The sequence below is a fragment of the Strix aluco genome, chromosome 4 (assembly GCF_031877795.1).
Source record: "Strix aluco isolate bStrAlu1 chromosome 4, bStrAlu1.hap1, whole genome shotgun sequence".
Classification (NCBI taxonomy): Eukaryota; Metazoa; Chordata; class Aves; order Strigiformes; family Strigidae; genus Strix; species Strix aluco.
The window spans coordinates 106955011-107027099 of record NC_133934.1 but is presented as its reverse complement, the minus strand read 5'-3'; the positions used below and the strand labels follow the sequence as shown (position 1 = coordinate 107027099).

At 42.6% G+C, this 72089-nt stretch overlaps 2 protein-coding genes across 8 annotated transcripts; one reads left to right on the top strand and one right to left on the bottom strand.

Moving 5' to 3' along the window:
- The first annotated feature begins 14519 nt into the window (after positions 1-14519).
- Positions 14520-21736, top strand: ZDHHC22 (zDHHC palmitoyltransferase 22). The gene is made up of 2 exons (XM_074821567.1): positions 14520-15433; positions 19708-21736. Exons 1-2 carry the CDS (start codon positions 14872-14874, stop codon positions 19971-19973), a joined length of 828 nt encoding a protein of 275 aa, XP_074677668.1. The 5' UTR covers positions 14520-14871; the 3' UTR covers positions 19974-21736.
- Positions 21737-38469: 16733 nt separating this feature from the next.
- CIPC (CLOCK interacting pacemaker) lies at positions 38470-50853 on the bottom strand. 7 transcript variants are annotated; one of them, XM_074824807.1, is made up of 5 exons: positions 50663-50853; positions 49189-49276; positions 47557-47731; positions 46474-46643; positions 38470-42912 (listed from the first exon to the last, which is right to left on the bottom strand). In XM_074824807.1, the coding sequence occupies exons 3-5, from the start codon at positions 47681-47683 to the stop codon at positions 42034-42036; spliced, it is 1176 nt and encodes a 391-aa protein (XP_074680908.1). In that variant the 5' UTR covers positions 47684-47731; positions 49189-49276; positions 50663-50853; the 3' UTR covers positions 38470-42033. The 7 variants fall into 7 exon arrangements, with proteins under 7 accessions (XP_074680908.1, XP_074680910.1, XP_074680911.1 ...); XM_074824809.1 differs by having other exon boundaries at positions 50734-50853; XM_074824810.1 differs by lacking the exon at positions 50663-50853 and adding an exon at positions 50225-50639.
- Positions 50854-72089: the final 21236 nt, after the last annotated feature.

Below are 72089 nucleotides of genomic sequence, written 5' to 3'. Positions count from 1 at the left end.
AGCTGTCAGCCACTGCTGCCTCCAGTGGTGCCTCTGTGGGTGCTCCCACCCGCTCCTGTTATCACTGCGAGCAACTGGTGTAGCTCCTTGCTTGGGGCTTTTCTCTCTTCACCTCAGCATCCTGCCACTAACTAAATGTTCCTCCACTTTTCCCTCACCAGATCCTGCCTTTTGCAACATGGAGCGCTTCGCTCACCCACCTTGAAGAAGGACCCATTGGAAATCTTCTTCTAGACCTGAAGGCTTGTACTTGGTAATGCCGAGCCAGCTTTTGTGCATCAAACATCCTTGCATTACTCTGCAAATACCTAGTCTGCACTTCACCAGAGGTCAGGCCCACTGCTCACCTACCCTGTCAGTGACAGATGCTCTGACCTGCCCCCATGTCTGCTCTGAAAGCCCAGGGTGTGCTGTGTTTCTTGCTTGTGACTCTGAAGATGCACACAGATAGGAACATGGGTCCATTCACTCTGTGGAATATACATCTCCCTTTCTTATGCATGTGTGTGTGAAAGAGAAACAAAATAAATACATGGTTGTATGGATCTTGAAGTAGAGGTCATGGATCAGAGTCAAATCTTCCCTGCAGACCTCAGGGCAATGACCCCTCTGCATCAGGAGGTGCAACTGGTAATTCCTGACAGATGAGAAGATGATCCAGGCTGAGGTCTTGACCTTCTGAAGCAGAAAAAGGCATTTGTGAAGATGCTTTGAGCAATGGAAGATTGATTGCAGACATACCAAGGAAAAGTGATGGCAGCTTTAATGAGAATGTCAGTGGATTATGGAGGGAGGATGTAAGCTGGCAGGCTGAGCCAGGAGAGCCAGCGAGGAAGATGCACATCATGTAATGAACCATATTACCATTCTGGCCAAACACAGGGCTCTGCGTGCAGGCTGGTCTCTGCCCACATGCCCGGCCTTCCTGCAAGCAAACACCCAATGCACTGATGTTCTCCCCAGCTAAAACAGCTGCCAGCAGTGCAGTCAGCTAAGGCACAGTGGTGCGGTCCTTTATGAAAGTCATTAACTCTAAATAGGCTCTCTCATACACAAAATATTCAACAAAAGTATCTTTGCTAACTAGCTCGTTGGCCTTTCCTCCATGTACAGGATAGCATCAGAATGAAAAAAAAAAAAAAAAAGGAAAGCAAAAGGAAGGGCTATCCTAGGTCAGAAAAGGGATTTGTGTAGACTAGCATTCTGGTTTTGGAAGCAGCTGGTAGCAAACACCATGAGAAGAGCATAAGAACAGAGTGGAAGGACTATGCTCTTGCAGTGTCCTCTCCCACTCACCAGCATAAGGCTTCCTGCACCAGCAAATACAACATTCTTGGAAGAGATTCAGTGTGGCAACTGAGGCATGGACTCCCAATGAAATCCAGAAAGAAAGAGCATTTATTGTTACAATGGTACATACTTATGCTCTCGGATGCTATCGGTAAAGCTCTTACTTCATAGTTAACAAATCAGCAATTAGACAGCTATCAACCTTTTCTCCTATCAACATAAGACACTCTAACACGTGCTGTGCAGACCAATCACCCTCTCATTCATGCACTGTTCTTGCGGTAGTAACTTCTCACAGTTCAGTACTTTTCCACAGTTTAGTGTTGCAGCTGTCCATTGTTTTTCCCTGCCACCTTGGCATAGCTCAACAGCCTCTTATCTTTCTTCCAAGGCCTGTTTTTCATCAAAGCCTAGGTATTTCTCAGAGGCTGTGCAAGGCTGACAGGCCAATGCCTCCCACAGTTCAGAAGCCATATAAAATGTGGGCAAGGTGCAGCAAGGTGTTCTCCGGGTAAGCTGCACATTGTGTGAAGAGCACAATATCTCCTGACGGCTCTTCTGACCCACTCACCAGCTACTTTCACCCACTTCTCAGTCTGGAACATGCGATGTTTGAGCCCAGTCATCAACAAATAATTATGTATGCATTTCTCTGCTCATGCTGCTGGCTCTACCGATAGTTTTACTGCATGTATAATTTATCATCTTCAACTTCATTCATAATGATCTTTGCACCTCCTTTCTCTCTCCGTTCCTTTCCACATGCACTGAAATGAAGCCTCCACTTAGTAGAAGCAATATGAGGTTTATCAGCCTGGAGTTACACCAGGGAGGAGCTGGGAATGCTCAACTGAACTGAAATGGGAAATGTGAGTGAGTGACGTGCTATTAATGGCTACCATGCTATTAATGCTACCCCATGACAAAAGCAGGGTCCTGAAACACTGGTGGTCACTGATGATTGCAGCCCTGCTTCTGGTCCTTCATCCACCTTCCCAGGTAGCTCAGCAACTGGCAGGTCTGCAACTGCTTCAGCAGACTTCCAAGAGCCCAGGGAGAGCTCTAGCACACTGAGACAAGGCAGATGCAGCAGTGCTTCTGCTCTCTGTTGGTGACCAACGTAGTATGTGGTGTAATAAACAAGGAGAAAGCACTGGAGCTCCCAAGCAAAAGCTTGGAGAACTCCTGGAGCATAATAGCTATGTTGCAATAGAGCGTGAATCACTGCAGCAGGTAGGATTCACATCTGATGCAGCTTTTATCCTCCTGCAGTGAGGACTGCAGCCCTCATTGGTGGCAATTTGGGGAGCTGTGGGTGGGGGATGCTGCTCTGCAGGTGGATCCTGCTGGGGAAGAAAGCGCTGCCCTCCCAAGGGAGATCACAGCCATGGGGCTGGGGGCTCCCTGGCAGAGCTGAAGAGGGAGGCAGGGCAGACGTCTCTCTTGGGTTGTGATGGTCGGCTCCCATCCCACCTCCACAAACGTCCTCAAGCTTCTTGACTCCCAAACTGTGTTGGTGACTGCTCCATGCTGTGGGTGATCCAGGGAAGGGATGTGTAAGCTGGCCCCTTGTGCCCCCCAGCCCACCCCCTGCAGCACCCTGCAGCACCCTGCACTGCCCACTTACTGCAGGGCTCCCACTCTCCTACCCCTTCTCCACCCCACACCATCTGCCCCGCTATTGTCTTTGGTGTGCCAGTGTGCCATGGGGGACGGAGAGTTGGGCTCAGAGGAGCTGACTGCCACAGGACATGCTCTACGCTCAGCGCTGGCCAGTGCCTCCCGTCCCTCCCAGATGGGGCAGCATCTCAGCAGTCTGCTAGGTAAGCACGGGGCTGTGGGCCAAGCAACCCAAGCTCTGCAGCCCAGTGGGCTGAAAATACGGCAGCACAGCATCATATACCACGTGTGGTACAGGCTTGGCTTATACCTGCTGACCTACACCTCTTGCTCAGTGGATTCATTCCCCACCAGGTGGTTCCTAGCACTTGGCCAGGTTTGTATTAGCCTCTGACAAGATGGCATTTTGATAAGAGATGGGTGTGGAGCTCCCCAGGGCATATTTAATGTGCACGTTGGAGCCAGGCTGAACCTCCAGGTTATCTGTCCCGGACATGCAAGCAGGTACTGTAGGAAAAGTCAGTTGTGCTGGAGCAAGTTTGGTGGTCTGTGATGATTTCCTATCTCTGCAGCCCCTTCATTTGTTACTCCTTCCCCATGGGCAAGGTGATAAAGGCTTTGGGGAGTGACTCGATCCCACCCCTGCAGGGAGGGTGGGATTGCTGCTTCTCTACCTTGGTCATTGCTCCACTGCCTTCGGATGCCTCTCTGGTAAGGGAGAGCACAGGAAGGGGTCATGCTTCTCTGAAGGAGGCCGGTTTTGCCTGTGTCTGCGTCTTCCCGTGGGAGTTGCCCAAGGAACGCTGACAGCCTGGCCCCCCTCCCCGACCCGCAGGGGCCTTCAGCCACCCAGGGGAGGACCTGCCTGGGGGGCACCACGGCTACCCGGGTAGGAGCGGACTTTGGAAGCGGGTCGGCGGGGCTTTTCGGGGCGAGCCTGCGGGCAGGACTGCGCTCCCGTCCCTTCCCCTCCCTTCCTGTCCCGACCCCTCCCTTCCCGGCCGCTCCCGCCGCTCCCGGCGGGCTCCCAGCCCCCTCTGCCGGCTCGGTCGGGCATCCCCACCGCGCCCGGCGCCGGTGCCGGGGACACACGCGCTGTCCTGTCCCCAAGTGCCAGCCCACCCCTGGGCACTCCCCGCGGGCCGTTCCCCAGGAGGTGACAGGCTCCCGCGCCACAGCAGCTCTTCCTCGGAGAGGGGCCAGCGGCAGCCCTGGAAACCGGGCGGGGGGCGGTAGCGGGTGCCCGGCAAGGTCCGACGAGCAGCCGGGATTGGGAGGGCGCTTGGGAAGCCGGTACCTCCCGCACAAAGCACCTCTCATCCCGGTGATCACCCCAGCCCCTCCGCTGGCTCTTTCTGATCCCGACCACCCTTGATATTTCCAGCTTTCACATCACACCAGTCCCCTCCATCCCCACATCTTCATCTCTTCTGTTCCTGTTTCCCAGCTCCTTTCAGCCCTGCCCTCCACACCAGGCCAGGGCCCCTCCTGTCTGAGCCCTCCCCAGGGCTCCCCCTGGCCCTGGCCCCCTCAGAGCCCCCAAAGTGATCGTGCCTCCTCTCCTCACTGCATGGCCACTGCTCCCTCTGCTCCCCGGACACAGCCTGCCTGCTGCCCCTCCAGCTCTATGGGGCAGACTTTCTCCAGCTGTGAGTGAAGCAGATCCTGGCTTCTGCTTCTGGCAGGTGTTTTGGAAACCTGGCTACTGGCTGTGCTTACCCCAAATCCACCAGAGAGGAATCCGAGAGAAGCAAGTGAAGACAAGTCTGGAGAAAGTCCAAGTCTCTCTGCTGCGGGACTTCTTTCCCATATTTATTCCTCATGTTTCTGTTTCATCCCATAACTTCTCACTGGGTCTTCAGAGGTGAATAATTCACATCCCGCCTCGCTGTTTACACTGCGGTCCTCTGTAGTCACCCTCTGCAGTCCTCCACTGCGGAGATCTGCTGCTCCTTCACTGCAGTCTTCTGTTGGGTTTTCCTCACTCGGTCACTGCCCTTGCGAGGAGGAGGGAGAGTAAAGCCAAAGGTGCCATCCCCACAGCAGACACCACACCAGCTCCGTAGCCCCTGGACCACCATTGCCACTACCATTGGCCCAGAATCTTGGGGATAAGGGAAATTATAATCCGCCAGGAGCATGCTCTTTTTTCAGGCATCCTGATGTGTGGTTGCCCTTGACACAGTGCCATCAGCCTAACCTTGAGCTTACTCAAAGCAGTGCTAAGGGCTTCATTTGTTTGATACCAAATACATTAGGTGGTTCCTGGAATCTGGCAAACAACTACCCATGATCAAATCATGGCTTTCTTTTCCTTCAGCTGGGAGAAGAAAGTAGCATCTCAATTATTTTTGTTTGGCTCATTTAGGGAGATATTACTGAACCAAGGTTTACCCTTCAGCCCTGCCCTGCTCAGAAGGGGTATTGGCGTCAGAGACCTGGTGTTTGCTCCCAGCATCTGTAGGGATATCTCCAGCTCCCTGGCACAAAGAGTGAGTTGCTTCCCCTGGGAGTCCAGGCTACATGGAAACAGGGGAACATGGGGCTGCGTCCAGCCTCCTCAGAGGAGGACCTGGTTCTGCCTCTCATCCTCTTCCTGACCAGGGCTTTGAAATTCTTCTGTTAAAGCAAGCCAGATCTGCTCCAGGAAAAGATGCTGTTCATCACCAGTAGGGACAAAGAGCTGCCCAGAGGATGCCGTGAATGGTGACAGGGCTAAACAGACATCTAGCTCAGGGCTGCACAGAAAGTGCCTTGACCGGCCCAGGGATCAGTGTGGGAATCAGCTCCATGTGGTCACCCAACTGGCAGGGATAATGGACCTTCTGCACCAAATCCGGGGCTTAAATGTGTGCTCAGAAAGTGAAGTGCCTGGGCTCTAATTCCTCCTAAATCTTTCAGAGTTTGAGCCCAGTGTCTTTCATACCAAGCTACCTGATGGGATGGGCTGGGACTGGCTCCTTGGATGGATCTGGGCAACTGTGTGTATGGCACGTGAGGACAGAGAAGGCCAAGAAGCAAGATGGTATTTGACTTGGCATTGGGTGGCTGGAGGTCTCTGCTCCCAGTGCTGTTAGTGCATTTTATGTAATGGATCATAAATGGGAACTGCACCCACTGGGGTGGGTGGAAATGTGACAGAATCTGGCCCTCTGTGTAGCAAGCAAGTAGTCAGTTAAAATCATTGTCACCTGCAGTGTGGCTGGGGTAGTGGTTGTGTGCAGTCCATCTAGTGCACTAGTTGATAGCTAGCATTTTTGCAGAGCCAAAGTAATTTAGGAACTGCCCTTACAGACCCACTGGAGGAGCATCTTGACAGGGGCAGCAGCCGTGTGATGGCAGGGAGAGAGATCACTTCTCCCAGAGCACTGCTGCGGCAGGCAGGAGGATTAATCCAAGTCTATTTTCTGGAATTGATTTAACACTGTGTTCATTTATCTGCAGCTCCTGCTGAAACATTTCATATTTCTGATTTCAGTGTTTCCAAGGCTGAAAGGCTTACTTCTCTAGGGAGCAGCAGTTCTGCAGGAGGACAACAAGTAGGAGCCCTAGGGAAGCAGCAAAAGGGAAGGAATATTTTATCTTTAGTAGCTGGTCATTTCCATTTTGGAGGCAGTGAAAGAAGAACCATCTGGTGGGTGCTGAATATTCACTATGTAAACAGTGACTTGGTTATGAATATGTGCATGTGTTATTGTTATTTATTATTTATAGGATTCCTTAGGTGTGCATGTCACTTCACAAGCAGAAAGGAAGACCAGGGCTCTTGCACCTTAATGTGCCCAGTATAAATTTGACACAATGCTTGATAGCAACAGAGCACGGCAGATGAGGCAACCATCTGGGGGTGGGGAGGGAGATGCCACCTCTGTGAAAAAGGGCAATGTACAACTTCTGGAGCAGTAGCTGCTCCTGTTGACAGCAGATTGCTTCAGATGACCACCCTCACATATTCATGCCTGTTACTTTGGGTTTTAATCCTCCCCTGCAATAAACACCATTTACATTTATTATTTTAATTCTCTACTCCTTAAGAGCTCTGCTCCCGCAGTGTCCTGCCTGGAAATGATGCAGAATGAAAGGAACCTTGGTCCAATACCTTTCCTCACTGTGGTATCCACCTGGGGGTGATGAGACTGCTCAGTTGGCTTGAGCTTTATGGCTCAGGATCTTCCAATCGGTCAGCTGAAACAAAAAGAGACGTTTTATTGTGCACTTTTCCTGCACAATATATTTCAAAGTATCTTGAAAGCAAGGACAAGAGTCCCATCAAGTCACAGGATGACACCTTGTTGTCAGGGTATAACATCTGATACTGAAGCCTGCTGGGGATGATGGGATTTTGAGAGCACCCAGATACCTGCAGAGGATGCTCAGAGTTTTGCAGGAAGAAATGCCTGTAGTACTTCCCCCTTCTCTTGTCCTTCCTTTTCTTTTCACTGCCTGAGCTTTTATTCTACTTTTTTTTTTTTTTTGCAACAACATTCAGCCCTTGCTCTGGTGCCGAGCAAGTATTGTGGGCAGGGTTTGATGAAGGGGCAGTCATAGGAACTAGAATGGAAGGGTCAGGTCTGTTAGGGGAAAAATACCCGAACCATTATGGGGACAGTGTTCGGGGGCACCTGCAAGGCCAGTGGGATGGAGGAGTGGTTGCACCACAGCCGGGACAACAGCCCTGGCCTGAGCTCAGGCCCTTAAGTGTCTTCCCTCCTGAAACACTCCCTTCCCAACATTTTCTCTTCCTGCTGGCATGCTCTGACATACTGAACTTTACTTGACTGCAAAAGTTTGTTTCCCAACACCACCAGCAAGCAGCAAATGAGTCAAATGCTGATTTTTGCGACAGCTTTCCTAACACAGCAGGGTACACCATAAATTGTGACTTGTTTCTAACAGGCCTGGTGCTCTGTTGCACGGGCCAGCTAGAACAGCCCAGAGCATCATAAACAATCCAATATCCCAGCTCCTTGGAACCACACTGGCTGCTTGGTCTTTCTCCTCTGCTTCCCAGAAGATGTTTAGGTGTTTGTTTAGATGTTTATATGACTCCAAGAATGAGAGAGCTAGGCTAGGAAGGACAGAGATACCTGTAAGAACTTTCACATAAGATGAGGCAATGTTAGAGACTGCTCTGCTTTTATGTGGTGAGAGCTCTGTATTCCTTGCTGAGCGCCTGTAAACAGTAGATATCCCACAGTCGCAGGGCTCTCCCTGTTAGTCACTGCCAGCATGAGAGGAATGTAGCTGTTGTGGCAGCTCCTCAGCTCCTTGGTTGCAGGAGGAGAAGCAGTCCCAGGTAGACAGTACCAACTCAGGCAGACCAAAGCAAATCAGCTAAGGTTTCGAAGGATGGCCTTCTCTATTGTACCCTAGGCATCAAGTCCTATTTAAAAAAAAAAGTACTGTGAGTTAGAAGACCCCTAAGACACATCTTAGAAAGCAACCAGTTTTTTCCTTTTCTAAATATACCCTTGGTGCTCATGCTACTGGGACCACTTGGACTTTCTGACAGAAATGTCAACTGCCCAGTCTGTGCGGTGGGTTGCTATTCAGGAGTTCAGAAGGTGGATTTTGTTCAATAGACACAAAACGTCTTTTACAGCCTACTCAACAACTCATTCTTCACTTGGAGGCAATTGACCCTTTGTCAATAAACCTTTCACTCTGTCTTCTGAAGTGCTGGAAATCCATTTGCTAAAGGACATTGTCATGGGGGAAGGTGGAGAACAAGCACTTTTGAAAGAGTAGGGTTCTAGATGCATTTTTTTCCCTCATTTCCATTTCTTCTCTTTGTTCACATGGCTTATTGACCTGAAAATGTCTCTGAAATACAAAGATACAGCAAGCCATGGATATGTCGTTAGGTGGCAGATTATTTACTCATTTACTTTAGGACTGTCTGGATTAGTTTTAAATATATGCCACTATCTGAATCATAATGTGTCCTTGCATAAATACCTTGTACACCAAGCATTACCTCCTAGATTAGTTTTACACTGAATGATAAGCTGGGAGGTTTGTAATGAAAAAAGAGCAGCTCTATCAGCCTGGGGAAGACTCAACACTGGGGCAGGAGGTATGGCTGTATAAACCCCCTCTCTTTTTCAACACTGTCCTTGAAGGAAGGAGAAGGGAAGGACAGGTGAAGATTGGCCAGATGGGAGTTGAAAAAGAGGTTCAGTAGCTTAACTCATAAATTCAGATACAGCATGCACTTGACAGTGTGTTAAAGTCATGACCATCTGTCAACTGTTTAGTTACCATCTCTTCCCTTTTTAACAAGTGTCCTTCTCACTGCAACCCCCAGCACAACTGATACAGCACAACTGGCAATCTAGGTCAAAATGATTAAAACTCAGCTACCTAAAAGTGTTCTGTCAATCTGCCTGTCCTCAGTGCTGGGTGCCCCTCAGTTCTCAGGTACTTGCACAACAGATACAATGCCCCAGGTCCTTCAGTCTTTCTTTCAGAGGTTTCCAAAACACAACTCAAGAGAAAATATTGAGGGAATAGGTTGGCTTCATCTAGAGAAGTCATGGTAGACACTTTTAACTATGTAAAAGACTGCAGAGAAGAAAGGATTTACCTGTTCTCTGTATTCACTGTGCATGTGATAAAGACTAAGGCCTTAGATTGCTGCAAGGGAGTGTCAAGTTAGGCATGAGGAAATACTCTGAAAGGATAACAGTGAATTGAATGGATCACCTGGGAGTGGTGGAGAATCTCCATCACCAGAGATTTTCAAGACCTGATCAGACTCTTGTCTGCAAGGGTATAGTTGGGGCAAAGGTAAGGAGACACTGCGAAAGATGGTTGAGTTGGCCTCTGAAGGTCATTACTCACTATGAGTAGGAGCTTAGCATTAGATTTCTGTTTCAGGAAGGTCAGGTCCATCCTGACAACCTCAGTAGTATAATCCAGAGCTGAATAAGGAAAGAACTGAGCTCCCTTTTCCTCTCAGTGTTCATGTCTCCACCTAGGCAGATTTGAAGCTGGCCAGCATAAAGGCATACGGCTTTGCTGCCGACCATGCTATGTGTTTCATTGCTAAATTGAAGACATCAGGCCTTGCCTTGCTACTTTCCATTCAACTTTACCAAACCGAACAGAAAACCTCTCCAGACATTGTGGGTGTTCAGATTTTGAAAGCTAACTAACTGGAAAAAGAAAAAAAAAAAAAAAAAGCCCACAAAAACTTCATAAGGCTTGTATTTAAGTGATAATTTAATGCAAACAGCATCAGGTTTACCACAGAGAACATTAATTCCTTCCAAATTATAACAGCAAATAGCAGAGATTAACTCACTCATTTCAGAGAAAAATCACCATCAGACTGTATCTTGAATGCTAAACTAACAGGGCTGTCTGAGGCAATGTGCATTTTGAGTTGGAAGAAATTATACATAATTTGGGATGCAATTTAAAGCAAGACCTTGAAAGATGTTGAGCAGGCTGTATCAGAGCATGGCATCAACTGGAACTGTATTTTATTCTACTTAAAATGTCTGAGCACAGGGAACTAGGAGATCCGGGGATCAAGCTACCAAAACTGTCATCTGCCAGTCATGTATAGCCCAGGTTATTGAACTAGAAGATGAAAACACCAGCTGGCTGACTGGTATAGATTATACCAGTGGCTTCCCACCCTGCTTGCTAAAGGGCCATATTGAGAAAGGGTCCATACCAGAGAAAGCCCCTCCACACAACTGGCCAGCAGGGTAGAGGGGAGTGGTGACACTCAGTGACGTCAAGGCTGGGGTGAGACAGAGGGACTGGCTGCAGTATGCTGTGCTAATTTCTGGAGAACATCTGCACAGTAGGTAATAAGAACAATAAATTACTCTTATAGGCGTTCCTCGTGCCCAGCTGTCAAGATCTTCCAGAGAAAGGGATATAGTATATGCCTATCCTATTCAAAAGATAGGAAAGTCTTGACACATAGGCAAAGTGATCACAACCGGACTCTGTCCAGGGAAACTCTGTCTCCATAGAGAAGGAAAAGGGAGATAGTGTTTCTGAGTGCCACACATCCAAGTTGTCTCCTGATGTTGATTTTACAGAAGGAGAAAATCAAGTTCCTGCAGTAAATATTGTTACTTTTTAATGCTGGCTCCAAATTAACTACTGTTCTCACTATTCACTTACTCCCTGTGCTAATCTCTTTATTTACCCATCTCTTTCTTATATACACATGCACATGCATAGGCAAATTCATCCCCAGACAACTTCTCCCCCATCCTGCCAACAGCTCATCATATCAACACAACAGCACTGAAAGAGGAAATTTTTTTTTACTATATTCTAAAATATGAAGCCAGTATTTTGACACTGACAAATCATAAGCATCAATTTGCAGGAGCATTTTAATGAGAATGTGAGGGATAATCTGCTTCACCATTCTTCCATTGCAGTGGAAAACAGGTCCTTTCCTCTCCTTTCCTTTCCTTTCCTTTCCTTTCCTTTCCTTTCCTTTCCTTTCCTTTCCTTTCCTTTCCTTTCCTTTCCTTTCCTTTCCTTTCCTTTCCTTTCCTTTCCTTTCCTTTCCTTTCCTTTCCTTTCCTTTCCTTTCCTTTCCTTTCCTTTCCTTTCCTTTCCTTTCCTTTCCTTTCCTTTCCTTTCCTTTCCTTTCCTTTCCTTTCCTTTCCTTTCCTTTCCTTTCCTTTCCTTTCCTTTCCTTTCCTTTCCTTTCCTTTCCCCTCTCCTCTCCTCTCCTCTCCTCTCCTCTCCTCTCCTCTCCTCTCCTCTCCTCTCCTCTCCTCTCCTCTCCTCTCCTCTCCTCTCCTCTCCTCTCCTCTCCTCTCCTCTCCTCTCCTCTCCTCTCCTCTCCTCTCCTCTCCTCTCCTCTCCTCTCCTCTCCTCTCCTCTCCTCTCCTCTCCTCTCCTCTTTTCCTTCCTTCCTTCCTTCCTTCCTTCCTTCCTTCCTTCCTTCCTTCCTTCCTTCCTTCCTTCCTTCCTTCCTTCCTTCCTTCCTTCCTTCCTTCCTTCCTTCCTTCCTTCCTTCCTTCCTTCCTTCCTTCCTTCCTTCCTTCCTTCCTTCCTCCCTCCCTCCCTCCCTCCCTCCCTCCCTTTGGCTACAGCTTATGATGCTCCCTATGCAGGCAGGATTAATGTCTTTCATGAGATGCAGTCCCTTCAGTCAGGAGTCTTTCTTGACATGAAAAGGTTTCTCTGTAATTTTTTTATTATTATTTTGATGTAAGCTGTTAAAATATGGAGAAAACACTGTCTGATTATTTAAAGATAAAATCCAGGCTGGGTCACATATCTCTATTGCAAGGCTCAGTCTACTTTAAGTTGACGAGTTGAGGGAATATTGGAGGATTTTTATTCTCACTAGTCGTGACAGCAGAATGAGGGAGGTGGGAGTGAAAGCTTGATCGGTTCTGAACAGCTTTCCCTCCAGTTCTGCTGAAGGTGTCTCTTAGTTGTTCGTCACTGCGGATCCAGTGCCTACAGGCTTGGTTTGTACTTGCTTTTATTATTGCCACTGTTTTTCTCAGAAATCTTGAATCATGAAAGTTATCTGGGAGAAAAAAGTTATTTCTGATAAAGAACCCTTGAACAATTGGTTGCTGTCACCACTCTCCATGCTAGTGCACGTGCAGAAGACAAACAGCCACTCTCTCCTCCAGGCCTCTCTCCCTACAAACTGAGACATGAAACACACTCTAATTTTGCTCTGAACCTTCAGACAAAGAGAGAGCCTCTTTTGGAGAAACAGAGTTTGTGCTGAAGGGCTGGCCAGTAAGCCTAGGCCCTAAGATTAGGTTAAACACATCTTTCTTTGACTTTCAACCAGGCAGAGTCTGACTGTCTCCAGGGGCAAAGCTGCAGCCCAGAAGCCCTCTTCTCTCCCTTTCTCCTGTCATGGGTGTCTCGTCTGCGGAGGGAGAGAGGGATGCTTTTCATCAGAGCTGGGAGGGTGCAGCACGTAGGTGTGTAGGAGAGTGAGTGGCTGTGTGCAGCGCCTGTGGAGACAGTACAAGGACTGCGTGGGTGGGCAGAGTGGGGTGAGGGTGTGCAGCTGTCAGAGGGCAAACACGTGTCTGCAAAGCTTCTACCAGCATGTCATACTGCCCAGGCACCACCTGCCCAGCTCAAAGCCTTTCCTAGCTGCCTGCTGTTGTGCGAAGGTGCCCTGAAAACCCAGGGAAGCTTGAACCTGCAGAGACTCTCCCCCAGATTTCCCCTTGCCTCAGATGCTGGTTCCAACAGGAGCAGCTTTGGGGTGGCAGGGAGACACACTGAAACCTCACCTTGTCTCCCTCACCCACATTGCGGGAAGGAAAAATGCTCTGCAGGCTGGAGCAGGCAAGACATCCCTTCCCACTCCCCTGCTCTCCTTGTGGGACTTGTCAGGACCTCAGGGCCCCAAGCACACCCTTCTCCTCCCCAGGGCTCCGGGTCGTGCTTGGAGGGAGGCGAAGGGACCCGCAGGGGGTGAGGGTAGTGCTGAAGGGACAGCTCCGGGGGGTGCTGAAGGGACAGCTCCGAGGGTGCTGAAGGGACAGCTCCGGGGGGTGCGGGAGGGACCGGACAGCTCCGGGGCGGAGGGGCCCGGCTGGGGGGACACGGGCAGGGACACGGGCAGGGGAGAGACTGGACACGGGCAGAGTAGAGGGAGAGAGAACCGGACTAGAACAGGACGGGAGAGGGAGATAAGAGTGAGGGAGGGAGAGAGGACAAGGGCTGAAAAGCACAGAGACAGGAACAGGGACAGGGACAGAGACAGGGAGAGAGACAGGGCAGGAGATGGAGAGAGACAGACACGGGCAGGGACGTGGGGGAGACAGGGACAAGGCTGAACCGGGAGGGACAGGAAAGAAGAAAGAGAGGGCGAGGACGAGGGAGAAGGCGAGGGCGAGGGCGAGGGAGAGGGAGAAGGGTGGAGAACGAGGGCAGGGCAGTGCTCCGGCTCCGCTGCCGTGGGGGTGTCGGCATGGCCGGGGGCGGCCGCCGCGCCGGGCGGTAGCGGCGGCTCCGCCGGCGCCAGACACGCCGGTACCGGGTGGCACCCGCCGCGCCCGGGGACAAGGGGACGGCAAGGTGGCGGCGTGCAGCCCCCAGCGCCGAGGGGCCGAGGTTGGGCCGACCCCCCCGGGCCGCCGGGGCTCTGCAGACACCGGCAGCGCTGGGGAGTCCCTGGGGCTGCCAGCGAGGGGGTGCAAGGGGTGCCGGGGCACCCGCACCGCCACCCACCTAGCTCCCCGTTGCATTTGTTCCGCCGGGCTTTCCTGTGCCCTGGCGATGCAGGCTGAGCCCCGGGGTCGGGGGGGCCGGGGGTGCCCGTCCGCCCGCCCGGCGGCTGCGGGGCCGCCCCGGCTCGGTAGCGCAGCGCCGCAGGTTGCATCCGGACAGCACTTGACCAGCTGTTTTGTGCATTTTCTAATTTCGTTAGAGCAGAGCAGCGGTCATAGAGGTAATCTGTAGATCCGTGGCTTTAAAGGATAAATTAGAGCATTGGATTTGATCCGTATTGCAGTGGATTAGAGCAACCTCTCCCCCCTCCCCTTCTCCTCCCCCCCCTCTTTCATTTCACTCCCCCTTCCTCCAGCACCACCTTTTTTCCTCTCATGCAATACCAAAACTGACCCTGCCTGGCAGAGGGACTCTGCTAGGCAAGCAGAACGGTGCCCACATCGCCGGTACACCGCGGGAGCCGGCTCTCCCCTCCAGCCTCCGCAGCCCCTCCGGGGCATCGCTGCTGCAAGTTCCCCGGAGGCAGACGCCGGGGCCGGGGTGCCTCCTCCGGGCGCCGGGGAGCGGCTGCTGCCCACGGGCTCTCCCTTTGCTCCGGCCCAGCCGGGACCGTGGGGCGGCGGCGGGGGAGAGCGGCCCCCGGAGGGCATTTCCCGGAGGCAGCGGGGCCGGGACCCGGCAGGAAATGGAAGGATGAAGTGTGCAGCCGGAGCGGTGATGTTCCTTCTCTCCTTGCTTTCCCCTGCAGGAACGTAATCCGCAATGCTAGTTCTCAGGTTGCTCAATGTTGTCGCTCCAGCCTACTTCTTGTGCATCTCCCTAGTGACCTTCGTCCTTCAGATCTTTCTCTTCATCCCCAGCATGTTCAGAGACCCTTCCACCACCCCACTTTTCTCTCCTGCTCTGCTGCATGGGGCCCTCTTCCTCTTCCTCTCAGCTAATGCCCTGGGCAACTACGTCCTTGTGATCCAGAGCTCCCCCGAGGACTTGGGCAAGGGCTTAAACTTGGGCAAAGGAGCCGAAGTGGTGGCGGACTGGCTGGATGGAAGCAGGTCCCCTGGCTCAGCCTTGCCCAGCACTCACTTCTGTAGACTGTGTGCCAGAGTCACCCAGAGGCATGACCACCACTGTTTCTTCACAGGGAACTGCATCGGGAGCAGGAACATGCGAAACTTCATCATGTTCTGCCTCTACACCTCCCTGGCTTGCCTTGACTCCTTGGTGGCAGGCATGGCTTACATTTCTGCTGCACTCTCCATGTCCTTTGCGAACCCGCTGGCTTTCCTCACTCTTCTGCCTCACTCCATCAGCCAGTTCTTCTCAGGTAAGGACTCCTTCCTCAGAGGTGAAGAACTTGTTCCTCCTCCAGGGCTCCTGGGGTGGGGGGGACATGATCTTCCTCGGATAACTCTGTGTGGGGAGTGGTGGTGGGGAAATGGGCAAGAGGGACAACTGGCTGTGTTCAACAAATCCCTCTTTGGAGGCTAGAGGCAGCCTTTGCAAAGGACTTTGCTTCACCTCTAATAAAGGTTGGGACCCATTCCAGGTTACAGCCACAGCCCTATTCCTAATGCATTCAGCTCAGGAAAACGCCCTATAACCAGCTTGCTGGTGATAAAATAGGGCTATGTGTTGTTCAGGGAGTGTGTTGCAATTAAATGGAGGAGAGGGATTTCACTCATTGTACTGCAGGTGGAGGGGATCTTTTGCCTGTCCTACAGGCAGAGGTGGAGGGTCTGAAGGTTTTTGTATCCTACAAGTCTGCAGGTTCCCCATATCCCAGTGGAGATACTCTCTTCATCCAGGTCCATTCACCCCCTCCACTGTCACCCACCTCCTGCCTCCTGGCAGCACAAACTTACTGAGATCTTGCCATCCTTCCAGCACAGGAGAATTGGGGTTCAGGCAACAGAAACCAAGAGATGAGTTAATGTGACGTGATTAGCCACCTCTCTTGTGACCCCCATCTGAGACACAAGTCCACAGAGAACTAGGGGAGATTCTCTGTGGCTGCTCTTTGCAAGACCACACCAACAGCATATACCTCTTTCTTCTTGTCCCCATCCCTTGTGCTTCCTTCTGCTTCTCCCCCCTTTCCCCCTCTCTTCCTGCCTTTCCATAAATCTCCACAACCCTTCCCCATCCTCCTCCTGATTCTGCTCACATAACTCTTCCTCTGCTCTTCCAGTCTTGCCTCTTCACCTTTCAACACACCCTCAAACACTCTAACCTCAACCCTTTCTCTGTTCAAACCCAAGAGCTAGATAAAACCTGGTCTCAGAGAAGGGACTATGCAGACAGTCTAGACCGTTACTCTGCTCTGAAGGCGTCTGCAGAAAAATGCCATTTCCCCCCCATGCAGCTCATGCCTCACACACTTAGATCAGCTTTTGTTAGACTAAAATAGGTATCCCATATATTTTAGCTTTGCAGATTCAGCTGAGCTCAGGAAGAAGGACACAGAGTCTGTCTTGGCTCATGCACCACCACCAGAAGTGTTTATTATGATCTGAACGTGGAGTCTCCACTGCTGGGGATACAGGACTCAGAGAGGCCCCAGCCTGCTTTTCGGATTCCAGGCTGGGTTTGCAGGGTTGCCGTCTGAAAACAAACAAATATCTCTCTACTTGGCAAATTAGCAGATTTGTCATGGTAATCACTGAGACACAATAAACATGAAATTCTGCCATGACATTTTTATGGAGTCATTTTTCCAAGTAGAAGAATTTTTGTAAATAATGTTGCACGAGCTTCACTAGCATTAAAAACACTGGGAATGATTTTCCCCTGTGCCTAAGCTCTGCTTAGCACAGCAGCATAGGAGAGAGAGCAGGGGTGTGGGAGGAGATTATCAAAGAATTAATTTTCTCTCTCTGACTCTGAGGGCTCATCTGCACTGAACTGGGTCCTGACATATGTTTGAAGAACCACTGAAGTGCCCCAGCTCTGGTGTCAGCAATTGCAGTGCCAAAGAGAGCATGTGGCCAGTATTTGAGTGGGACACAATGGGGCTGGGTGCAGGGCTGGGAGCTGGGAGCCAGAACACCCTGAAAAGGCAGCAGCTCCTGGTAGCTCCCACCTAACCTTTATCTCATCCGGGGTCAGAACTGCTGCTTCACAAGTAATACATAGGCGGGTGGCGTCTTGGTTGCTTGGAAGGAAGGCCCTACTGGGTTTCTACCAGCACATTTAACCTCCAGTTCAGGAAAGAAAAACAGCCTGGAATAGTTACCTGGAAGGGTTGTCCACCCAATATTTTTCAGCTAACATAACTATTACTTAAACGTTGTTCTAGGACCCAAAGAAAGCATTGCTATAGCAGGGAAAAAACTTTACCTTTCTTCTTCTCCATCATGCCCTCTGCACTGGAGGAGTAAAGGAGGATGAAGGGTGAATCTGCTGGTCTTATGTCAACTGAGTGTTCCCTGCTTTCATGCTGGGGAAATATTCAATTGGCTTGTTCTGCCCAGACTGTGCTCGGACGTGGATTTCAGAGTCTGACCCAGAGTCTATAATTTCAGCCTGTGATTCAGCTTTTCTGGCATAGATAATGTATGGCAATAAGCTTGAGATCACACCAGGTCAGATAGAGCAAAAGTGAATCTGAGACTAAAATGGACTGTGGTGATGAGGGACAAAGAGAGCATTCTTGTAAACACGGGTCAGATTGGATCTACAAAAGAAATTATAGAAAATGCTTTATGTAGGTAACCTGAAGAAAAGGTTAAAAAAACCCATGTGTCTGGAAAGCATGGCTCAGAGATTCTTAATATTTGTAAGGGGAAACAAGGGTAGTTACTTTCTTGATGTTGAATTTCAGCAGCTCATAGAAATAAAGCGTACAGCTGCCTTGCAAAGGCTCTAAAGAAAATAGCTGTCTTTCTCTATATCCCATCTGAATATCAGCTGTAGGAAAGAACAAATGTCTGTCACACTCTGGTCAAGTAAAAGAGGGGCAGAGAAGCCCATATTTGGCTCTGGGCTTCTTACCTGATGGATTAAGTTATTCCAACAGAATTGGTATGAGGACTTATCATCATCCTAAGGGGTTTGTTCTTTCCTTGCTGTATTGCATGCAAAGCCCACTGAGCTGAATGGGATCTAATGAGAAGGGAAAGGTGACGTTGCATTTAGGAAGAAAACTGAATGGCTGCTGTGCCTTTTTCAAGTGAGGACAATCTCTGAAAGCTCAAGACTGTAGTCAGTGTCCTTACAAATCATCCTTAGAGGGGTCTGCTGGCTGAGCCCAAAGCTTGATGTGATTGTCATGGGTCAGCCCCAATCTCTCACTTACAGCACTGCCAGGTGGAGAAGCCAGGATTCACAGATTGCAAAACCAGATGACACCACCTAATCCGGGCTTCTGTACAAGAGAAGCAAGAGATGCTTATCCAGTCACCCTTGTATTGAACTTAAAACCTGAAGCAGCCATGTAGCTGTTCTAGGCAGCACAATGCTGCTGTCCATGCAACCCCTGCTCCAGAGAATTGCTCTTGCAGGGCCTTTGAGTGACTAGAGCTTTCACCTGCCCAAGTCTTTCTGCCCCATGGTCTTTCAGAGGGACGGGAGCATGTGAGAGCTTTTTAATTTCTAAACCTCACAGGAACTAGTGAGAGGATATTGGCTATTTATACTGGTATTGACACACGTTTCATTTTTTTTGTGTACCTGTGTGTAAATATGGGTGTTTAATAATATGCCAATATACACAAAATATGTGTGCACACATTCATATGCACACACAGGGAATATTATTTTAATGGGTATACACCTGCCTATGCACTGAAAGGTCACTCAGTAATAGCTGATATTATACTAATATTTTCCAGGAGTTCTAAAATCATTGTAGAGCAAAGGGCCCACAGAATATTTTTATTTAAATATATTCAGCATAAATAAAAACCGTTGAACTAGGAGCTTCAGACCTACAAAGTATTTTGAATATTCTAGCAGCAGCTTTAAAAAAGGAATTTTGATTGTATTTTGAAAAGGTTTCTCTTTCTGTTTCTTGCATTAATGTAAAAACTGCCTTTTCCCAATGGTAGAAAAGTCATTACTGATTTATTTTTCTTTTTTACCATACTTTTTATAGATATATAGTGATTTGAGAGAGAGAAATCCCAAATCTTTCTGTGTAGTATTAATGCACACAGTAAAGCTTCTGGAAGCATCTACATGCTGTAGGACCCACATATCTTTTTGAAAGGAACCTGGAAATCTTAGATTCATTGTGATGAACAGGTAGATCCTTAAATAAATTAACCAGTCTTGAAAATAGTGCTGAAGTCTTACAGACATGTTTCACTTCTGGCTGAATTTGCCCCTGTAATCTAGATCCTCACATTAACAGCAAAGGGAGAAGTGTATGGAGACCATTATAATTTCAGTATTTCCCCAGCAGGATCCATTGCATCAGATATTACAAAGGAAACAATTTTATATAGTTAGAGCAACCAGCTTGTCTTGCTCCTAACTCCCCACTTGTGGCCAGAGATTATAGGCAGCTCGCCGGTTCTCTGGGCTGTTACACTGGCATGTGAGGTGTGTCTAAACTCTTTCTTTTATTGTCTTCCCTCTCCCCATACTCCTGTCCTGCAGGAGCTCTCCTTAGCTCTGAGATGTTTGTCATTCTCATGCTCTACCTCTGGCTTGGGATCGGACTGGCCTGCGCTGGCTTCTGCTGCCACCAGATGCTGCTGATCCTGCGTGGGCAGACGCGGTACCAGGTGCGGAAAGGGATGGTGGTAAGACCCCGACCCTGGAGGGAGAACCTGCAAGAGGTCTTTGGCAAGAGGTGGCTGCTAGGACTTCTCATCCCCGTGCTGAATGTGGGAAGTGACTACCGTAGGCAGAAAGAGAAATAAAATCCCTGGGCGTGTGTATGCATCCCATGCACAAAACACCTCCCCTGTTCTCTCCCACTGTCTCCTGGATCACTAAAGAGCTGGGCTACTCCATCTCTTGGGATTGCAGCCTCTGTGGGAGGAAAGGACTAGCTATCAAACAGAATAAATTTAGCATATTAACAAAGAGATCACAAACCATGTAGATGAAGAGATACTGCAGCTTAGTAGTCACATCACCTGTGTATGTGGCAACAGTCTTTGAACTAGCAGAAAAATTAGTCAGACCCTCCTGTGGCTTCCTGCCCAACTCCTCCAGCCCCCAGCCCCATTAGCCACCCTATATAATCCTTACAGGAGCTTTCAGAGAGCCTGGGCTGTTGTGGTAGACTGTAAAAATGGTGTCTGTTCCTTGGGAGGGTTTTGCAGGGTGCCTTTTTGGCTCTCATATACTTGAGGTAACTTCACAGTACTGAGAAACCTCTAATGACAGAACTGCAATGCAATCAAGATACCCTAGGAGCAGGCTATGCACATGGCTAATGCGGCAGGTAAACCTTCTCTCCACAGGCTAGAAAATCAGGAAGAAAACAAAGAGAAATCCAGAATTTCTCATTTCTGTTCTTGATCTGCTCCCTATGCAATGATATGTCAGGACTGTAGCTCTGCTACTTATTTTTAGCAGTCCTTTGCCCAATGACACAATCCAGGCAAAGCTGCCCTTCTGACAGGGAGCAGCAAGCATATAAATCATGATCAGACAGAGGCACAAGGAGAGGAAACCACAAAGGTGAATGAAAAGGCTGTGTTTAAGAAGCTGTGTGATGAGGCAGGCTATGCCTGCCTGTGAGAGAGAGGGAAGTGTGGACACCCAGAGCTGTCAGGAGGGTGCCAAGAGCCCCGCTGATGTGTCTGAGCCCTGAGGCATAACGCTTTTGCAGGGGGCACCTGCACCTTCAGTGCTGTGAAGAGTTCAAAATCCCAGAAGACAGGGAGGTTTTTCAGCCAGTCAGGACGCTTCACTTTGCACTAAAACAAACAAAAAAATGTTTACCTCAGACATCCCTGCCACACCATAGTTATAGGCTCTCCGGGGCAATTCCCTCTCACATTGCTGCAGAAGGGTAAACACCCATGTTATAACTCCATTAAGGAGGTTAATGGAATTACTACAGGGATTAATCAGCCTAATGTGTCAGTTGTTTTCTAGCTGCAGCAACAGCCCACGAGATCAGTGCTGAGATCCTATGCTAATAGGTGCCTTAAGAAAGGATACCATGACATCTCTAACAGGATCATAGCACTGGATTCCCCAGCAGCTGCAACAAGAAGCCTCCATTTTGGCAAACTGCATCAGCTTATGTGGGCCAGATAGGAATCCATTGCTTCTCTTTAATAGGCTGGGGAGTATGCTGACAAGCCGTGAAAAATGTTATTTCTTCCTCAGAAATGCTCTCGATGCATCCTAAGTAGGGGAATGCACCTGCTTTTATCCTTGTGTTTCTCTCTCACGAGCCAGAACAGAGACACTCATTCCTACAGGCTTTGTAACTGTCCTTCACCACTTCACACTTGTTTACACGTTTGGATCAATAACAAAGTCTATTGTGATGAGCAGAGTAACCATGAAAATATACCGGAAAAACTCTTAGTTGCATAATTAAAACATGTAGGATATACATCCTTCCACACTGTGTGTGTTCGCATGAATGCACCACTGTTTCCATGTGTAATACGCTGTATTTTCACTAACAGTGAACAATAAAAACCGTTCTGGTTTTTTACATGAGCTGTATTGTGCTTTTTGACAGTTCATTAGCTGTCTCTGTACATTTGTTACAGCATACACACAGACATGTTCAGGGAAAAAGTTAGGATTTGTTTACTGGCTTTGCCAGTAATTCATCATACGATTTTGGACAAGGCCTTGCACCCTTCCTGCTTGAATGTAATGACCAATCTAAAAATGCATCTAATAACCAACTTGCAGACCCATTCTAATTTCTATTTATAAATTACACTATCAACCTCAACTGAAATCTACAGGAAAATTAAGCTATTTTCATCACCCACAAACACCATCTTAATGTAAATTATTCCTTACTGGCACAATGGCATCAAGGTGAGCAGACAGTCACCTTGTCGCTGGAACCAGAGCCAGCGCCTCGTGCCATACACCTCGACTTGGAAGGATTCCCAGGATTATTCTTATTCCACAGACCGGTTGATCCAACTTCTTCTTTTTCATATATTTCTAGAGGCAACAGACTCCCAACATTTCAGCCAGCAGCTTCCTCATGTCAGCAGAAATTATGGTTTGACACCCTCGCCCTCTGCTTTTGGCATTTGATTGACACTGCAGTCTCGGGCAGCTCGTGGCACTCGGCGCCTGCTGCCACGCTGCCTCAGGCTGTGAGCTCTTCGGGGCCACACGCTGAGGAGGGCACAACCAACTCACAGTTTTGGGGGGCTGCTCTGCAAGGACAGCCCCAAAGCAGCACAACAAGGATTAGTTGTCCATGAAGCCTGTTGCCTCTTCACACCAGGGTTGGACCATGCCTGGCCCCTGTGTCAGGGTCACAGCTGTCTGCCCTTCATGAAGTCTTAGCCCTTGCTGAAGCGCAGAGAGATCCCAGTTTGAGTAACTGCAGCACAGTTCCACACAATTATTCTTTCTGTCAGACACCTGTGTTCCTGGCTGTAAATTGCTGCATCGCCATTTTATGCAGCTAAATGGTTCCTTTGCAACAAACTACTGGATTTCAGCAATAGTGGTGGGACTTTCAGATGGATACAGCCTTTACAGTTACGATCCTCTGGGATGAAAAGAGCTATAAAAATGTAACATTAGACTGACCCTGTATATTGGCTTATTTTTCCACTCATTCTCAAGTGTGTGGACTGCCCTGTTTGGGGTGGAGTGTACTTCTGCAGAAACAGTTGAGAGTAGTTCTTTAATTATCCAGCTGCCTTGACATTCCTTCTTTGTCATACCTGTGCATCCACTTATAGAAATTCTTGGCAAGAAAATGTAACAGGGCTCAACAACTATGAACAGAACCTTTGCTCTTAGCTATGATTTAGTAAATGAAGGCTGAGCTCAATGATAATGTCACAAATTCTAAATCTGTTCAATGGCTCTGAAGTTTTATAAGGATAAATAATGAAAGCTTCTCATTTTCTGTGCTCAGAGAGCCATTGCTTATTATTTGCATTTTATTAAATAGCAGCTGTGATAGCAAATACATTTTGGAACATGATTTCTTGTGACAATGTCTAAATACTTATAAAGATTTTGAAAATAAAACACTTAGGGCTTCTCTGGCTTTAGAAAATCAGATGAGCATCGTTTCTTCTCTGATGATGTCAGTGGCTCAAGTAAAATCTCCCTGTTGCTTAAGACCTTGCACAGAAACCATAGACTTTTGTTTAGTGGCTAGCCTCTTTTAGGTGTGGCTACCTGAAAAAATGGTGCCACCTCTGAGGTCTCAGAAGTCTTTGCAACGACAGTATAGAGAAAATTAGGGGATGCAATTGTGAAGTAAACCTCAAGAAGTCTGTTCTTATGTATAGTAAGAATCTCATACAAAATAAGTAGATGGTTTTCCTCTTCATACTACAGTATTGGGCAGCCCTCAAGGCCTGCATGCAAAAGGTCTTCATTGAATATCCTCAGAGGTTATAGAGTTAAAACATGAAGAGTCTCAAGTAAGAAGGCACAGGGAACATATGAGAAGAGATGACGTGAAATAGCATTTATCTTGTTTAAGAAATAGCTAACTCAAGGGAGACGACCACAGTCTAAAAATACTTGCAAGGAGACAGAATAAATGAATGAGGAGACTCATTAACTGTAAGGACATAGCTGGAGGAGGATGGGAAGTCCTGGACTGAGAGAAAGAAAAGCCAAGGTCAGAGCTTAGGGCATCTATCTTTAAAACAGTCAGAAGAGAGCAATCAGAAAAAGTGGCCCCAGTGAGAGCAGAAGTGATTTGACTTTGGTACAGATGATGCACTGAGAGCCATCAGGCGGTGGGAGGTATGACAACAGAATTCAAGTTATCTTCATTGATTGTTGACTGAATGGACACAAAGAAAGCCCAGACTGAGAAAACTCATTGCTAATCACTTTCTGCACAAAAAACCTCAAAGTCCCAGCAGAGCCAAAAGAGGTTTTCTCTCTTGAACAGCAAATGATGTTACAAGCAGGAGGGGCATGGGTAGAAGTCATAAGTAGCAACAGCAGAGTCTATAGACTTATTTAAAGACTAGCCAGAACTATTGCGGTTGGAGTAAAGAAATGACCTACTTGTTCAATATAAATAAATAAAGGGAGAAGAAAATTTAAAGCATATATGGAATCTCTGTGCCCTGCTAGATATTTAAATCAATGGAAGCACAATGTCAGACAACTTATATTAATGAACAGTAAGATGTTCTCTAATAACTACATGTCCACATGCAGGTTCTCTGCTTTTCTAGCTCTTTTCCAGAACGCCAGGGCAATAAAGAGTCCTTGGAGATTACCCCAAAAGGTAGCAAATATGGTCCAATTAGTGCTTCAGTCCTCTTATGGAGCCATCCAGCCATCTTCATTACACCAAAGAGGTTTTAGTATTGATTGTCCTACTGAATCTAACTGGCAAGTGATGTCAGAGCTCAGGCAGGCCAGCCCCATATCCCTTAAGGCTTTTAGAGCCAGGATCTTCTAGTCTCCCCGGATGTTTACAAATAAAAAATGCAAGTTCTCAAGTACCAGTGTCATATGCTGTTTGCACCGTACCTCATTTAACATGTTGGCAGACACCTTAATAGTAGTTCCAGAATTGCTATCAATTGAAAATAAATGGAGCATGTTGGTCAGTTTACTTCTAAAGTAGAAAAATGGTGGATGGCAATAGCAAGCTCTGCATGTGAAAGAGAAGGCTCACCTTGTGATGAATGGGGATGGGAAAGTTTTATTTGTCTGCTACTGATTTTCTAAACATTGCTGTTAATCTACCTTGATCTTGAACAGTTATCAACTTGGCTTTCCTGTGATTTACTCTATATCCACCACCTTATGGGAATGCACAGCCTCTGGCATGTATTTCAGCTGTTTTGCTCAGTCTATCTTTACCACCAATCATTCCCAGATTCACATTATTATTACACCTGACTGGAAAATTTCCATTAGATGTCAGGTCAGTCTTTTAGCTGCTTGTGTTGGATAAGAAGAGATGAAGACATGAACCTATGTATCACCAGCCTGCTGAAAATACAAGAGATTGGTTTGCCATTGCTATACCCTTAAGAATCTTATATATTCACTGGGCAATGGGGTTAACACAGTGGACCCATATGAGAGTGCCCTAGGAGTTAACAAGCAACTGCTGAATGCAGCCTTGTCACAAAGGCTGTTATCAAGGAATGATGTTATCATCCAGAACTGCCTGAGACCACAGATGAGCTTTATGGTCAGAGACAGAAAAACAAGAGACAGATCTAGCATCATCAGCCAGGACTCCTAATGGTTTATGATTGCTGGAAGGAAATTGTTGACCAGTGCAACATAAGCAATCTTTGTAGGTCTAAACATGAACTGTGAAAGTCAAACAGGGCCACAAAGTCCAGATGCTATGAAAGCTGCTTTGAGAAAAACTTCAAAATAGCTTTACCTAAAGGAGAAAGTGTTTCACTAGGTAGGAACTTCCAAGCACTCAATGCTAAGATCAACATTTTGAGCAATGGAAGTTCCTTCAAGGCTTGGAGAACCTGTCCCCCTACTGACAACTTTCAAGTATCAATTCTTTATTAATCTCCACCGAGTTTGATATTTGAGGCTGTCACTAGATGTTCTCCCAAAACATCCAGTGCTAAATTAAGTGAAAGTGATTTATACAAGACTGAGGACCATTATAGGTCCTCCCAGTAGCATGTATTGATACTGATTTTCTTTTCCAGGGAACACCTATAACACTCAGTGAGATGGATTTGTCTGAGAAAATCTTGATTAATCAGTTTATTACACTAACCAAAACTTGATTGAGATTTTGGAAGTGTTATGGTCAAGGCAAAGAATTTTTCCTTTTCTCTTCAAGCCACAGTATAGGGTCTAAAAAAAACCTTTTGGACCCACCTATTCATGTCTCTAAACTAGCATGCATTACACTGCAATTTTATGAGTGCTCTAGCTGTCTTCCCTTATACTTCCATTGTCACTAACCATCCAAGGAAATAAGCCAATTTGTGAATACTAAGCCATGAAAGAAGGCACAAGGAAATAAAAGGACTGACTGCAGAAAGCAACAGGTGGTAACAAAGTTCTACTAAACTATCAGCAAGATAGTTCATGGAGATCTAAAATCTCTTTCAAAGCCTCTATAAACAAAACTCAAAAAACCTCATAATATTTTTCATGCCAGGAGGAAAGCTGAAATTTCAAATCAAACTATAAGACCCAGTTTCTGTGACCCAGAACTGCAGTGTTTTCCAGGTGTATGAATTCAGCCCACCACCACTTCAGTTCACTCCACTGCTTCAGAGTTGTCAGGTGTTTCAGAAATTTGTCTGTATAACCAATGCAGCTGGCAGGCACAGTCAACCTGGGCAGGGCCAATGTCCTGCAGCAAGAGATGCCATCAGCTCAGAAAGAAATGTTACTATCCAGGTTGTCAACAGCACACTAAAAGCCCCTCAGCTCAGGCAAGGATCTTTCATGTAACACAGAAGCTTTCTATCATATTCAGGTTTGGGGTAGAAGAAATTCTGTAGTCCAGATGGAGGCAAACACCACACCTCTCCCCTTGACAATCTCTTTTTGGTTTTCTGTACTGACTACTCCTTATGAACTCATTTGGCCAAAACTTGTCCAGTGTTATCCAATTGGCTATTGGCATCTTCTGTGGAAGGATGAGTTTCAGCAGAGGCTCATTAGGATATGTATTATGTTGATGGGAAAAGAGTAGGAAAGCGTGAAATATATGAAGGAGCATGCCAACCCAGCCTACAAATTATAGCATGATGGACAAACTCAATATGAGCCTGCAGAGTAAGATGGCAGCATTTCAGACTGCATATGAAGATGAACTGAAAGGGAAAAAAAATACAATAAACCTTTTCCATGGTGCTCTGATGCAATAAAGCCACAGAATATTATATTCAGCTTTGCCTTTATTAGTCAAACCAGATGGAGTTCACGGAAAAGCCATAAATAACTAAGAAGGTGAGAAATGGATTTGTAAGAGGAAAAAATGGTTATATTTACCTAGCTTAGTTAACTACAGCCAAAGTGGATGTGAGGAAAACATGGCAACCATCCATGTATTTTGGAGGGTGGGAGAAATAATTCTTGTTGGATAAACAAGCATCAACTAGAAATAGAGTTCAATTTAAGAAAAGGAAATGACATGTTAACATTTCAGGAAATACTTTCAAACAGCAGTTCTTCCACTGTCAGCCTTTAGAATAAGCTTAGGTTGGAGAAACTGAAATCTTCACATCTAAGGTGCTACAGAACTGAACAGGGAAAAGCACAGTGAATAGGTGTCGTGGTTTGAGCCAACTGAGCACCCACCCCTTCCCCCCCAGCGCTGGGAAGAAGAAAAATTAATCAAAAGGCTCAGGAATGGAGATTGGGGGGGGGGGTGGGTGTCGCTCACCCATTAACTGTCACGGGCAAAAGACAGGGTCCTTAGTAGAAGAAAAAAGGACATTGCTTTAATTCAAAACACTAATGATAACGACACTTAACACACAGAATGGGACAGTGAGAAGCGTTACCATACCTTAAAAACACCTCCCCCCACCCCTCCCTTCTTTCCAGGTTCAGTTTTGTTCCCAGTATCTCTATCTCCTTCCCTGAGGCAGAGGCAAGGGATGGGGGGTGCAGTCAGTCCACCACTTCTTCCTCCAAGGCAGGGGGAAGCACTCCTATGCATTATTCCCCCTACTCCATATGGTTCCCCTCTCACAGGAGACAGTCCTCCACAAACTTTTCTCCATCACAAGTCCTCCCCATGGGATGTATTCTTCTCAAGATGCTCTGGCGTGGGTCACCTCCATGTGTTGCAGTCCTCCCAACACCTAACTACAACAGCGGGGGCTTCTTCTTCCCACAGGGTCCTGGGTGTCCTCCACAAGCTGCAGGCAAATCTCTGCTCCTCCGGTGACCTCCATGGGTGCCAGGGAGGGCAGCCCTGCTATCTAAACCACAGGATACAAGGGGGCTTTGTGCTTTGGTGCACCCCCCTTCTTCCTCCTTTCTTCCACTGACCTTGGTGTTCACACAGATGTCCTTCTTGTAACTCCTCCTCAAAGTCCCAACCTCGTCTCTGGTTTCCCTTCTTAAATATGTTATCACAGAGGTGCACCCCACCATCACTAAGTGGCTTGGCCTTGGCCAGAGGTGGGTCCAACTTGGAGCTTGTGGAGCTTCAAGAAGCTTTTCACAGTGGGCCACCTCTGTAGACCCTCCACTGCTACCAAAAACCCTGCCACACTCAAATCCTGCACAATAAGGAACTGCCTGCTGTTACTGGAACAGTGGAGAAAAATAAACCAGAGAAGCTTCCACTTTTGAGCTAGACAGTTGCTTAAGCTTAAGCCAAGAGGAGCTAGATGCTGATCATACTCACCTGGGATTTGTTGACTGCATTGCACTTCTTGCCATCTCAGCTGCGTTCAAAATATTTATTTGTACCAGTGCTTTATTCAATAGAAGTAACATGAAATACAAACAGTTGTACAAATAAAGTAATTGTATATAGGTGATATGTGTTGAAAGAAGCACAGAACAGTGTTTTGGTCTTCTCTTTATAGGCATGGGATTAGAGCATGTGATTCCCACATGGCTTCTGATTGTAAATGCTACAGTGACGATTGACAGACAGCAGAGAATGTCACTATTTTATATCCCTAAAGTATTTTCTGTTCAATGATGAGTTATAATGATATTTATCAGCATTTCAGTAGGACTAAGAGATACCCAAACTCCTTATGTTTTTATCCTCTTTTATACTTTCAAGTACTGCCAGAATAACCACTCTAAGTCTATGTAAAGTGAAGAAAACATATATATTTCTATCTGATTTTTTTTAACCTTGAAATGAACAGTTAGGTATGTTAACTTCTTATAACACAACTTTCAGATAGTTTGGAGAAACATTGCCAATTAAGAACTTCTGGAAATGTCAGGACTCAAATAGAGCAGCTACATAAATACATGCAAACTGAGATGTCATAACAGATTTAGGATCCATTTTGAATTCTGACATAATTTGAAGATATTATTTTTCTTTTTTACTCTTGCTCCATCTCCCTCTCCTTCCAAATCTAATACAGGGAAACATTTTTGATAAAACATAGTAGGTCATATAGGAAAGATTTACATGGAAGAATTGGGAGACCTTCACAGTATTTGAGAAATACCAAAGAGGAGAAAGTAGATATTTCATTAGGTCAGCTATTATTATTTATGAATCAACTAGAATGACCTTTTATACTTGTTTGACAAAATTTACTTACTGAAACCCCAGTGGAAATGTAACCAATACATAATTTAAATTGCCAGCAAAAGCCTAAAATTAAGGTCTACATTTAAATCAAAGTGTTAAGAGGCTCTATGGATTTTCACTCCCCATAGGAAGTCCCTGAGGCATTAGAAGCTTTACTCTGGTTGTCAGGAAGTCTCCAGCACTACATCAGAGAAAGTAATCCTTTTGCAGTTCACTAGCCAAATGTCAAGTCTTTTAACAAATGCGAATTTTGGAAGGAATGCTCAATCACTTGGGTTGTATAGGTGCACAAATAGCAAGACTGTGCCCCTAAAGTTTCTTCAAGGCATACAAAAAATCCACTCATTAATGCACTACTACAGATTACAAGCCATCTGAGAGAATTACAAATCTTTACGCTGTCTCAAAAATCAGTCCTTAGAAATCCTATGTCCTGATCTTTTTCACCTTCGGCTTTGACAAATCCCAGTGTCTCTTCAACAAAATTGTGCCGACTATGTAAACACACGTAAGCGAGCAGGACAGAAGCTCCATGGATGAAGAGACAATGAAAATACTTGGTCCTACTAGTTGCAGAGCACTGTAGCTCAGTCTGGGAAAAAATATTTGAGCATATTCTTAGCTTCAAGTATATTCTTAGCTTCAAGCACAGACATAGTCCCATAACTACAGCTGCACTACTCACACCCTTAATTTAACTCATGTGTTTCTCAGTTCTGTTGGTTAGGCTGCACTACTCAATGTCTTCCAGGACTGCATTGAGGGTATTTTTCTGATTTCAGATTTTGTATCTTTTTAGATACAAAAATGGCACATCTGATAAGCCTCCAGGCTTTTGACCCCAATTTCAGATAGTGCATTACCACAGTTACATGAACAGGTTTACATGCTGGGGAGGAAGATTACATTTGTGGGAATAAATTAATACGAGTGGGGCAAGATAGATGTCTGCTTACACCACAAAAGGTTTTTTTAGTGTCTGCAATGCAGCCAGCTAACACTCTTTCCATTCCCCTAGCCGTTATCAACCTTGAGATATTTATAAAAATTTCCCTGGATAGGCATAGAAGTAGATTTTAGTCCCCTATGTTCCTTCTTTTCAGTTTTCCAAACCACAAGGAACCAGTCTCTATACTCACTTGTGGAATTACATTAGTGGAAATTAACCCAATGAGTATATAGTTTAATTTATTAACATGAAACAAAATGTAGGTTAGTATAACCACATAGATGCTCACCTTTAGAAAATCCAGCACCAGAACCATGACAACCCACAGCCATGACTTGTAATAAATGCCAACATTGCAATTCTTATACAAGAAGCTTAAAGCTTATAATAGGGAACAATCATAGAATCACAGAACGGTTTGGCTTGGAAGGGACCTTAAAGAATATCTCGTTTCAACCCCCTACCATGGGCAGGGACACCTTCCACTAGACCAGGTTGTTCAAAGCCCCGTCCAACCTGGCCTTGAACCATTCCAGGGAGAGGGCAGCCACAGCTTCTCTGGGCAACCTGTTCCAGTGCCTCACCACCCTCACAGTAAAGAATTTCTTCCTTATATCTAATCTAAATCCACCACCCCTTGTCCTATCTCTATATGCCCTTGTAAAAAGTCCCTCCCCATCTTTCCTGTAGGCCCCCATTAAGTACTGGAAGGCCACTATAAAGTCTCTCTGGAGCCTTCCCTTCTCCAGGCTGAACAACCCCAACTCTCTCAGCCTGTCCTCATAAGGGAGGTGCTCCAGCCCCCTGATTGTGGCCTCCTCTGAACCTGCTTGAGCAGGTCCATGTCCTTCTTATGTTGGGGGCCCCAGAGCTCCAGGTGGGGTCTCATGAGAGTGGAGTAGAGGGGGAGAATCACCTCCCTTGACCTGCTGGTCACACTGCTTTTGATGCAGCCCAGGATACGGTTGGCTTTCTGGGCTGCAAATACACATTGCCAGGTCATGTTGACCTTCTTGTCAACCAACACCCTCAAGTCCTTCTCCTCAGGGTTGCTCTCAATCCATTCTTTGCCAAAGTATGCTTTTCTGCTACAAGTATTGCTTTTCTCATTTTACAGCTGAGAAGATCAAAGTGCCTTCTCCAAGGTGAGACAAGGAACAGAGCCTGGAGCCATCTCAATTCCAACCATGTGTTATTGTTTGAATTATTTCATGCAGCAGTAGCAATGTCTGTGCTAAATGCTTTTGAGCTGGGTGCAATTTGCAGCATTAAAACCACAAACTTAAGCCTACAGCATATTTTTTGGCTGGAGGAAAGTTGAGGGGAGAAGAGCAAGAACTCAATGAAAGTAACAAGTGAGTTCATCTCTGCCATCAAGACACATTTCAGCTTATACATCTAGGTCAAATGGGAAAAAATAATCTTTGTGGTTAAAAACACAGTGTTCAGATTTTTAAAAAGGAAAACAGGTTTAGGACACTGTGTGTGGTGGTTACCTTAAGATCTATTTTCACACATCTGTAAGAAAAATCCTTGGTAACATTGTTATTCAGTATTCTTTTCCTTTGCTTTGCCTTTGTTCTTCTCCTTTACTAACAGCTGCCACCTACTTATGGCATTATTTTTGTGAAATTTTCTTCATCTTCTTCGACTTTCTTCCCCTCAAATTGTTGAGATTTTAGGCGTCAGCCATATGGCGACCAGTTCCTCACTGAAAGTTCTCTTATTTTATCTTCTACCTGATGTGACTATTTAGACTGTAGAAAAGGAGTGGAAAATTACAGTGCATTGAGTACAGAGTATGACTTAAAACAAACATGCCAAGTAAATACTGAACATCAATAGCGGTCACTAAAACAAGATTGAGAGCTGATATTACACATGATAAATATCACATCTACATCAAGATCTTTTTTGAGTTAAGAAGAAAGAGTTGAGAGCAAATCTCAAAAAAGGGAAAAGTCCAAAAGTATGTTAGACATGTCAGTGCTAGTGGCACTTGTTGGACATTAAGTGTGAACACAATTGCCAATATCAATTTCACGCTGTTATGTGTGCTCACATTAGAGCAGTTCTGACCTGGATCTTGAGTGCCATGGAAATGTATGAGAAGAGTCCAAGAAGAATTGAGTGCTGCTATATTTGTTCTCATCCCAAACAGAAAAAAATTCAGGCAAATAGAGACTCATTTTTACTCACATTTATATTTTGAAGGGACTTAAAATGGATGCAGTAGCCCATTTACTGAAAAATTATGTGCTAAGGACTGATCTTGCATCAGAACAGGGTGTGATAAAGAAATTACAAAATCATGCCCTAAATTAAGCTAAGCTGTGGAGAACAGTGGGGTGTTTTCCTCCCTTCCCCATACTAATGTGAGATGCAGGCAGTGGCCTATTACTGTTATTGTAATTATTTTTTAAGAGGTAATAGTGAATCTTTGCAGGGCTATTGAGCACTTGGTTGTTACTGAACCAACTGCCAGAACTGAGAAATGAAACAAGCATGCAGGTACTTCTCTAAGTTGTTCACCCATGGATAAACAGATGTTATAAAGACATGGAACAGGAAAAGTGCTATCGGGGAGTAATCTTGCCCCCAAGAATTCAGGATTTTTATTTTATTGGCATTCATCTGCTTCTACTCACCCAGCTAAGCTCACTGATAAACTAACCCCTTTTACATCAGATGGCTGTAGTGTTTCAGGCTGGTAGGTGTTTAAGTGCTGAAGAGGCAGTGGAATTTGAAAAAAAGCAAGCCTTAGAAACTGCAATAATGCTTCCCATAACTTTGCTGGCTCCAGGATCAGGCAGAGGCAGTGCACCATTCTGCTTTGCCTAACATCATTGTTAAGTCTGGCTGCGGAAAAAATGAACAGGGTAACAGTTTTAAGGTGCAGGCAAGTTTTATCTTTGCATCCCAGCCTTTCAAAGAAATAGACGCTTTGGCTTTGGCCATGAGGCACATGTCCAGACTGCCCAGCTTGATTTTGAACTGCTAGAAACTAGTCAGGGCCACTGGTGTTCCTGTGGACCAACATCTCGCTCTGAACAGCATTGCCTCTCTAACTACAACAGTCTCTATCCAAATGCTGCCATTGCAGACCACAAGCACTATAGCAATAGACTCTCAGTGCAGTTCACTGCTCTGCTCTGTTCCAGTTTCAGCTGGCTGCAGCTCCCATTATACATCTGGAGGCATTTCAGTATTCAGATTATTATCTTCAAGCTCAGACTTGACTTCCTTGCACAATTAGTGTGGAAACAAATGTTTCTGAATTTTTCTGGCCATTTCTCACACAATTGATGTCAGCCACCCACTTTCAGAGTGTTCTCAGAAAGTATTGTTGTGTAAGCATGCTGCAAGCATGATCAGCGATAGGATGTTGGACAGTGAGAGCAATTTCACTTTGATGAAGACTATCCTATTCTGACTTTCGAGCATGTTTGGACATGTTGTATAGCATTATCATTTGCATGGGAGACAATGCTTAGCAAGAATACAAAACAATAGGCATTGTTAACATTCACTCTGGGTAAAACAGCTTTCCTACTGTCTACTCATATTTCACACTTTCCACACTAAACACTGCTCATCTCACAAAATAGTCATTGCATTGAACTCTGACTCTGGCAATTGTAAAACAAGGCCTATCTGGCACAGCAATGTTTTGTACTGAACAGAACCCTTAATATTTTTTTTAATTAGAATTTTTAGGAATATGGTGAAAAAATGGTATTTGTACTCATTGAGCCAGCAATTTTCTCAGGAGATGCTGTTTTATCCTCACTTACTCAGGAGCTCTCTATTAGTCTACTCCTCCATCGCAGACAATTGAGCAGTTTTGGCTGTCTATGAGGGCTTCTGCTTCTTCAGCATGAGGTGATGGAACCACTCATCAAAGTTGGGGTCCTGTTTCCTGTACAGACAACCCAAAACAATCCAGGATAAGGGGATGAGTGTAAACGGAAATAACATCTTTCCCCACCCCCACAGTCCGGACTATTTCCATAGTGCTTGAGATTCACTGAGAAATGAATGCTATGACTAATGCTGCACAACACTAAGCTTCCAGCCAAAATACATTTTCATTTCCAATAAAAACACGGGAGTTTTCCATTGAAAACACATAATTTTTTCAATCAGTCCTATCTATTAAAAATAATGATTGGTTTTCTGTCTGTTATTGGATTTCTTAGTCCTGGTAAATATAAGTGGCCTAAAAAACCTCCTTACTTCTGCTATAGAAAAAAGGTAAGATTGCCTAAGAGGGCATTCTGGTTCCATTAAACTGACTCTATTAATTTAATCGCAATAAGAATGAGAAGAAAACAATGAACGAGTTGATGAAACTCCCTTTTCAGCCCTGGAAAGACCACTTCCTCCATTTCTTAAAATGTACGAGACGCAGAAGAAATCTTTATGTTGGCAGTGCTCCATTTCAAGATGGAAATTACATTGCTGCAGTGCGGAATGGCAAAAGCATTTCACAAAAATTTCTGTTGAGCAATTAGAAAAAAGCCAGATGTATTCCTCTCATATCATGACAGCAGCTTGATTTCCACTTCAAAAAGTAATTCAGGACATTTTAAACAACGGTTATTAAACATTTTAAAGTCAGCAAGCCTGAATAAGTTGTGACTGAAAATTTAACAGGAGCTAACCAAGAAGGTCTCTGGACCATCAAAACTATTTCAGTGAATTACAGACCACTAGGAAAGATTTCAGAGGACTGAGGGGATGGAAGAACTAGTACAGGATCAGCTTTTCAGTGGGTAGGTAGACTGATCAGAATGAACATAGGCTGGACAACTGAGAGAAAATAATGGAATAACCCATAATTTTTGATTCATCAAGGACATAGAAAACAAAAATAATTGAGATTAATGAAGCTTATAAGATGGTCAGATAAAACTGACTCCTTATTTTGATGATCTAGAATTAAAAATTGGTTGAGGACAAAGCCAACACGGCTAGAATATTTATACTTCTGATGGGCATTTAACAGTATGCCACATGACACAGACTGAAGAGAGAATTATACAAAATTAACTGGATGGTGTGAAATGCATTACAATTATGGTTTCTGAATTGTATACAGAGATCTATTAAACACTGTCTTTTACTCTTATTTTGAAAACAGTATAAAATTGGTTCTTGACTGTAACATTATTTAATATTATTTTTAATAATTGGAATACAATGTAAAATTACCTTTAAAATCTAAAGGTGAAAAAGTCTGCAGGGAGAGAAGCAGAAGCAACTAATGAATGCAACTGGTCACTTATTAAAAACAGTTTGTTTTGTTTTCTGGCTGCAAACTGCATTCAGAGGACTGTGGAAACATACTTAAAGGACAGGGGTTCACCAACCACAGAAGCAACAGGTCCGAGGATGATTTAGACTTCCGATCTGATGCCATGGTCAAGGCTGCTATAAGAATTAGGCAGAGTAGCAGTAGGAAGGGTTGATATTGTACAACTCCTTTAGCAATCCTGTTTTGCTATTAATGTTAGTGTTCCAATTAAAAATGCATTTAAATAATTTTAAAGGATCCAAAGAAGAGTGCCACAGATGAGTAAAGGATTCAAAAGATTTGAGAGCTTAATCAGTTACTTTAAAAAAGAAAGCTGAAGAATGACTTGTTCAGTTTGTAAATGCCTACGGTGAAAACAGCATGTCACAGCATGCACTTCACTTCAGCAGACAAAAGGCAAAAGATCTGACAGCTGGATACTGAAAGACAACAAATTCAGGCTCAATATAAGAGGCACATTTTTAACAGTAAGTAATTACGTTTTGAACAATTTGGGTGGATTCCTCATCGCTAGGAGCTTTCAAATCAAAGCAGGATGCTTCCTCTAAAAACATGCTTTAGTTCAAACCGGAATTTGAGGAACTCTTGGAAACTGCTCTACAAGAGAGCAAACTGAACACATGGTGTTTCCTTCTGCCTTCTCAGGCAGTTTGTCTCATGGACATACCTCAAAGGAGGTACAGATTGAAGAAGGGAAGGCAAGTCTCATGCATTTTGGATGCTCTGGACCATGCAACACAGATGGGGCTATATGGCTGCATTACACAGTGGCCTGAAAGGAAGCTGTTGCAGTTTAAGCTCAGAGGGCAACTGAGCACCACCCAGCCGCTCACTCACTCCTCCCTGCCTCCTCTGCTGGGATGGCAAGGAGATAATACAACAAAAGGCTCAGGGATTGAGACAAGGACAGAGAGGGCTCACTCACCAATTCTGGTCATGGCAAAAGACAGACTTGATTTGGGAAAAAAGAAAAAAAAAAACATCAATATGAACACCACCACCACTAATTTACCAATCAAATCAGAGTAGGACAGTGAGAAATACATCTTAAAAACACCTTCCCCCCACCTGTCCCTTCTTCCTGGGTTCAGCTTCGCTCCTGATTTCTCTACCTCCTCTCCCTCCGTGGTGCAGAGGGGCAGGGGATGGGGGTCGCAGTCAGTTCATCACATGCCGTTTCTGCTGCTCCTTCCTCCTCAGGAGGACAACTCCAGTGTGGGGTCCCTCCCACAGGAGAAGTCCTCCATGAACTTTTCTGACATGAGTGCTTCCTAAGGGCTGCAGCTCTTCACCAGCAGTGAACTGCCCCAGCACAGGCTTCCCTCTGAGTCCCAGCACTCTCCGGGCACAGCCACCTGCTCCAGCACGGGGCCCTCCACCAGCTGCAGGTGGGCATCTGCTCTGACACACCTCCCCCACTCCTTTTTCTCTGACCTTGGTGTTTTCATAGGTATTTCTGTCACTCCTACCTCCCTTCTCAGGTTCTCCTTCTTAAATATATTATCACAGAGGTGCAGCCACCATTGCTAATTGGCTCGGCCCTGGCCAGAGGTGGGTCCGACTTGGAGCTGGGGGAGCTCTGAGAAGCTTCTCACAGGGGCCACTGCTATAGCCCCTTCCCTGCTACCAATCGCCCCTGCCACACACAAACCCAACACAGAAGCATCACCTAGATACATAAGAGTGTAAAACTGTGTGGGTAGGGACCCACCTTTCTGTCCCAGGAGTTACAAGAACAAAAGCACTAACAGCACACTGTGTTCAACCTAGTGGACAGCAGAAATTCTGCATGCCAGGAGATTCCTCAGCCCAAGCCTGTGGGGGTACAGCAATTCACCTTTTTGGCCTCAATGAAATAAAGGTGAAACAGGCCTGACAGCCTGCAGATGGACTTCATCATGTAAAGAAAAAGCTAGCCCAAAGAAACACAGAAACATTAAAATTTCCTGCTTGAATTGTACCCATACCTTTTATAAATACAAAATTTGCAAACACTCTGAGTTTCCAGTCTCAGGGAACAAAATTACTTCAATTGATAGCTCTCCTTTTTGGATGTAAAGTAATGAGATTCAAGTTATTGCCTTGTCTGGTGCCAAGTAAGAACTTTAACCAGAATCTCTTACACCTTAGGACAGGATCTCATGCCACAAGGCTGCTGGATGTTCTGGGCATAACTGCCTAGTTCTCACTCTGTCATCTCTGAACACAGAAAAGAGTGAGTAAAAATGGCGACATTTTGAAAAATGTGTTTTAGTGAAAAGCTGGTATACAGATTTAGTTGAAGAATGTTCTTCAAGAGAGGGAGTAAAATTATTCACTCAAGTAATTCTTTCAGTAGCCAGGATCCTTACTTCACAATTTAGAACTTCTGCATAGCCGGCTGACAGGATTAAGATGCAGTGTAGGAGTTCACCCTGCACAGACGGTGAGCATAATGTACAGTCATCACACAGAGATAACAGTTCAAAGATGGAAAAATCCTTCCAGGTTGTTCATGACAGATCTATGGCAATGGTCACCCACGACAATATATTTTTAGAGTTCTGTACAGCCCCCTTTTACTCATGCTCCTCCCAAAGACCCTTTAATTCATACATACTGTTACAGCTCACATGACTCTGAAGAGAGATACATCATAGTATCACTTTTGGTTCTGCACTTTCCCACATGGGCAACATGCTGTTGTGGAGCTGTATGTAAAGCACACTTTGGAACCAAGGACTTTACAGTTTAACAGCATTAAAATAACCCACAAACTTTTCAAGTATATACTTTATTTCATTCATATTTCACAGTCTGTTTCTGTAAAGTTTTAGCAAAAAGGTCATGTTCTATAACAGAGTTCTTAGGCTACTGTATTCAGAGCTGGCAACGGACTTCGGAAGTACAGAAAATGTTTACATTCCAACTAGAGCAGTAGAATTTCAAAAATACATAGTAAAAGTAATCAAAAATACCAACATTTATTAAAACTTAATAGAAAAACAGCAGTCTGTCCAACCCATGAACTACCCCTCCTGCTAGTTGTCAGCAGCAACTGAAGCCCCAGCAGGCCATCTGATTGACTTTTTAGACTGGGACAGCTGTCTTCAGCTAACTTGCTAATACAAAGCCTTGCTGCTTCAAAGGTCAAAAAACACTGTAAAGTTCATTGCTTACAGGTTTCGAATCGAGAGAGGTTAACGTTTCTGCTCAAATCTACTGGACCACTTCCAGATTCTGCCCAGAATCAGGACCTATTTTGGTACTGATGTAATCAACTAATTTTCTCAACACAGTTCCAAGCTATTAAATTGCAGCCAAGAAAGGAAAGCCCTTACTGTTTAAAGGTTTATCAGGGCTTCCAGGAATAAAGGCAGCCAAGAGAAACTGAACAGAATGGGACTTGATGACCTATGTATCACTAGGGCCTTCAACATCCTTTTTTTAATAGATGTTGCATCAAGATTTGCAGTTATCTAGGGACATGGTTACTAAGGCGCCCCAGATTTACATATAATAGCTCCAGAGTGGATTTTTCTAGTTCAGCAAATACTATTTAAGTCTGGACTGATGCCTAGTAGGAGATTTCTAACCAGCTGCTGGACTTTATTCATAGATCTATTGAATATGTGTTTATACAAATTACACCAGCTGAAAGGCCCATCAGCTATAAGCACACCCACTTCAGCCCACCCTCGGTGCTGTCAGGGAAAAAAATACATGTGGTACTGTGTGGACTATGAGAGATTTCTATCAGCTAGAGTCTCTCTAAGTCAGAAGGTATTACCCTGCAAGGCAAATTTTTCCTTCATTTTACTCTATCAGAGCAGTGGAAACAGGATGGCAAAGAGGTCATCAGTAGACTCACTTTTTCTTGTCTCAAACAGCTGGGACTGGACATTTTTCCTGACTTCCTTTCATCTCTAGATAGCTTGAGTCCATCATCTTGTTTTCTGGGACAAACCCTTCTTAAAAATATATATATTCTGAACTTCAAATTCTCCTCTTTATTTGAGAGGTAGAATAAGAATTTTAGGAAAAGCAGGAAAGATATCCTATGAATTTTCTCACACCTCACCTCTAGGCCTATTACAAGTTCCCCAATCAATGGAACTGCCTCCTACTGCCTCCTCTCCTTCCTGAAGGAAGCTCAGAAGAAAAAAGCTTATCTTTCAGGATTCTTTCACAAATGGCCTAAGCTACCATCACATCTGTCCTACCAAATGTCATTCAGTGCAGATATCACACTGATTCCAAAAGAGCTAGATTGGATATGTCCTATGTTATTACCCTGTACTGTGCTGCCTTCCTGCCTTCTGGGTTTGCTGGTTAAGTTTTGGTATTGCTGTGCTGCGAGTTATGAGACATCCTAGTATGCACAATTATAGCAGGTATATTAAAAAAAAACCCCACATGACAGAACACAGTCTATGAACAATTTGCTTTTAATCAATTGCCACATACTGCACTAGTCTTCCGCAGATGGGCAGGATACCACAAAAGGCATGGCTACTAGTTTGCATACAGCTCCACCAGGGTGAATCCTGCCACAGAATTTCTCTCTAGGCCTATGGCTAGTACAAATATGACTTGAATTTCTCCTCTTTGTGAGGCATGTACAGCATTTCTTTTCATCAGTATAAAAAGGGGAAACCCCTTACAAGAGAGAAGCCCCTTACAATTTTTCTAAAGCACATATTTGAGGAAGAATACAAAAGCCTTCTCTGCAGTCTTCTGCAATATTGATTCCCAGAGGCATCAGAAAATGAAAAGGTCTAATCACAAATTAGCAAGACATCCACTCTGTTTTCAAGTTTCTTTTTTTTTTAGAATCTGAAATAGATGACAGAAGTGATCAAAGCATCAAAATACTCAGTCACCTAGAATGCACAACTTTTTGAAAACATTGTCATGCAGAAAGGAACTTATCATAAACAATCCAGATACCTTAACATTCTTAGACAAAGCCATTCTTAGTTCTCTACACAGACTGCCTCTGAAAAAAACCCTTCAGATTGGAGGGAGTCACATAGCTAAGTGTCTAGATAAAATGAAATTAAATAAATGCCTGTAGAACAGCTTTTGTAACAGGACTACTGTGAATCTCTACCAGTAAGGCCTGATATCTCATGCACACAGTGGTGTTAGCTATATCTCAAGGCAAACAGGCTAGGAATGATATAAATTTGGAGGAAAAATGTTTTGGGGTCTGGTGGGTTTTTTTAAAAGTTCAAACTCAGATAAAATTTTTTAGGGAGATTATCCAAGCTGACATATCTTTTTTTTTTTCCCCCCCCTCCTCCTCCCCCCTTCTCTAGGTACATTCATCTGATTTCTCTAAATAGAAAAGAGAGGGAAGGACTTTTTTCACTACAGGCCAGTATGCTCCTTTTCCTTTCACCTCTTCTTTTTTTATACTTAGCAATGTGATTTTGCAGAAAAAAAGGAGTTTAGGCTTGTAAACTAAAAAATATCAAATAATATGCAACTAGTCTTGCCAAATTAATCCTGGTGAATTAATATCTTCCTTGTACTGTTTTCAAAAAAAGTCACTGCAGTCTTTAATAACAATGTTTAATCTGTTAGCTACCAAGAAAACCCAAAGCCACTTGCCTTGTACACTTGTTAGCCATTAATAAATATGGCTTAGGAACAAACACTTCCAGTACAAGCCTTGTGATTTTCACTCAGCTGTACAGATGAAAATCAAAAGTATATTCATCAAAACACATCATTTCACTTGGGTCCTAAGACACTCATCACTTTGACCAAAAACTGTAATGAATATAGAACGCTGCTTCAGCACAAGCAGATCTCCACTAATTCAAACACATTAAAACCCCAAAGTAAGACTCTGCTACAATGAAGGACAGCAACAGTCTAAAGATACCACCCCACCAAAGTAGGTTTCCTCTCCTCACACCAACTCCCATCATCTACTTGCAACTGATGATGGCCTAATATTGGGGCCTGTTCTGCTGTTCCATTCTCAAAATTGACTATCTGAAGATGGGAATAGGCAGATGCTTGATTGCAGAATACTGCAAATGATCATCTTTTCACTGCAAGAATGGAAACATGCCAGCCCAGCACATCCAAGCTTCTGGAGTCCAAGGAAGTACACATAGTTAGCATGGAGTTCAAGGTCACACTGATGTAGTAAGTGCCCATTCTGTCAATTCCCTACCATGCTATTCCAGTCCACAACTGGCTCTGAAGACAAGTTGTTAACGGCATGCCACTTCGCAAGTCCTGGACTCAGAAAATGCTCAAGTAAAAGCTTGAGACAGGAAATAGGAGGCACAGAAATAACCTGACCAACAGCTATGTACCATTTTACTACATGTTGGGATAAGTAGGGTCTTCAAGGTTTCTATCAGCTTTATCAGATCCTGCTAGAGATGCTTCTAGCTCTGCCCACGACTGTGGAGCATTGTTCTTTATTGCCTCTATGAAAAGCTGTGTTTGGTGCTTCAGCCGGTCCAGCTCAGCCTGAGTCACCTGGTTCTGATGAATGAGCTCCTTGGTTTTTAAAGTGATCTCCAGCAATCCCGACCTGCGTAGCACGACGAGTGTATTCTGAAAGCGCCTGCATTTGCTTTGTTGTTGCAAAAGCAGCTCAGGAGTAGTGCAGATCTCTTCTGGTATCAATGGGGGGCTCCACACTGCAGACTGCATCGTAGCCTGTGCTGCACTCTCGCTCTCATGAGGGGTGCACTTTGTTGCCTGCAGAGTTCCAAAAGGCAAAAGGGGAGTCAAACCTGGCACTTTCTGAGTGTCACTGGAAACACGATGAAAACCAGGAAGAGCTGACAGTTTTCCACTTGTCACCAGAGTCGAAGAACTTTGCTGGTGAGAATCCTGAGGGGTCTTAAAGCTAACTGGTAGGTGGGCAAAAGGACTAGTAGGCAAGCCTGTGCTCCTCGACACAGGAGAAATTTCCATCTTGGGTGCTTCTGTACAGAATCGTTTATGGCAACTGGTTTCCTGACGTTCTTCTAGATCAAAGGAGTGATCTCTTTTGCAGGGCTGTGGTGCTATTTTGGGATAAGAATTCAGGATGGGCAGGTAATTAGTGGAGTCATTTCTTTTTTTCCCAACAGGGTGAGGGTTAATAGGAGGTGGGATTGATGGACGAAGAAACACTAGCTGTGGCTGAGCTGGAATCACTTCAAAGGATGGCTGCACAGTCCAAGACTGGAGCTGCGATGAACTCCCCTGAGAAGCACAAACGGGGAAAAAAACAGAAGTCTTACAACAATATTGTAGAAGAGGATCAAAAAACCTTAAACAAAACAGGTGGACTGTGCTGTTTCTCCATATTTGATATACACTGTCCAATTAATACATTCTGAACAGTTTTCCATCAAACTCATCCTCCTTTCTCTGACAACAGAGCATAGCACTAGACTCAAAGTCGTAATCCATAATCCTTTTACTACAGAATATCCAATACATTTAAAACCAATTAAATCTGAATTTATACATGCCTTCCTAAATGAGAATTACAGTGCACGCTTATATTGTACAATGCTCATGTAAAAGTTCGATGCAGACTTAGGATTGAACAAGTGTACAGGAAAGTTGAAAAATAATTAAGCATTGTGATTATGAAATACTTTACAAAAGTCAAAGAAAGACTGCACAGACATTTTAGGAACAATTCAGACTCCTCTGTTGAAAGGCAGCAACTCTAGTCTTGTCAATTCTATTCTTATAGCAAGCTTTTGATATGGTGATTTAAAATAGATGACAGCTGTTCAGTAAGTCTTGCAATCTTAAGTACAATACACAGTTTCAATAAATTTAAAACCATGAAGTAGAAAAAAAAAATGCTGAATATCAACTAACGCAAGGAAAAAAGGCCTGTTGTAAGCCCAGAGCAGTTTAACTCCATACCTGTGGTGAAATAGTGCACAATGATAAACTTTAAAAGCATTGTATTTCAAGAAAAATGCCCAAGTTTTTACGCCCTCCTACAAGCCATATTCTGCAATATAGGGGAATACATTGATTTTTACAAGACACTACCTCTTCCTCCTCCAATACATTACTATGGATCTTCACAAGATCTCCTGGCCAAAAAGCATGCCTGCTTTTCTCCAAACATATCAAATGGTCTAGTAAGAGATACTATTTCTTTCTGAAGGAAAAATCTCACTACTTAATATATTTAAGACATCACCACTACAATTATACTAATATACTGTCAACTGATTTTCCAGCTCCTTACAACTTGGAACACTACTGGTAGGCCTGCTGAAGGCACAGTTTTTAGGTAGTGCAAATATATTTTATTAGTTTTGGTACAGTTCAGAGTCACCTGAAATCCATCTCCTCTCCCCCAGTCTCATAAAAGTTAAACTGGCAAATGCTAACATGCTTTGCTGAAGTCCATTCACCCAGTAAAGGACATGGACTTGTCAAAAGTGGGTATTACCCACCAATTAGGAGACTAAGACTTGGAGATGAGTTTCAATTACCTACTCTGACACAGAATTTCTTTGATTCAGTAGGCAAGATGCTCATGGAATAGGGGTACAGAATAACTACCTGTAAAAAAATAAATATTACTACCTTATCACAGAAGAAAGGACAAACACATTCAGAAGAAAAGTATCTGGAGATGTTAGGAGAGAGGAAATATGTAAATACCACAGCTATAGACACACAGAGGACAGAACATGCAGCCTTAAGGAGCAAGGTTTTGGGGTCAGAAGTTGTCATTTACTGCACAATTATACAGTACCTAGCACAACAGAGCCCCAAAATCATTGAGATCAAAAGAGCTGTGGTAACTGTTTATCTTGTTCTTGTTTTTTTCCTATCTCTGTTATCTACTTTCTCCTCCTTTCCACTCATGTTACATTCTGCTTTTGTTCTCACATCCAAAATCTCATTTTTAGTAGAGAAGGACATATTTATTTTACTAATTCTGTGAAGCGGTTTTCTGGGGTTTTTTTTAAAATTAAAGTTTACATCCTACATGCATGTGTCACTTGTCTAAATCCCACTTATTATGGACTTTTATAAGACTTACAGAAACCTTGCCACAAGCAGCACTGTGTTTCAGAGAATTAATCCCTGCTTGAGTTTTTTTCTTTAGTAACATTACTGCTAGCTGTTTACACTCTGAAATTGGGACAGCAGGTAACCATCACTGCACAGGATGATCACAGTGGTTCTAAGACAGAAGGATGATGCTGACTGAAATTGAAACTGGAACAAACAAACAGCAGTAACTGGATGCTGCTTTTTTTTTGACCAGTAAGCCCAACTGAGCACTGTGTTGAAAAGACCATTTTAAAAAGATGACCAGCATGACTATCTGAGGTAACTAGACATAATGGAAAGAAGCAGAAAGACACTTCATGATTATTCTGACCTAGACTTGTTGCTTTTGTTTATTGCAGCAAACATTTTTCAATTTAACATTATCCTCCTTAACTGTACATAATTAGACTTAGATATTATAACACAGTGCTCAAGAGAACTGAATCTTGTAATTTTATCTACCTCCAACTCTTCCTCCCCTTTTAAAAAAACTACCTTTTTTTTTATTTTAAAAAATATTTATATATATTTTTTATATCTATCTATCTAAAAGCTACTTATTATTAGCTACTTCTAACTGTTTGCAACACAACGTGGAGTTTAACATTAGACTACCACTGCAGTCAGTGTTTAATTTTTGAGCTCTGGGACAAAGGCTATCAACCTTTGGTGAAGCTTGCCTACTTGCTCCCTACTATATGAAAACTTCAGTTTTGTTTAGACAGTATTTTGTCCACACATTGAGGAACATGACTATAAAATAAAATTGCTTCCTGTCAAGATAAAGCACAATGCTCAGAGATCAGTACCATCTCACCCACAAATACATAATCTGCCAAATACTAAGAAAACTTGTAGCTGTGTTAGCATTGATACATAGTATTTGAATTTAATAGGTTTTGCTTGTTGTCATAACAGATTGAGTAGAAAAAGAATTGGGATCTATATTCCTTTTTCCCCTTCTCACTATATTCTCAGAAGTATGCTAACAAAAAATGCTGAAGAACTTTTGTGCTGCTCAGAAAATATGAGTGAATACAGAGCAAGAGGTCTAATAATATGGCAGTACTTTGAATTTGGAGCTCTCATATCTTCTGTTACAATGTAAAACTTAGGAGTCTCACAGATGTGCTAGAGGAACATATAACAAGATACTCGAGGACAGAAATAGGGAATATAATTGTTGCAATGTGAGCAATCACATACTGTTAAGAGAAACAATTGTTAAAGTAAAAAATACCACAGCTAATTTCAGATAGGGATTTAATGTTTTCATTTATAACATTCTGGATTAGTGTTTCCTGTTGCATATAAAGCACTTCTAGGACCTAAAAACCAGGTAGAAAAACCTATCATCATATTTTACAGTCCTTACAGAATGAAAAAGAAAATATCAGCTTTCAAAAGGAAAAAACTCACTTTTTTTTTTTGTTTGATTTTGGTGCTATTTACAAAACATTCTTAAAGATCTATTTTTGGGGGGATATCTTTGAGACAAAGAGGTTTAGTAGATGTAGCAGAGCTTGTCCATTTCACATTTTTTAATATCTCAGTGATTCTAGCAGCCCCTTAAAAGAACAGGCTATCACAATAGAACTTTTCAAGTTACCAGTTACTTTCTGGACTGCAACAACTTTGTAAAATCTTTTTGAAAGGAAATATACTAAATAAAAAAAAACAATCTAAGAAGATGCAATATTTCTCAATGTATTATTTCTTCCCTACCTGCTTGACTAACACATTTTTCATTACAACCATAGGAGAAAGCGCAGGAAAGGAGTTGCTTGTGGTCATTGGGCATGGCCAAGGTCCATCTTCTGCGTTCCAACACAACGCATTCAGCACGTCCTCCGAGTCAGTCTGCTCCATAGCACTCAAGCACTCTGAACTTCCATCTGCCAGAAATGTAGATGTAGAATTCAGCTGTTAGTCATTTCACATGCAGCATGCTTGCTACCTCCTTTCAGTTCTACTATTCTGCTTCCTTTCAACCAAGCCACCAAGAACAGTAAAGTTTAGTTCTGGAATACCAATAAAATTAGACCTGTTGTGACAGCTGTCAAATAGCCTTTAATAAAAGGCTTTATATTTCAGGCCAGCTCTCATGCAGCTGCTGTCTTCCGAAAATCTATTACTTTTTGTTCTTTTTTATTTAGTCTCCAAGAGATTGTGCACTATCATGAAGACTGCTCTAAACCTGGTGCAGTGAAGAACTATGGTCTCCAGCACTGCCCCAGCCGTAGTCTGTGCTGCAGGCATTTGGTGTCTTGAAGTCTTCTATCTACAAACCCAAAAAGGCACGTATCTCTCAAAAGCATTTTTTTTTCTTTTAAAGGCCATCTCTGCACAGTTTTGTGGAGTATTAAAATGGCATACCATATCTACATTTTACTGATAACAATTATTCTACAGTTTATCAGGCTCTACTGACAATCTGGTTGAATCATAAGAGACATTAGATGGCATAATCCAACAGTTCATTCATCACTGCAAAGAACAAAAAGTAATTTTGCCATCCCCACTTCTAGATGCTGAAGTCTGAGATTCTTCCTTTCTTTATTAGGCACATTGTAAATTCTCGTGCCATTCAAATTCACAGGATGAACTCTTCACAACTACAGAAAGCTCCACTCCAAAAGTTTGCTGGTAGGATGACTGTAGGTGCAAGCGTCTTGCATACAATGGCCCTCCCAGCTAATAAGAAACAAATTGTAAGGGGCTAGAGTCAGATTTGTCACACATCACCAATAAAAGCAAAGTCTGAGCAAGAGAACACACAAAAAAAGGTAATGCTGGGGTTTTCTAAACCTGAATATCCGGAGTCCTTGTCAGATTCAGCTGCCGCCATGCTGAAGTGATGGTTCAAGCTCTTCATCTCCATCACTTTGCCCAGTAGTTCCTTGAGGGTCTCAATAGATGACTGTTTTGTCTCCATGCTTCCATAGTGCTGCAGGCAGTTTTTAACACCTTTTCCATTGAGGAACTACAAAAATAGTTAAGAACAAAAAGGGACTTTCTCTGAATCTACAGAAAGTTCCATTGGTATAAGACAAGGAAGGAGGCCATGTTCATCCTCATGGAAATCTGATTATCAAAGGTTTGCTGTATCTGTTAAGTGATCTGTACATTTCTATTAAACTCCCAGCTTCACATTTGCTATGTTTATTACACATTTAAGTTGGCAAAGGCTTGCCAATAACACCACAGTTAATTTCTTGCAAAACTGTCTAAACGATGCATGTTTAATAACACATTACAGAGTAGAAAAGATAGGCAACAATTCTTTGCATCAACTGACATGTTACTTTGTAGAATCTTCTGGACTAAAGTTTCCACCTGCCTTAGGCTGATTTTTTATGTTTCAGGAAAGTTTCCATGATCCAATCCTTCAGTCCCCTGCACCAACTACAAGAGAGTATCATACTAGGCTGTTGAGTCCTTTAGGGTAGGTTAAAAGATGCCAAAAAACCTAACACATAGGAAGGAAGAAAATCATTGAAGCAGAAATATAGTACAAGTTTTTACTTTTAAAAATTTCTTTATTTTTTACTACTGCCGTGAATGTCACCAATGAATCAAAGATATTTTAGAAGTATTGAAGACATCAATGCAGTTGAAGGGGCAGAATGCACCTGTCTCATTCACCTCCTTTCTTCAGTGGCTGAGCAAGTTGTACAGAGCACAGGTCAGCCAACTTTACTGAACTACCTGAAGTAGAATCATTTCATACTTAAAATTACTGAGTAAAGCACACAGTAGATTAATCTGGAGAGCACAGTGCATAAGTAATTTCTAAGTCTGTTATGAATTCTGTTGGACAAGGTAATATTCCTTACTGTACACACAAAACTTGGAAAATAGGAATGCATTTTCTTGATCTGCTAAAAATGTAATGCCCAATTCTACGAAGTTCAGCAACACAGGTAACCAAGATAAAATAGCAGATACAAAGTATACGGTTGTTATCTGTAATTAAATCAATACCCCTCTGAGTCAAGTGGAATAGTTGCATATCTCTTTTTACACTGCCAGTGAGCTACTTGGAGACTTTCAGAACAGAAATATCTCAAATTATTCAAGGAATGAAACGCAGATAGAAAACTAATGTATTAGACATGTTTCTCCACCCAAAAAAAAGGCCAACTAACAGCTAAAGGCTATTCACAAACAACTTTTTTTTCAAGAATTAAAAATTACTCAGGCCATATTTATCTTACAAAAACTTAGCTATCTCAGAGACTGAATCCCAAAACAAGTCAGCTGTGCTGGGTAAAGCCCATATAACAAATATAGCTGAACCTGCAAAACTGTGGTTTTCTTAATACAGTCTGTTTCTGTCTCAAGAGAAAAGTACGCCATCAGAGAATAGAAAGTATGGGATCAGAGAACATGCTGGGACTAAAGAAATCCATACTGCTAAAAGTGGAACACATACTATACCTGCAGTGCACTCCTAGAGACACAGCCTTAGAAATGCCCTCTTCTTCCCACACCCAGAATGAGAACACTGGAAGGCTGAAACTAAAAGCTACGAAAATCAGAAAAATGTATAGTTACATTATGGCCTCCCATACTACATACTTGTCAAAACCTTCAGCTACTTCCTGAGGGTAGGCAGACTCTAGTAAGACAAAGTTTCTGCTTCTCTTAAAGGAGGTAGCTGAGAGTTTGGCTAACAGAAAAATGACTGGATGAAGTGCAGAAATTACATCTAATATTATCTGTAGAAATTATTTTCCTATAAAGCAACCCTTTGAACTTATGTCTCATGTTAGAGCTCTATACTTTAATTACAAATACAGGAACTCAGTAGTCTGCATCATAGTCAGGCCAGCTGTACATTAATGGCAGTATCCGGTGCAAGGTACTTCAAATGACACTGCAGCTGACATTCTGGAATAATCTACCCCAAAAGGCAAGTTTCTTCTTAAGGTCCTGACAGCTGTTTGTTAGAATTCTACTCCAAGATCTTTGAGCCTTGGCACCTCCAGTAATGAATTCTATATGTTAGATAAGAGTGCCAAGATGGTAGGGTGACTGTCTGTATAACTACAAGAAAGACAGAATAATGGTCAGCAGAAGAGAATTTCCTCAGTGGCTATTTGCATAATTTTTACTTTCTATCTTCGGTCACACCTGCTGACCTGCTAACAGGTATGGAGCAAACATAACTACGTAAGAGCAACCTAGATGCTATCCCTGGAATGGAAGATGAGGTTTAAGTCCCGATTGCTGCTTCTGCTACACAGCCCTTTCCAAAACAAATGTATTTTTTAAGGAAATTATATGTATTGATGCTAATCTTCAAAAAAGCAGAACTAGAAACAGAAGGAGGGCTAGAAATGAGTAAAATAAGAACACGCCACTGCTAGCCTTGCATCAAGGGAAGCTTTGGGAAGCACTGGCACATCTTCCTCTCCTCCCTTATGCAAAAAAACCCCAACAATAACAAAATCACAACCGAAAGTAAACAAACCAGAAGCGCCACGCTCCGGAGACGTGGATCCCTCCTGCCCCCCGCGGGCCAGCGACGCCCCCCCGCCCGGCAGGTGCTCCGCCGCGCACCGGCAGGAAGCGCCGGGCGCCAACCCCGAGTCCCAGGGTCCCTCCCGCCGCCACGGCAAGAGCTAACCCCCGCCGGCCGCCTTCCTGGCGCTTCGCCCACACGCCAGGCACGGGCGGCGGGGCGCCCCGGAGCTCTGCCCGCCCGGGCGGGGTGCGCTCGCAGCGGGCCCGGCGTGAGGAGAGGCTCCCACACAGGCGGGCCGAGCCACCGGCTGTCCCCACGTCGAGGCGAAGCAGAGCTCAGCAACGGCCGAGAGTCCTCAGACTCCACAACTACACCACTCCCTCATGGCCACCTTCCCCCCGCGCCGCGCCGGGCCGGGCTGGGCCGCGCCGGGCCACCCCTCACCTGGGTGCGGGCCACCACAGCTCTGACCCCGCTGAGCCGCGCATGCGCGACACCGACCACAGAGCACGAACCTCCGCACTGCCTAGACAAGCCCCCCCGGAAGAGGAAAGTTGCCCGCCAGACGCCCCCGGCGTACACGCGCACAGCGACGCTGCTCGCGCCGGCCCGCGGGCTCCGCGCGGGCTGGGGGCGGGGTGGCCGCAGCGCGCGTGCGCAGGGCCCGTGCGGCAGTTGCTGCCCGTCCGCGTGCCGCGCGGGGCGGCGGCTTGACGTGGCGCCGTGGTGGCTCGACATGGCGTCGTGGTGGCCGGGGCCAGCCTACCTCGGAGGGAGCGGAGGCGGCAGGGCAGGGGCCGCTCGGGCTCCGTACAGGAGTCCCTACCATAGGCCCTCGAGGGCAGTGGAGGTTGGGGTGGGAACGGGCAGCTCTAGATGCGCAAGCGGCCATGGATGCACACAAGGTCTGTCAGGGGGAGGGACCTGCCAGCTTCTTGGTTTTAAAAGGCTTCTGGAGACCCGTCCCACCATAACTGTCAGGGACATGGCAGAAAGGAGCATGTTCACTGAAAAATGGTGTGGGTACCTCCTGTTGGCCTTGCACCACGTGGCCGGGAAGGTGTGCAAAGGCTTGAAACTGTTCAGTGTCAGGCCTGGACTTCTGAGGGAATCAGGTTGATTAGAGCCAGGAGTTTGGGATGCTGCTGGACTTCGCAAATACTGTACCAAAGATTACAATTTCTACAGAGGAGTTTAGACTTTTGTAGAGCCTCTCTCATTCCAAGAATGAGGAAAGTGAAAACAGAAACATTGAGAGCCACTTAGAAAATGAGGAAAGCAGCACCAAAATGGTCCAAAAGCTTTAAACCTGTCTCAAGGGCAGAAACATGGCAAAAGGAGGAGCTGCCATGAGTAAAGGATGCTATTATTCTATGTGATTGGTAAATCTGAGATAGTGAATGAAATACGTGGATTTGCTTTCTATGAACTCCATATAAACCAAGAGCAAATAAGTAGGAGGAAGTGAATCCTCAGGTTCAATGAATACAACTAGAATAGCTATTCTTGTTCTGAGAACTGTATGAACACTATCAGCACCCTGGAAGTCTGTCAATATTTTGCGTTTGGACACGAAAGCCATTTCATTAGAGAAAACTGAAAAGGCTGTGAGGAAGGGCTGAGCAAAGACACTGTGAATTCCCCAAATAGAAATGGATGAAAGAACCTGAAACATGCTGATTAAAAAGATCAACATGATTCCCAAGTGAAAAAGAGAAGGACCTTTAATCTCAGTGTAGTCTCGTAAATAACCTGTCACAAATGCAAAACAAAAATGTCCAGGATTATGTGAAATAACAGTGTCATTTTGAAAATGTGACACAGATCGGATTCCAGTCCTACTAATCCGAAATGCTGTGAGGGAACGCTAGTGATACATATTCCTAGGATGTATTTTTGAGTATTTAAATACCAGAGTTGGCGCTGAGTTACATCTAAACAGTATTGCGAGATGTGTGATCTCTAGATCATGGATTTGGATCCCTTGCTGTTCAGAAGATCTGGGTTCTGAGGAAAAGCATGCTGAGAATGCCATTGCATCATGGTATTTGCTCAGGGATGGTCCTTGTTGCCTTATCCCCAGAAACAACCCCTACTGATCTCCACAGAGTCCAGATTTCTCAGGATATGGGGTATGTGTGGGTGCTCACTGAAAGCAGCTCATCAGAGAGTGACCAATCTGTATTTGGGATGGACAACTTGCCGTTCAGTTCAGGTGATTCAGAACAGATTTGGAATGTGTGATACTAGGCCTTCATCCAAGGGGTGGCAGGTAGGAGAACTGAAATACTGTACTGTTTAATAGAGAAGTTTTCTTGGATAGTCAAGGTAAACCTCTGTTTTAAGTAAACTAAATCTTATCACCTGAATTCTCCCTGCTCCAAAGTATGCCTTTTTTGTGGTTTTAATAATCTTTCTGTCATCATCCCTTCTCTCCCATTTCCTTTCATTTGATTCTTCATTGATACAAGGTCTCATTTAATGTGTGCTTTCAGGTATTACTGTTAGTGGCAACAGGATGTTTTCCTTTTTGCATGAGTTGTACTGTGGTTTGTTTGTTTATCCTAAAGGTGAGCATTTTGGCAAATAAGTATTAGCTTTTTGTTCACTTCCCTGTTTATTCTGGTCATACAGCAGAAGAAGAGTGAAAAGAATATGGGTGAAGTATGACTACAAGTTTACTCCATTTAGGTGTTTCAACACTTTTATTTTAAAAATAAGGGGGGGTTGTTAGAAAAAAAGCATTGAATCTCTTCTTCCAGGAAGAGATGCAGAAATCGTGTTTCATGGCTTAAGAGGGACAAAAGAAGTATTTATTCAATGAGACAGTTAAATAATAGGACTTGTGTAGTTACTGAACAATTAATAAAGGTGTTGATGCATGGACTTCATAAATGCTTATGGAACAAAGAATCTTTTGTCCTAACACAGCAGTAGAAAGAAATGTTTGGCAAACTTTGGAAGTAAAGCATAGCCAGGTCAGAAGAAGAATGTGGTTTCATAATACATTGTCTGAACTGGAGAGGTGAGGTGTTTGTCTGAAAACACAGTGTACTCAGTCTTTTTTCTTCATATACTCACCGATTTATTTTGCTATCACAAACAAAATACAATTTAGTAGGTACTGTGTTGCATTAAGTTAGTCTGCAAATAAATAGCTTTATTCATCTCACTTTATTCATCTCACTTTATTGAACCAAAGTCTGACTTTTATATTTTGATATAGATATCTTTGTTCCTTCTATTCCTCATTTCTGTAATTTTAATACATTAATAGAAGACTGTTGTTCAAATGATGTCTCTTAAGTTTCCACTGGCCTCAACCCAAGAATGAATTCATGTGAATAAAGTCTTTGCTTCACCTTTCAGAGAGAGGAACTAAATCTCAGACGTGTTTCCTTTCATATTTGTGTTAGCTGTGTTGTTGGCATTAAAACAATATTTAACCTCCAAATCTGTTTGAAAAGACATTCCACGTGAGGGTTTTGGTAATAATTAATGTCTTTTTTAATAAATATCAAAGCATGAAAGAGATACTGTGTGATCACCTTCTCTGACCTGAAGCCTATCACAGGTCAAAGAATTTCACCCAACAGTTAACAAGATTTTTCTCTAATGAAGGTATTTTTGCAATGGCTCATTTTTCTTCTAGATTTCAACTTCATCTGGGTATGTTTCCTTTTCAAACTAGACATCTTTCAGATTCTTGTATCCATCTGCAACTTCATCTTTACTACAAATGTCTCCAAATTAAGAGAAGGCAGAATGACAATAATTTAACAATAACAAATGATTAGCAGAGATGGCATATCAAGAATAAAGCACCTTTGATGCTCTTTACACTGTTCTGTACTGTATTATGTTGGAAGAGAACAAAGGTGGGTTTAGTATCCCCTTTGCAACTCATAGACTTGGGCCAACTGAGGATTTGGGGAAACTATGCAAAAGAGCAGCCCCAGTGACTGCTTTTAATCTGTGCAGCATCAGACCATTTCAGCAGTCAGGAGTACTTCTGAGGACAGCATGCCCTTTTTTACTCCCTCGCTTCCCCAGCGCAGTCATCTTCTCTGTCTTCAATATAGCCTTCAGTGTGTGGAAAGCTACAGGATGTAGAAGGATGGCTTTATTTAAACAGTGCAATGCCGTCAGGCAACTCTCATGATATTGTTGAGATGGAGAAATCTACAGGATTTACACTGTTGTCATGAAAGAGCTACTTTTTACTTCAAATAGGATGGATGTCATGTTTTCCTGGAGATCAAAAATTACTTGGGTTTATATTTCAGATGTTGGTGGTTGCTTTGGGAGTGTTTTTGTGTCGTGTTGAGTCTGTTAAGGCCATGTCTACTGACTCTTTAATATGGATTGTAACTTGTCCAGAGTCTTCATTTTCCTGGTTGCATCTTAATTTTATGAACCTGAGAATTGTGATAAGTATCTTCACATTCTACATGGCTTCTGCATTCCTGCGTTTTTTCTAATAACCACTGGGTGTCGTGTGTCTCTTTGAATTACAGTACATAGGGAAGGTCAAACTTGGTCCAATCAAGGACTGCCTGTGGTCTTTTTTTCAGGATGAAAAGGACTTTATCTAATTTATATAAAATTACAACAAACAGTCCCAAATCTTACTTTAAAACAATTTTATTTATACACCAAGTGCAAAAAATATGAGACAGGGATACTACAAACAACAGCCTGATTCTCTATATGATTTATTCCCAATACCATTTACCCAGTCAACTGGATGACACATTGTTTGGTGGAAAAAAAGATGTCAGTAGGTAATTAAAGATAGCCTGATAAAATAAATGCATAATATAGCAGAATTAAGGCTGCACTGGTGATTTCAAATCTGTATTTTCCTAATTGATGGGAACTATATTTGACATGACTATATTTGAGAATATTTTGATAAGGATTTTGGCCTGTTATTTCCTGTCATCTTTACAAGCAAATGAAAAGGCAAAAATTCATTACTTTATGTGCAATGGCAACAAATGTACCTCATGCAGAAGAGAATTTGAACCTTGAACCTTTAGTGCAGACCTCTGCTACGAAGGATTAAAGACTAGCCATATTAGTTGCACATAGAAGGACTAAATTTTCTACAGACTAGTTATTAGAAGGATCATATGATATGGTAACCTTGATATAGCCATGTGCTGTGCCTCACAGTACAGATAGATGAGCCAAGGATATAGACTGGACGTAGGCTTTCCGAGAAGCTCAGATGCCACTGTGACTCAGTTGCTTTCCCTGTAGGCTTGTTATGTTAGATGGCTGAATTATCTGTTGTGTGTGGGTTCTCTTAGTAGTGGTTGAGGCTTTGCTTAATAATACAATTGTGAAACATTCAGAATTACTAGAGCCATTTAAAAGACAAATACAGAACTGGCTCTTGGTTCGCAGAGCAAAGTACATTCCCCTATGCTAGGGGACAGTAGCAGGATCCATTTTACCTTTAACTTAGAAATCTATGCTGCACAGACTATCACAGCAAAACACTGAACAGTTTGTGTGCAAGGCTACAGGAATTGTGAGGACTTATAGAAGCAGATCAAGAAAAAGCTGCTGAGTGCTGATTTTTCCAGTGGTCTGTGTATAGTGTAGCCAAATCTGAACAGACTTTTATGAGACTAGAAGGTAGTGCCTTGATGATAGTACTTCACAGATCTTCAGACCAACTTTCTAAATTTACCAAGTGTAGCATCTCTTTTGAAGACGTCTTTTTGTACAGGAGGATGTTGATATCAATTAGAACATGGTTTTGTTCTGGAGTCATTTATGGACCTTGCTGAAGTCCATAATTACTATGTTTGCAAACCTCTGGTCAGTGAGAAACTAAAAACCAGTTACGATTGTAAGTGAGGTAGCAGAATAGACAGAAGATACCAATTGGTTTCCTAATCCACATGCAAGGCTGATTTCTGTTGTGCTGAATTTAGGAGGAGCTACTGGGGGCTCACCACTCTTGAAAATGGGGCCACATGCATCTTTGGGAAAAAAAAACAGAGCTTCTTGGAAATGTTCTGACAGTAATTGCCTTCCAAATTGTATTGATTTAACAAAAATAAAACCTGTAAGAAAAATGTGTCAATATTGCTGAAAAGTTAATTGAAAAATGCCTATTTTATTTTTACTTTTACAGTAGCAAATACAAAGTTAATCAGTACAATACAAAACTAAAAAGTAATAAAATAAATCAAATTTGGTGATGTTCCATTTTGGTTTTTTTGAATTGAAGTATAGTTACTGGTTTTGGTCAAAACTTTTGAAATCTTGGAGTTTCCTGGAAGGTAGAAATACTCTCCTTCTTTTCCTAAAATTAATATAGTCCTCTAAATTTCCAACCTTCCAGAACAGTTTTAATATTTTTATCAAATTCCTCAAGCGTGATTGTTATGGTGGTCAGATAAAATGGAGGATTCCGTAGTGGGAATAGTAATGCCTGAAAAATGTATATTTTTCATCCTAAGATAATTATACAACTAGATTAGTGATACCCTGCTGTATTGTTTTCCTTTGTATTGTTGCTGCATGGAAAGAAATAGCATTGATATTAAATGTTTGTGTATTCCTGCAGACCAGAGAAAGAAACCTGTAATGGAATATCAGAAATGACAAGCATACCCTGGCTGTCACACTCCTGACCAGTTCTGCTATGCCAACAAATACACTGCTTCAGCAGGGCAAAAGTAAAGTATACTAAGGATGGTAGAATATTTAGCAGATGTTTATGGCATTTGTGGCTCCAGGACTAGCCCTGTGTAGATGTAAGACAATTATTAGATTTTTTCAGTTTTGGCAAGGGCAGGAAAAATCATACCCAGTCAGGGAAGACGGTTTTTCATTTTTTTAGGAAATTCTCCACATGATGGCAGTAAAAAACCTCTGGAATTCAGAGGTGGTTTATGTTTCACCTTCAAAAGCCAAAGGGAAAAAACAACCTAAGATGAAGAACTGAGTATGTGACTGAGCTTTTAGATTTCCCATTTTTCTCCTGGTAGTCCTTAAATTCCCCAGATAGTTTTCCAGACAGCAAGGCTACATGCAGCCTGGCACAAGGAGAATAGGTCACTCGTCACATTATACTAGGGCACAGTGTCACTCACAGGCAGGACTTCAAAAGATATTTTTGGTTTCTTATGCTGTGTATTAATGTGCAGAGGGAGAGGATAAGGAAAAAAGAGGTTGTTTTTAATCCCTATCCGAAAACATGTCCCTGCCCAAAGAACTTGGAGACTGTAACTCATCACTTCAAGTCACATAACAGAGGGCACTTGGATAAGAACCCAGTTTGCCCCAACTGGGCATTTGACCAACTTGGTTTGATTGCTGTAACAATGCCAAACAGAGATCAGTTGCGGAATGAGTTTGCAGTTGACACTGAGCCTGTCTAGAGCGTTTGGATAGCTTGGTGTATGGAAGCACTTAGAGGGGAGTGTATTTAAAGAACACAGAGGCAGCTGTGTGGCTAAAATTAAAATGCGTTTTTCTTGTATTGTTTTTGCTTGGTTTCCTGTTGCACACTCTGGACCTGTCTTACGAGAGCAAATGGGCAAAGGAAGGGGATGAGTCAAAGGGGTGAAATCGATCCTAGAAATTCCTGCTTTGCTTTTTACAGCTTGGATGCACCAGATAGTTGACATGAAAAGGTCTGTGGCTAAAACAGTCTTTAAAAGTCTCTGCTTCATATTCATATGCCTTTCATTCCATTCTTCATTCATTCAGCCCATAGATTTTCTTTTTGTTTGTATGCAAGGAATGCTGCTCCATACCTTTCTCCCATCCTTCCTCCCCAGAAGATAGGAGGTCTAATTCTACAGTGCCTAACACCAAAAGTCGTTACCTATAGCTGATCAAAACATGTAAAAATATCAAATATAAGTGGCAGAAAAATACTGGTGTGTAAATGAATGCATAAGGTACAACTTACAGATGAATCAGACCAAGATCTCTGATAAAGCATAGGTTAAATTAATAATACAAAAATATAAACAAGGTTAGTTTATTATCAATAGAGAAATTGCTCCTTTAGCAGAAAGATAATTTTCTTTGAGAGAGTATATTACTTAGAAGTCTTAGCATAAAAGAGATTTAGCAATAAATTTATACTCAGATGCTTTTGTCATGAGGAATTATTACCCCAGAATAGCACATGGGGAATTAGGAAATAGATTTAAAAACTTGGTCAAGGTCATATAGGAAGTCTGTGGCAGAGTCAAAAAAACATGAGATTGGTTAAGGGCAGTTCCTGTTTACCCTTTCCCTCTCTGATCATGTGCCTTATAGAGGTTCTAAAGTCTTGCTGTCAGGCTAAGAATTTGCTTAGTCTGCTGCCCTAAAAAGCTGCTTTGGAGATGGATATAGAACTCATAAGTTATGGGCAGCTTGGTATACGATCCCATATGATCTTTTAGCAAAGAAAAGACATGTTTAGCTGTCATAGCAAATGTAAAGAGGCTATTCAAAAAACCACAACCCCCCTCCAAACCAACAAATGTACTCATTCCATCAGCTTAAAATGCCCTGTAAATCTTTCCTAATAGATTTAAATTAAAAAAAAAAAAATTACAAATATATGTTAAGTCATGCAGCTTTCCTAAAGAGTAGGAATACTATTAAGGAGTGAGATAAAATGACCAGCCTACCTTGCCACTGATAAATGGGAAAGTAGAAGTCAGGGATGTAACTCCCCAGTTTTTGAAACCATAGGTTTGATCAGAAGTAATAAACAGAATTTCATGTAGCTCATCCTTCACTGGTAGAGCGAAATACTTTATTTTCAAAACTGATTAGGTCCTTTGAGTACATGTAGCATTTCTGCTCATGACAAGGAGAGTTACACACTATAGCCTGAACCCCAAAGTCAGCAGCACCGAAAGGGTCACATTAGCAGTTTGAACTCTGGACATGTCAAGGGTACTCCAGAAACAATGAAACCAAAAACCAGGAACAGAGTCTGAATAAAACAACAAAACTGAAACTGTTACTCGTCTAAATCAGCCTTCTGCCTCAGCAATCAGTTTGGCCAGTGTTTTGGGTATTCTGCTGAAATCTCAGAGGGGTGAAAGATTCAGGAACAGTAGCTCCATTAAATGCCGCTAAAGACTGCGGCTTTCACAAGTACCAACTTCTCTTTTTTTTTATCATACACATAATGCAGCTCTGGTATCGTGTACATTTTCCACAAGAAGAAAGGATGGTGATTACATTTTCTGGTTTGTTTTTCCTCTTCAGAAATAGCTCAGTTGTGAATGACCCTGTGTGATGAGTAAGAGAAGTTCAGTATGCAGTTTTGGTGCTACAAAAGGGCCTGTTAGTAATTTCAATGCATGTTTCCCAAGTCCTTGGAAAGGTCATTGGGGGTCCCCATTACGTGCAGTCTTGAGCCTACTACAATTTTCTCATACAATTTAATCTGCTGCCTGGACGGCCTCCAGTGTACAAGCAACTGACAATCTACAGTCTTTGGAATTGATTTCCTGGAATCGTGGAAGGCCTGCTTGGCCTCCAGATGACAGATGTGTGCTGGAGCTCTCAGTGCAGCAAGATGCTTTACAGAGATGAGAGAAAATCTGCCTCATTTCAGCATTTTCTGTAAGCTTTTAAATCTTTTTCTAGTGATTTTAGGGATAAAGTTATCACTAAGATATGAGCATCATTCCGAGTGGGCATTATTAATAATAGTTCTTTGCTTTCTGTAGCACTTATCATCTAGGGAATCTTTATGGGTTATAAATATTCTTTAAGACAAACACCCCACTTATGAATTTGATAACTGTTGTCATAGTCATTTTACAGCTGGGGAACCAAAAATTAAAGGACAGATCATAGAATCATAGAATGGTTTGGCTTGGAAGGGACCTTAAAGAATATCTAGTCCAATCCACTATCATGGGCAGGGACACCTTCCACTAGATCAGGTTGCTCAAAGCCCCGTCCAACCTGGCCTTGAACACTTCCAGGGATGAGGCATCCACAACCTCCCTGGTCAACCTGTTCCAGTGCCTCACCACCCTCACAGTAAAGAATTTCGTCCTTATACCTAATCTAAATCTGCCTTCTTTCAGTTTAAAACCATTACCCCTTGTCCTGTCACTACATGCCCTTGTAAAAAATCCCACCCCATCTTTCCTGTAGGCCCCCTTTAAGTACTGGAAGGCTGCTATAAGGTCTCCCCAGAGCCTTCCCTTCTCCAGACTGAACAACCCCAACTCTCTCAGCCTGTCCTCATAACGGAGGTGCTGCAGCCCCCCGATCATCTTTGTGGCCTCCTCTGGACTCACTCAAGCAGGTCCATGTCCTTCTTATGTTGGGGGCCCCAGAGCTGAACACAGCACTCCAGGTGGGGTCTCATGAGAATGGAGTAGAGGGGGTGAATCACCTCCCTCAACCTGCTGGCCACACTTCTCTTGATGCAGCCCAGGATACAGCTGGTTTTCTGGGCTGCAAGTGCACATTGCTGGCTCATATTCAGTGTCTATCCACTGCTGCTCCCAAGTCCTTCTCCACAGGGCTGCTCTCAATCCACTCATTGCCCAGCCTGTATTTGTGCTTGGGATTGCCCTGACCCACGTTCAGGACTTTGCACTTGGCCTTGTTGAACTTCATGAGGTTTGCCTGGGCCCACCTCTCCAGCCTGTCAGGGTCCCTCTGGATGGCACATCCCTACCCTCCAGTGTGTCGACCGCACCACACAGCTTGGTGTCGTCAACAAACTTGCTGAGGGTGCACTCGATCCCACTGTCCATGTCACCAACAAAAATGTTAAACAGTGCCAGTCCCAACACTGACCCCTGAGGAACGCCACTCATCACTGCTTTCCACTTGGACATCAAGCCATTGACCACAAATCTTTCAGTGTGACCATCCAGCCAATTCCTTATCCACTGAGTGGTCCATCCATCAAATCCATGTCTCTCCAATTTAGAGATGTCGTGTGGGACAGTGTCAAAAGCTTTGCACAAGTCCAGGTAGATGACACCAGCTGCTCTTCCTTTATCCACTAATGCTGTAACCCTGTCGTAGAAGGCCACCTAATTTGTCAGGCACAATTTGCCATTAGTGAAGCCATGTTGGCTGTCACCAATCACCTCCTGATTTTCCATGTGCCCTAGCATAGATTCCAGGAGGATCCGCTCCCTGATCTTGCCGGGCACAGAGGTGAGACCAACTGGCCTGTAGTTCCCCAAGTCTTCCTTTTTTCAGTTTTTAAAAATGGGGATTATGCGTCCCCTTTTCCAGTCAGTGGGAACTTCACCGGACTGCCTCGACTTCTCAAATATGATGGACGGTGGCTTAGCCACTTCATCCGCCAGTTCCCTCAGGACCCATGGATGCATCTGATCAGGTCCCACAGACTTGTGTGCCTTCAGGTTCCTTAGATGTTCTCAAACCTGATCTTCTCCTACAGTGGGCGGTTCTTCATTCTCCCAGTCCCCGCCTTTGCCTTCTGTGTCTTGGGTGGTGTGGCTGGAGCACTTGCCAGTGAAGACTGAGGCAAAAAAGTCATTAAGTACTTCAGCCTTCTCCATATTCTGGGTAACCAGGTCTCCTGTTTCCTTCTGGAGAGGGCCCATATTTTCTCTAGTCTTCCTTTTATCACCAATGTACCTGTGAAAGCTTTTTTTGTAAAATCTTGATGTCTCTGGCTAGATTTAATTCTCTCAGGGCTTTGGCCTTCCTAACCTGATCCCTGGCTGTATTCCTCTCTGTATTCCTCCCAGGCTACCTGTCCTTGCTCCCATCCTCTGTAGGCTTCCCTTTTATGTTTGAGCTTGTCTAGGAGCTCCGTGTTCATCCATTCAGGCCTCCTGGCAATCTTACCTGACTTCAGATAAATGAGTTACCAAAGATCATACACCAGGGTAGTGTCATCATGAAGAAAAAACATTTTAATCTTAGAGTTTACTTCAAGCAGTTAATGTAGATTCATGCTATAATTCTTTTGTCTTCACTAGGATTATACCTGTACTTTATTTAAAGCACATGAAAAGTACATGTTCTTCTTAGTAAACACAGTACCCACTAAGTAGCAGAGTGAGAAAATAGCTTGAGATTTCTAACTTATTTTCCAATTTTAAGGCCAAATATTCCTCCTTTTATCTCCTGTATATAGCAAATGGTACTAAATCTGGACTATAGGTGCCATTCCTTCCTCTCATAGTATATAGCAGCAAAAACCACATCTCAGTCTGAGGATCACCAGAAAAGAACCCTAGTGGTGAATGCACATCAGGAAAAGTTTTGGTTTTTCATTGAAAAATATGAATATAAACAGTTCCATGAGAATGGGTGTTAATTTTCTCCCTTGGTGACAGGCTAAGCAGGCAATCTGAAGCCCAAATGATCTGCTGTCCTTTCGAATCTAGACATGTCTCTTCATAGAAATCAGGAACAGAAAAGCTGGAATTTTAATACAAAACTCCAACTTAACTGGCATAGTAATGGCTTGTTAGAATAGCTCACATGACTAAAATATAAGGGCACACAGAGTGGCTTACCCAGAAAAAGGATACATACACCTGTTATAAGATCAGGGAGATTTCTGTTGAAATCCCAAACCAGAAATATCTGTTGCATAAGGCTTGAGTTCAGTTTGGGCACTTTTGTGGGGGTGGCACTGTTTTGGGATGGTTTTGTTTTCTTTGAGAAACTAGCCAAATCCTCTAAGGCATGGAACTTCATAAAAACAGGCCAAAAAAAGTTTACGTAGACCTCAGCTGGAAAGGAATATAACAGCTTACAGAGACCGAGAAAAATATGTATTTTTTTGTGGCAGCCTTGGTACAGAAACTACAGGAAGCAACTAGAGAGGTTAGAATACAGTTTACAGCAACCTTGACTTAATAGGATATGGATGAGATTATGAGAGTGGAAGAGAACATGCGTGAACATGAAACAAAAGTATCCATGATCCTTTTGAAGGAAAGGAGGGATAATAGCAAAATAGAAGAAGAGGATTTCAAGAAAGCAGACTTCAACAAACTTGGGATACTGGAAGATCACATCATGGAAGAGAAGTTTAAAGGAATAAAAGAATTAAGCACTTCCTGATGAAAAACATGCTATTCAGAATGTAATGATCCCAATGCAATGAAAGAATAGCAAATATATAGCAAGAAATCATTTGGTTAAATCATATATATTGACCTCAAACATGTGAAAGAGTCATACAGGAAATGAAAATTATGTGAGATTACTAGGATTAGTATAAAGGAATGCATAAGTATGTGGGGACAGAAATTAAAAAGAACAAGGCACAGAAGAAGGTATAATTAAGAGGAACAAGAAACCTTTTATAAGTGACTGGCTTAAAAAATATGTTTTTATAAAGAACATCATGGTTTGTGACTCTTGAGCTTCTACTTGAATTCTGTAAGGAACAAGAGAAGGACAGAAACTATTCAATACTCAGTTGAAAGAGAAAACTAGTAATGAAAGATGTCTTAGGCCAAAACATTTAATGCCTTTTTTTGTTTCAGTATTCACTAAAGAAGTCTACTGTAATCATTTGGCTAATACAATTATTATGGAAAACAAAGGAGCATGATCTTACAGCCTAATAAAATGAATTCTAGGTTATTTAAAGCGCTGACCTAAAGTATTTAAAGCTGTCAGCAGGCAACTCTGATAACCTGGAGATGCTTGCTAAGGCTCTAAGAGATTGAAAAAGGACAAATGTAGTGCTTAAAGGGTAAAAAGGAAGAAGCCAGGGAATTTTACACCAGTCAATTTAAATTCCATTCCTAAAAAAATACTAGAACAAATAACAAACATAATCAAACAAGTTATATGTAAACATCTGGAAGACAGCAAATAAAATGGCTAACAGACAGAATGGATTTGTTGAGAGCAGCCCATGTCAAACCAAGCTGTTTTCCTTCTGCTTTGGGCTCACAGGGCTGTGAACAGAAGAGCAATAATAGATGTTGTGTATCTTGACTTCATCAGGGTTTCTGACCATCTTTACATGTCATACGTACATAGCACATTTTTAGAAGCAAAGCAGGAAAACTTGGTATGAACACCATGACAGTAAGACTAGTGCAGAATTAATCAGAAAGCATACTCAGACAATAGTTAGCAATAGCAGTAGTAGCAAAATAGCAAAATTAATTAGCATTGACAAATTGGAAGTATGTATCAACTGGGTTGAACAAGCATCTCTCCTGTGTCTCATACTATTTGGTATTTTCAGTAGTGGCTTGGGGGGGATGGAATACAGAGTATATTTATTCCATTTACAGATGGCAGTAGGCTGGCCACAGCAAGTTGGAGGACAGAATTCAAATTCAAAATGGTCTTGGCCAGTTGGAGAAGCAATCTGGAAAACTGGATGCAGTTCAATATGGAGAAATGAGAAGTTTCATATTTAGGTGGGATTAAGCAGCTTTAACAGCTTGGAATAGGAAATAACTGGCTAGTCCTTTAGAAGAGGATCTGGGGACAGCATAGGTCTCCCTTGGATACAAACCCAGAAATGTAGCCTGTAAAATATAGGAAATTATGGTACTCAGCATCAGTAAGGTCTCACCTAGATTACTGTAGTTAGCATTTAGCGTTACACTTCACAAAGGAGGTGGGAGTGAGTCCAAAGGAGAGCAATGAGAGTGATCATGATATATGAGGAAAGTTTGAAGAACTGGTGGTGTTTAGTTTATAGGAAAAAATGTCTGAGGCAAAACATGTCTTCAGATATGTCTTCTGGGCTACCCCAGAAATAAAGTGAATAATTTTTCTCCATGTTCAGCATGGATAGGAGAAGAAATAACAGGTTTAAAATGCAGCTAGAGAAATTCAGATTACATATAGGGAGGAACAAGTAGGAATAATGAAGCACTGAATATGTTGTGAAGAGGTGATGTCAAATCTCTATTACTAGAGTTTTTTATGTTCAGACTACCTGTGCTCAGAAATGTTACTGATATTTCTGTCCTGCATTAGGACAGTAGATAGATCAGATGAGCTTTCAAGGTCCTTTCCAGTGGTATTTTACGTCAGAAGTTTTCCCTTCTCCAACCTTGCCTGCCCCACTCTTGTGTATATATCAAACACTTCAGACGACAGTGATGGCAATCAAGCACTTTTCACCAATATTCACTTCAATAAAATTTTGTACAAAGGAAACAGCTATTCTGACTTGTATAATACAAATGTTGGGAGGATCTTCTCTGTATCTGCTAAGTAACATGTAGAGTTGGGGGCAGAAACTGTTAGACTTACATGTAGTAGATATTTAAACCAAATATAGCTTCCATGTTTTCACTGTAAAAGTGACCATCAGCTGTAATCCATCTTCATTTTCCCTTTCCCATGTTTTTCCTCCAAAAGCTTTTTAAAATACTGCATTGGGAGCTTCAAATTGACTTCTGATTTAGTAAGAAATTTTTGGCTCCACCTAACAAATGTCTGAAAGTCGTATCTGTAGCTCAGGTAGAAATTGAAATTTCTGTGTAAAACATCTCACCAAAGAAGATCACAAGGCCTTAGCACCGCTCTACTTACAAAATGAGAACTTGGAGCATTATTCTTATAGCCTAGTAACACGGTGGTAAGTCACAACATGGTGTATGTTGAACTGTTTAACAGAAAACTAGTTCTAGACCTCCAGCGACTTGAAAAAAATGAGAATTAGTTTCTAGAAAAGAAACGCCCAAGTAATATACTTTTCGAGAGTTAGGTCTCGTTTCACTTTTATTCCTGTCTCCCTTTTTGTACATGAAATCTTTGTCAAATGCATATTACAAAACTATAAAATACTTTTTCTTTGTACTAAGCATTATCATAGTTACAGAACTGGAAGTCTTACAAGGAATGCATGATATTCTTAGTTACAGGAGAACGGGGATGGAGCTAAATGTTAGATATTGTGAGGAGAAAATAGGTGAGAGTATCATGTAATCGAGGATGGATTTGATCTGCTAGAAATTAATGGAAGATAAATCATTGGAGATTAGCACATCTTATTTTCATTCTTTACAGTGTTAAATTCAAGAAGTGGTTATTTTTATGGTAATTTTAGTAAATGGGAAAGCTTTTTATTAATACAACAAATAGGTAATTTAGAAGTAGTTATTGCTAAATTTCCGTGTATATTAACTTGGGTTGATAAAGGGAATACTAAAAGACTTAGTGGGAAAAAATGATTGGAAAGACTGAAGTTATGAAAACAGCTAATTTTTCTGAAGTGAAATGTAAGCATTGTCAAGAGTTGTTAAATCACAAGATAAAAAGAATTCACACTTATTTCGAAAAGAAAATTAGTTTCTTCAGAGTCTCCACATCAAATGAATGAAGCTTTGTGTGTTGAAGTGGAAGAGAAAACATGAGTTTGATGATCTTCCAAGTGAGACATCTTCACTGTCATTGAAAGTTAGCCACAATGAAAATGTAATTCCCTACTTTAGGTCTTCCAGCAGCTCTTCAACAGCAACCTCCTTTCAGAGCATTCTCAGTTCATCTTTGAAAACCACAATATGACAGATCAATTGGCGACTGCACCTTAAAAAAAAAAAAAAAAAAAAAAGAAGAAAAGAAAGAAATGAAGGCAAAGGCTTGAACTTGATAGAAAGTTGCAACCTTCTTTTCTTCTAAAAACATCACCTTCAGTGTAGCACAAAATGAGCAATTTAAAAGTGATTGAAGCACTTTGCCCTGAACACTCTTATTCAGACAAATTTAAATTTGTGGTTTCATTTTAGATAGTGCAAGTGAAGAGACAGAAGTAACAAATTAAAGGAACAACTAAAAGAATCAACTTTGACATTAAAGCAGATGGTTCGTTGCACATGAGAAATGATCCAATAATGGATACAAGTATCCATAGAGAAAAATGAGTTCCTACTTAATGCTATCGATTTTGTGTCTGGAAAGAAAAGCAAAGAATATTGTGTCTGGGTTGGTATAGATGTTGCCTACTAGTTCAACAGAAAAGCATAAAAGAGATCTTTTCATTTGTTCTAATGATGGAAATAAAGGGAATAAAGCCATTTATATTTAAAATCACTCATTTGTATGGTAGGTGTTCAATATAAATTGAAAATATAACTGTGAAATAATGTAGCTTCTGACACTATCATATGGCACATTTTGGGAGTTCAAATAATCTCCTGCAATCACCAGTCTCACGTTTGCTTGATTAAAAGAAGAGGATTGATGCTGCACCTTACCAACATCATTCAGAGGAACTCCATGGAAAATTGTTGACCTGATTTTCATTTACAGTAAGATGATGGCTTGCATTGCATAAAGTGACCTAAACATACCCGTAAGTCCATTTTACACCATCCAAGCAGTATAATGTCACCTTCTTGTCAAAGGAAATCAGATCTAAAAGGTCTTTATACTTTCATCAGAAATAACATGGGGATTCAAATTTGTGTTGAGCCCAAAGTGAGCTGTAGTCAAAAAACAAAACACAGACTTTACTGGTTTTGTTTTACAGAGATGCTGCATTTACAAGAGCTATTATGTTGTGTCTTTGAGGGATAGAAGGTTTATGGACATACAAGTCTACTGTCACGGTCACAGTGAAAAAATGACATGTCTAATTAACAGCTAGAACCACACAAGGAGAAAAGATGTTCTTTGATTGTTTTGGGGTTTTTTATAATTAGAAATATTATTTAGCCAGCATCACTGATTATTAATACAATTGCTGGATTTTGGTCTAAATTAGGAAAAGTAACAGAAATGTGGTAGGTAGGCTCTAAGCCTGCTTTTCTTCCTTCTTTTAACACTTACAGGCTTTGTACATGACATATGGGAAGAAGTTATGCCACAATTTATGTCAGAGTAGTAAAATTTGGGAGTAGAATCACAGTGGATAGATACTCAAATTCTGAAAGATGTCAGTTTTGCAAAATATATACAGTTCTGTTCAGCAAGCTCAGTATGCCTCTATGGTGATTCAGATTAACTTGGTTGAACTGTTAATCTCTGAAAATCACTGTTTTTAAATATTCTGGCTTGTCAGAATCTGTCAGCCAAATCCACTGAGCATTCTCTGTCTCTACTGATCTTCCTTCCCCCTGATGGGTCTCCTTTCCAAAGGGAGTAAAGATGGTCCATTTCCAAAATCTCTTTGAACAGACTAGCATGGACCATGACTTTTCCAGACCGTTCTTCTGGAGTGCCATGGCACCAGAGAGGAAACTGGTAAGACCTTTCTCCTTGTATCTTAAAGCTGCTGCTTCTTGCTTAGAGCGGGAATGGAGGAGAGAGAAAGCAAGCTATCTGACATACAAAGGAACGAGTAGGAAAGGACAGTCATAGGTCAGATTGGGGTACAATATTTGTCAAGATGTGAGAACAGCATATGCTAGGATCGATAAACAAAAAGGGAGGAAAATAAATAATTAACAGGACATGTAGTTAAACCCGAGTCCCAGTGTTCTTTTGTTATCATAAAATGTATCTGAGATCTACTAGCAAAGTGCACCTTACTCCCCTCTACTCTCTGACCTATATTGCAGTTTACCATTTATACCGGTGATTTTGTTAGTGCAGTCTGACTCTGACAGTGGCATGTACTATGAATTTAAAGATTAGAACCCTCTTATTATAGAGATCAACATAGGTCCATATGATGGAATTTGTATTTACCCCTAATTACTTATTTATTCCATGAAACTGGAAGAGTAATAAGGTTGTGCTAACATTCTAGAATGTAAGCAGGCTGACCCAAGTAATTATAGATCTGTTAGCCTGGCATCAATCCATGCCAATATAATGGAAAGTTATTAAGGATTTATTAAAAAAAGGAGTTAAAGAATGAAAATATAATGAATGCCAGCCAAAGCAGATTTACAGAAAATTGGTCTAATCAAAGAGGTCTGATTGACATTTATATGTTTACTAATTTATAGAAGCAATATATACAGATTCTTATAAGGTGGTTGAATTGGTACCCAAAAAAACCCCATTCTAATTCAAGAATGAACCCTATGCAGTGTCAACAAGGCATGTGCTGCTCTGGTTGAAGAACTTGGAACACAAAAAAGTAGTTGTCAATAAGGGAGTCATCATGAATGGAGTTTACCTTGCACAGGGATTGATACTAATGCTATCAGTAGGCTAGTGGAAGTCTAATGCTATTTAGTATTTTCCCTATTATTTTGATAAATAAATGGTACTAAATGTATTTGGTAAAATTTGTGGATAATATGAAAATGGGAGAAATAGTAAATACTGAATGAGCCAGGGAAGTCTTACAGGACCACTTGGACTGTTTGATTAACTTACACCTATTCAAAGAAAGTTATATTTTAACACTGCCAAAAGCAAGATCATATATTTAGGGACAGAAAACATATTGTCTGTTGGTCTATAGGAAGAGGAGTTTTCTCCTGGAAAACAGTGATTCTGAAAAGACTTGAAGGTCATAGTGGACAAATGACTCAACATGGGTTCCCACTGTAATGATTTGGCAAAAATAGGTCATTTGAATAGGAAATTGACCACTTGAGAGGTCATTTAAATGTTGGCTATAGAATTGACACTGGAATCCTGAATAAGTTTCTGGGGCTTGCATTTTAAAAAAAAATGGTGCGCACTTTGAGTGGATAGAGAGCCACAGAAATAATTCTGAAGAATTGCTTTGTAGTTTGAAAACTGAAGAGCCCAGTCTGCTTAGTTCATTAGAAAGAAAAAAAAAAAAAAAAAAGAGAGAGGGAGAGAAATTATTCAGAAGTTATTTGATTACAATGTATAAATACTTTCCTGTGGAGAAAATCCCACATTCTAAAAGGCTTTTCATTTTAGAGGAGATAGGCATAGTACAATAGCATCCTTTGTGCTGGAACCTGTATCCAGATAAATTCATGTTAGAAACAAAAATTTTTTTAACAGTGACAGAATAAGCTACGGAGGAAGATGGAGGTACTTCATCTCCTAAGATGAAGATCTGAAAGTTTCTCTAAAGAAATATGAATAACCTTCAAATCAAAAGAGGATTGGGTTTTTTTTGTATGCATTAGTGAAAAAAAAAGTTAGTAGCCTTAGTATAGAGTGAAATTTAATAGACTGTGATATGCCAGAGATCGAACTAAAGGATTTTAAAGTCTTTTCTCACCTATGAATTTATAGAAGAAAATGCATTTTACTTACAAAAATACCTCAAAATAATTTAAAGTTCTAAGTCATGCATTCAGAAAAAGGAAAAACAGAATGTAGGCTTCCTGGGCAAATTTGACTCCAAACTGGTTTATCTGCACATTATGAAATAGTCCAATTACATGTTCATAGATGTTGGAAGTCATGTAGAAAATTAATAAGGTACAAAAGAGGGTAAAAGGCACTGTCTGGGTAGAACAGTGGAATAGTACCATGGAAATATTACATGATCATACAGTTATAAACTTATTCTAATGAATATGCATGAACAAAACTACTTCTGGCATTTACCAGCTTGTGAATGCTTGTCTCTGCAACATCTGTGATCCTTTAATGGGAGCAGTGAGATCGAAGAGGAATGAGAAAGAGGCCAAGGCAAATAGGAAAAGAGTATTCTAAAGGCAGATCTCTCTGAGAAGGCTATAGAGTGCTTTAAAAATATTGTGGAAGAAAAATTCCTCATTTAGGGATTGTTTCTGCTTTGAAAAGAATTATTTGGACCTATTTCTTCATTTACTTTGTCCTGTCGTAGGTTAACTTGGGAAAAATCTTAAAGGCTATTATGTTTAACTAATTGCCAGATTGATCAGTTACCTTGTTTGTCCAAGCATACTAGGGTGGCTGAGCAGAGCTTGATGGGAGTCTGGAGATGCTGAAATGAAAGGAAAGAGATGTCATTTCTGTAAATTCTGTACATAGTTCTCCAGTCTCAGGGATGATTGAAAACTGTTATTGAAGAACTGTGAGAACTCTGTATTTTCTTTCACATTTCTGTGGACTGAAAAAGCAGATAGAGGAAATGTCATAACTCTCTGAATAAAAAGAGAATAAGAACTTAATTTTAGTGATTGCTCCTTGTTCTCAGCTGCATGTAATGGCATAGGGATGGCTTTTTCTGCCATATGCTACCTCAGGAAGAACTTCAATAGACTTCTCTCATGGAATAGTAATAGTGAAAAGAAAGCAATACTGAATAATAAGAAGCAAATATAGCAAGCCAGTGAATCTGTATGTTCTTCTGTTTGCAGACTATAAACTTGCATTTTACCAAGTATACACTTTTTTGTTTGATAAAACTTCATTGCATAAAACTTAGCTGTTCTTCATTTCCCTTTGCAACACCTTTCTTCTCATCCTCCTTTCATGAAACAAAGAATGAAGTCAATGTAATAGCTTTTTCTTCACAGCAAAGAGAAAAACTGCAATAACCTTGGTGCCTCTAGTAGGAAGTACTGGTGGGAATTACAACTTGTGAATGTTTTCTTGATTTCAGTGATAGTCTTCAAACATCACTGAGCCAAACAATGTTCATGGAATTTCCTTCTTACTGTTTTATACTATGTAGTCCATTTCTTATATCGCATTAACCATAGTGCTAATATAAGACATGTACTTCTGTTAGGTTGCTGACCTACTGTATTTAAATATGAAAAGAGGTTTTATAAGGAAGAAGTGTGCTCTTCATGATTTGAGATGGAGAATAAAGATAATGACATTCAAAGGACAAGGATAGTATACCCAATGGGAATAATGATAGGGTAATAGAAATTACTGTCACCAGTGTGGAAGAATATAGAAAATATAGACTTCATACCTTGAGAAAACAGGAAACCTATATTATGTGCCAGAAAGAACTGGCACATGAAATTACAACTCCGCTAGCAAGGATTTTCAGTTAATCTTTCAATTCTGGGATGGTACCATGTGATTGGCAAGTATCAAATATTGTTTGTTTTTTAAAAGAGAGGGA

Bases quoted from the DNA above. Each gene is read 5' to 3' on its own strand.
- ZDHHC22 (XM_074821567.1), top strand. From the start codon at position 14,872: ATGCTAGTTCTCAGGTTGCTCAATGTTGTCGCTCCAGCCTACTTCTTG. The intron at 15,434-19,707 runs GTAAGGACTCCT...CCTGTCCTGCAG, and splicing joins CATCAGCCAGTTCTTCTCAG to GAGCTCTCCTTAGCTCTGAG.
- CIPC (XM_074824807.1), bottom strand. From the start codon at position 47,683: ATGGAGACAAAACAGTCATCTATTGAGACCCTCAAGGAACTACTGGGC. The intron at 46,644-47,556 runs GTTTAGAAAACC...CATTTCTGGCAG, and splicing joins CAAGGACTCCGGATATTCAG to ATGGAAGTTCAGAGTGCTTG. The intron at 42,913-46,473 runs GTAGGGAAGAAA...TGTGCTTCTCAG, and splicing joins AAAATGTGTTAGTCAAGCAG to GGGAGTTCATCGCAGCTCCA.